The 72,089-nt window shown below is 31.6% G+C and overlaps 5 protein-coding genes across 8 annotated transcripts in view; 2 read left to right on the top strand and 3 right to left on the bottom strand.

The window, feature by feature from the left end:
• Positions 1-5,815: 5,815 nt before the first annotated feature.
• LOC134264131 (pancreatic secretory granule membrane major glycoprotein GP2-like) lies at positions 5,816-10,529 on the bottom strand. Its single transcript, XM_062746427.1, has 3 exons — positions 10,125-10,529; positions 8,097-8,356; positions 5,816-6,189 (listed from the first exon to the last, which is right to left on the bottom strand). The coding sequence occupies exons 1-3, from the start codon at positions 10,520-10,522 to the stop codon at positions 6,041-6,043; spliced, it is 807 nt and encodes a 268-aa protein (XP_062602411.1). The 5' UTR covers positions 10,523-10,529; the 3' UTR covers positions 5,816-6,040.
• A 9,433-nt stretch (positions 10,530-19,962) lies between these two features.
• Positions 19,963-29,890, bottom strand: LOC134264135 (integrin beta-like protein C). The gene is made up of 10 exons (XM_062746430.1): positions 29,756-29,890; positions 25,024-25,286; positions 23,916-24,091; positions 23,722-23,825; positions 23,273-23,538; positions 22,504-22,665; positions 22,307-22,347; positions 20,648-20,733; positions 20,162-20,357; positions 19,963-20,048 (listed from the first exon to the last, which is right to left on the bottom strand). Exons 1-10 carry the CDS (start codon positions 29,888-29,890, stop codon positions 19,963-19,965), a joined length of 1,515 nt encoding a protein of 504 aa, XP_062602414.1.
• A 9,207-nt stretch (positions 29,891-39,097) lies between these two features.
• Positions 39,098-49,026, top strand: LOC134264130 (uncharacterized). Of its 3 annotated transcripts, none has more exons than XM_062746426.1 (5): positions 39,098-39,119; positions 46,886-47,158; positions 47,957-48,191; positions 48,290-48,451; positions 48,781-49,026. In XM_062746426.1, the coding sequence occupies exons 2-5, from the start codon at positions 47,123-47,125 to the stop codon at positions 48,864-48,866; spliced, it is 519 nt and encodes a 172-aa protein (XP_062602410.1). In that variant the 5' UTR covers positions 39,098-39,119; positions 46,886-47,122; the 3' UTR covers positions 48,867-49,026. The 3 variants fall into 3 exon arrangements, with proteins under 3 accessions (XP_062602410.1, XP_062602408.1, XP_062602409.1); XM_062746424.1 differs by lacking the exon at positions 39,098-39,119 and adding an exon at positions 41,008-41,139; XM_062746425.1 differs by lacking the exon at positions 39,098-39,119 and adding an exon at positions 41,010-41,135.
• A 5,842-nt stretch (positions 49,027-54,868) lies between these two features.
• LOC134264129 (uncharacterized) lies at positions 54,869-56,803 on the top strand. Of its 2 annotated transcripts, none has more exons than XM_062746422.1 (3): positions 54,869-54,970; positions 56,293-56,521; positions 56,597-56,803. In XM_062746422.1, the coding sequence occupies exons 1-3, from the start codon at positions 54,938-54,940 to the stop codon at positions 56,752-56,754; spliced, it is 420 nt and encodes a 139-aa protein (XP_062602406.1). In that variant the 5' UTR covers positions 54,869-54,937; the 3' UTR covers positions 56,755-56,803. The 2 variants fall into 2 exon arrangements, with proteins under 2 accessions (XP_062602406.1, XP_062602407.1); XM_062746423.1 differs by having other exon boundaries at positions 54,877-54,964.
• A 6,224-nt stretch (positions 56,804-63,027) lies between these two features.
• LOC134264134 (uncharacterized) overlaps positions 63,028-72,089 on the bottom strand; it is a 16,232-nt gene continuing 7,170 nt past the window's right edge. Inside the window, exons 6-16 of the mRNA XM_062746429.1 lie at positions 71,681-71,830; positions 71,168-71,299; positions 69,787-69,901; positions 68,228-68,269; positions 67,992-68,073; positions 67,819-67,906; positions 67,617-67,693; positions 65,265-65,387; positions 64,019-64,141; positions 63,697-63,845; positions 63,028-63,199 (exon numbers count right to left, since the gene is read on the bottom strand). Coding sequence (XP_062602413.1) covers positions 63,028-63,199; positions 63,697-63,845; positions 64,019-64,141; positions 65,265-65,387; positions 67,617-67,693; positions 67,819-67,906; positions 67,992-68,073; positions 68,228-68,269; positions 69,787-69,901; positions 71,168-71,299; positions 71,681-71,830 — 1,253 coding nt within the window. The remainder of the gene's footprint in view (positions 63,200-63,696; positions 63,846-64,018; positions 64,142-65,264; positions 65,388-67,616; positions 67,694-67,818; positions 67,907-67,991; positions 68,074-68,227; positions 68,270-69,786; positions 69,902-71,167; positions 71,300-71,680; positions 71,831-72,089) is intronic.

The following is a 72,089-nucleotide window of genomic DNA, read 5'->3' as shown; positions in this document are numbered from 1 at the left end:
TGCAGGTTAATTTTCATGCAACATGTCTCGGAGTATATACCTCTAAAAATGGAACAGCAAAAATTCAACATATAGAAGTGTAACATCATATTTTATTTAGCTATGTACCAAATCACATCCAATTATTGTTAAAACTTAGGAAAATCATAAATATTCATTTGTCAAGAAAATATTTGAAATTTTTATTTGAAAACACTAAAAAATTGAAGTTGATTATTTCAAAATCTTTCAGAGAAAAAGCTCAAAATATCTTTATTTTAAATATTTCTCAAAATCTTTTATGTTTATATGCTATTTTTTCTTCACAATTATTTAGAATTATATCTTAGGTTAGCAGAAAACCATACTTTATTATGGTTGACCAGAAAATTTTTACAAAACAGCCTTTTGAACACCTATACCCCCATTTTTGGAATATCTATTTTTTCAATCGTTATTCGCAAAACTTATAAAAAAGTAAATTTAAAAAGATGATATAGGCTAAAAATTAAAAATAAATAGATCTCAAGTTAGTTTGTTTAAAAAAAATTAAAAGCTTTAGGTCCGTAACGGCAATTAAGAATTCTCTGTTTGTGTATGTACTAAATTACATATAGATCCTATGGACAGAGTGCAAAGTGGTTATTCCTATAAATAATGTACATTAAATGCTTTGTGTGCACAATGACACTATAATAAACAAATATATACTTGCTAAATTATTTTCAATCATCCAAAAAGATTTTATTTCAATAGACAAGGATAATCAAAATTTCATATCGGTGTGTAAAATTAAAACCGGATCCGTAAAAGTGTGGACCTGCCTTAATTCTCCGGGTTGTAATTTTTATTTATATATTTATTTTCTTATTTTGTTAAAACAACTAATTAATTATTTGTTTTAATTTTTCCACGTACAATTATACATGACTATTTAAATTTTTATTTTCTTAAGTTTATATTCCAGTTTTTATAGTCCATTTGGTAAATAAATTGGGTAAATACATAAAAATGGAAATCAATTGTTATTACAATTTTTACTGACAAAAAGAGGAGAAAAGAAACATAGTTGGTCTTCGACAATTATTGTAAAATTTCATCATTTCAAAATACTAACAGTTTAGGAATATTAACGTGCTCAATATTTAAATATAAAAAGATACAGGAAACATCAAGACAAGAGAGAGAGAGAGAGAGAGAGAGAGAGAGAGAGAGATCATAACTCAGGTGAAGTGCGATTTACATAATTGAACGAATTAATTGCGCTAATTAATCACGACATTTAGTAAATCGTACATTGTTTCATTCTTTCAAAATGGCGTAACTATACTTGACAAGAAATAATAAGAGAAATTCAATATAGAAAGGATATTTCAATATATGAATTGTTATCTATTTTAAATTTTGAAATGTTTTAGGACTAATTATTAGGAAAAAAATAATTAATAAAGGCGTAAGCAATGCATAGTTATGTGGGTTGTTCGAGAGTTGGTAAGGCTAACTTTAGAGTTACGCTATATTGAAAGAATATTCTTGTTTAGTATCATCAAGAATTGGGTCTAATTCACGTTCATTCTGGTGAAGTCATTCAGTTTGTTAATACCATTAGGGCGGAATGACCTCAATCTGTGCATCCAGAACGAAGATTTTCATATACACGCATTTTTTCATGCCCAAGAAGATTACGAAGATCAATAATTTTGATGTAAATTTTGAATAATATAATGAAACACGTAAATTGAGAAATAATAAATAAAATAATTAAATAATTAGAATATTTTAAAGACAATGTGTGTTTAATAGGGGGCATATATTCTGATGGGGTCGGGAGAGCAATTATTATTGCCTTTTTTTTTTTTTTTAGAAAATGTCCAGTTAATATTTATTACGAACTTTTCACATGTAACTACTATAAATGAAATCTAAATATATCAGATGTACAAACGTTACATGTTATTTATAGATGCGATATCATAATTCATGTGTAACATGTAAGCAAACATTTAAACTACGATTTAGCAAAACCTAAGGAATAACAAATGTATTTTTAAACTATATAAAGCATGAATTTAAAAGTTATTTAGTTTGGATTTCTTTCGTCAGTTTCACTTGTACAACATTCGATACACTGAAAATCAATTTAACACTCTTTTCTTCCCCTTCTTTTTTATTTTCTCATTATAACTTAAGAAAAATAAATGCCTTATAACCCGCTGTTAAATTAGTTTGAATTTCTCGAGATCGAGAAATCAAGGAAATCAATTATTCATGTACATGTAAATCTACGTCAATTGTACAGTTGAATTTTAGAAAAATTATCAATGTTCTCCAATATATCACTGTTTACATGTACAGTGTACATGTCCGCATAGTCGCATAAACAACAATGATCGATCAACAATACCATTACTGTATGGAATAAACAAGGGGCGGGGCTTACTGGCGGTGAGATTAAAGCGGGGTCCGCTTCACGCATCAGTGCGTAAAGCGGTCCCAGGAAGCGAACGCCGGGTTCGCTCTAGCGGACCCAGAGCTGACCCCGAGCGAACGCGGAGCGAACCCGGGGCGCACCCAAAATTTCTGAAAGCGAACCCGAAGCGGACCCCGAGCGAACCCGGGAAGCGAACGCGGGGTCCGCTCCGGGTTCGCTCTGGTGTTAGGTTGTGTCCGGTCGGTACTGTATATACCCTCCCGCTTTCCCTCTTTACTCCTTTGGATTCTGAAACATTGCATTTACCTTTAAATATAGCTATAATCGTATGTTATGCGATCAACATATCATCAATTTATTCCAAATAAGCTCAGATGAGCATTTTGGCCAATATGCTTCTTTATCTAATTTTTTTTGGCCCCCTAAAAATTTCAGTTTAAATCTACAGGAGTCATTTTTCTACGAGGGTCATTTTTCTTCACGTGGGTTCTGCAAATTGTAAGGGTGGTGACACTTTTTCTACGGGCAAAAGGGTCATTTTTCTACGTCGAATAATGACTGGGGGTCATTTTTCGCTGTCGAAAAATGACCCCCGGTCATTATTCGATGAGGGTCATTATTCGTCTTTACACTTGCAGATAATGGCAAGCCGGTAACACCTTTATTTCAATCTAGGTTTCAATGTTTTTTAAACATTTTTTAGAATTACAAATCAGTTTGAAACGAGTTCATTGACAAAATAAAATCATTTTGATGTAATATATTTTTAATTTACAAGTATATGCATAATTTATTATTTCAGAAATTGTATGCCGTACCAATAAAATTGCCTCTCCGCATACATCTGCTCAAGTCTGTAGCAGAAATTACGGCAAACTTGCTTCACACAATCCTGCAAACTTGCTGCAATGAAGCTCCATAAACAATGATTAAGTCGTTAAACAGGTCGCAGAGAATACTCGAAATCGGGTATTATCCGTGAAACTGCGTAAAATATTCGATATTAGGTTATCGTTGAATCCGCGAAAACGGGTATAGGAGGTGTAATCACTGTATACAAATTGCTAATCGAATATCTACTTGACTTGGATCACTAGCTATATTTGTTTGGGTCATTCAAAGTTTGTGTCTGTACATTTAGACAAAAAATGTGCTTTTATATACGTTTCTTACTGATAATGAAATTCCTTCAACCAATATGAGACTTCTTCTTGCTATATTTGAAGATGATCATTTTTTTGTTTCATCTACCCCTCCATAAACATCGATAGCACGCGTTTTCACGTATCTTATGGTCATTTTTCGACTAAACATCCTCTGGAATGGACTGTTGACATTATTTCAAAACATTTACTGAAATTGTTAATATGAATCTTTATCAAACGTAAACTATCAAATTCGACCCCAAGGTCTTCTTTATAACCTAGCAATTACATCAAATAGCACCTACCCAACTTTTCCAGAGCTATATTATGTTTGGGTAGAAAATATCCAGAAAGCTATCTTAGTTGTCATGACAGCTATACTTTTTTCGAGTATACATATAGCATTTAAGCCTAGTGCAATAAGTACTGTACAATATTTTCTTCCCCACACTCCTCTTGCATTCCAACAATGGCCCAGTCCGTAGGAGGTCCATGTGTCATATGCTCATCTTAAGCATTTTATGCTCAATCGGTGAGTGTGATACATATGCGTTTATATAAATTATAGAAAAAGTAGTGTGGCCTTCTTGGTAAGTTACTTAGGAGAGTACAAACACACAGGCACCTGACGTTCCTTATTTTTCTTTAAATAAAATATATTACAAGGTCCCTATTTATAACATTTTGAACCTTTTGTGACAGTATCTTTTTAATTTTTTAATGGAAGCAACTGTAATGACGTTCTTATTTTGTTAATTTATATATATAGTTCCATTTTTTCATTCCTGAATAAAGGATTTCTCAAGCATAAATTTCTTCGGGAAACGGGAGGGGGTTACATTGTTGTCCATAACACTAAAAGATCTCAACACAAAAATCATATTTTATGGTTGGGGATGGGGTTGGCTTAATTGGTGGACAAGCTACATTCTTCCATATATATTCTCATTTTACCTATCAACTTATGACAGTTATTCATAAAAAAAAACCAAAACAAAACATACCAAATTAAGAATTTTCATGTTGCTCACCAATTTACAAGTTATATTGTAAAATTTTAAAGATCGATTTCAACTCTTAGACTTTACATATACACATGGTTTTTGTAAATATTTACAAAAACTTAAGTTCTAGCCTTATCGTGTGAACACCCTTAATACACGTTTTTGGAGCCTTAATTATTAGTCTGACTTTAGAATAGAACACTGCTCTAATAGACTATTCCCCAATACAAGATATCAATCTATTTTCATAAAACTATACACGTTGGTTAGGTATATTGAAGAAAACACAAAGTGTATTCGAGAAAGATAACGATATTATCTACAAATACTTCAGCTAACCTCCTCTTCCTTTTTCAGAAGTGTGTATGCACTGGTCGGTAACAATATTTCAAACTCCTAACTAGTATTCTATTATTCCGTTTTATAAATAAATGCACATTATTTATGGTTCAAAAACACATGGAAATTTATGTAAATGTTGTTTATAATATTGTAAGTCTTGCCTTAGCGTGTGGGCATGAGAGCCGTACGTCCCGCAAGACGTAAGGTTTTAGACTTATAAGGTTAGCCTTACCGTGTGTACCGGCCTTAAAACAATGGGTCTGGGATTAGGTGCAATGGATGAGTAAGCATCCCCTGCTGACCTGTCGCCTACGCGTTAATTGTCACGATCGGGAATTTAACATCCCTAACTCAGATCAGTGGATATGAATTTTAAAATTTTTGTAGAGATATATCTGCTCATTTTCTGTTAACTTTCAATTACAAAGAAACGTGAACGTGACATACTTTTTATTTGACATATTAACCCCAGCCGTCATGAGGTTTGAATACTTAACTATGGAGGTCGTATACTATGGCTCGTACATGTATGAACTAAGGGGTTACAAAACTTGGAAAAATATGAGACACTAAATTATATAAGTTTTCCTTCGAGTCAGATACGAGACAGACGCATGAGATTTACTTGCACATCAGTCCTTCTTAGCTCCTGACGTATTGCTGGGCGAAATTTACATGCCGGTAGAATGATAAAAAAGGTAAAAATTCGTTATTTGAAAACCAATGTGTCCCTACGATTTGAATCTTACGCAGAAGAAATTGTACTTTGAATGAAGAATTTATCTATGAATTCATACAAACCAAATAATGTCTGATTTTAACATATTTTAATTAATTAAAAATTCCAATGACGAAAAATTTGACATCAAAATCAAAGAACAAAAATAATAAGAGATTACAAAAATCATACAAAAATTCGAATAAATCAGGAAGGTAGGCAGTTCTTCAGTCAGAACAATGCTGATAAAAATGTATTGAATAATAAAAGATAATCATTTGACACTGCACTTACAGAATGTGTTTCCGTATCATGTAAAAATCTAATTAGGTGCCAGTTGTACATGTACAGTGTACAGTGTAACTTTAAAATAATTTTAGAAATTAACATAAAGAAAAAGGTCAATTGACAATATTTTAGGTTATAGGTTCTGTTGTTGAGTTAGCTGACGCCTTTTCCTCAAAGATAACATCAATGCCGTTATCATAACGACAAGGAGAAGACCAGCAATGACCGAAATAACACTGACTGCAACAGAACTTGAACTTTCTGAGCTACTGTTTGAGTTCCCTAAAAAGATATAAGGTTTGTTAAAATAGCACATTTAATCTTTTATGCCTTTTTGTTTTACTTTAAAATTTTATTTTAAAGCTTTATGACCCTCTTGTGGGAGAGATAACTTCTATAAAGGGCTCTTTTTTTAATTTTGTCATATTTACGGTTCCCATGGCCATTTTCTTGATATCATAATATTTTATGCGAGATAAAGCAACAAATAATTTAACAAAAGATGACTTTATCATTAGTTCCTTGTGCCAAAGAATTATTTTGCAAATAACATCACACATGACAACTTTTTTTCATAAAAAACACAAAAACAACTCGACAGATATTTTGTAATGAAGTATGAACTATTTAATTTTATTTCTGAGAAAGTGTAACACCGCTTCATGCTATCAACTTTTTTTCACATTCACAAGACATTCGTTCTTGATGAAAATCAAATTTAGGATTTTTGTTTTAACGTAGAACCTATGTCGTATGACATCATAACTAGTGAATGTGTTTAGCCTGTGCTAGATCCATTATGACGTCATAATTAATTCAATGTCATTTCCCGTACTTTACAGCTTCAGTATAGAAATGGTAGAAAATACTGCATTTTGAAATTCAAAGAATTCAATTTAAAAAGATGCCGAATTAATCTTCATAATATTCGATTTATATATATTTTTAATTTAATGCATAATGACAATATATTTCACGAATTAGAGAAACCTGTAGGCACCTTTTATTTAATAGATCTTGACCTTAATTAAGTTGACAAATCCAAGACTATATTGTGTGATGAAATTGCCATGTATACAACAAACTGTAATGATGTAAATGGTATGTAACTATTTTGAAGGAAAGCAAAAATCTTTTTTTAAAATCGTCAGTTGCCAACTAAATAGTGTAATATCTTGATGAAATGTGTCTAAGTCAAAGATGTACGTGTAGATTGTGTGTACATTTTGTGATATCTATCATGAAATGGTGTGCATTTCTTTTCATAATTATTTGTTACTTAATATTCATATTCATTGAGTTTTATTACAATTTCTCTATTAATTATGATCTTTTGAATTAAAAAGTACAATTTTTTATAAACATTTTTAAGCTGAAAGTAACCCCGAACAGTCATTTAATAATAAAATCTGTGTAAGTGCAAAAAGGTCAAGAATATTAGTATCGGTAAATAACCTATCTCTCATTAGTTAGAGGGGAAAGGTATATATTTTAATCACTTTTTGTATCTATTTGGGTATGTTCTTTATTATATTAAAAATTGAAAACTTTGTGACAAACACTTCTGATATATATTTACAAATGTAGGGTGGAAAATTGATGGAAAATAAATAGAGTTCATTTTCCTATAGTTTTGAAAATATGGAGATATATTTTATGTCAATTGAATAAAAAAGAATTTATTCTTGGGAAATATTGTTTAATACTGTTCAATTAATAAACAATAAAAACAACGATGTTTAAAGAAGCAATTCTGGGAACTTGTTGTCTTCTTTGCATGACAAGTACCCCTAAAACGACTGAAATTGTGAAGTCGCAATATGCATTTATCATTCCATGTTTAACTGGCTGCACTACATTTAATAACAAGGGAACATGTCATGTGATTTTAACTGATTGATAAGCAAGTGCTAATTTATCATTATGAAAAGTTTGAAAATCTTGTGACAAAGACTTCTCCGACATAGGTTCTACCTTAAAACCGAATTTGGAACAGAGAGTCTTTTAATCTAGCTTCTCAAGGTTCAATAAATAGCAATGATTTTTAAATTTTATTATTAAATATCCTCCAATTTTTGCCACAGTTGTTTTCTATACTGTTATATCAAATAGAATTTTAGTTCTAACATATGGTTTTTATTTCATAATTAAAATCGATTTCACATGAGAACAAGTGTAGTTAATTTTACCATTTTTCATTCTGATTGCTTGGTTAACCTCCGTGGAATCAAATGGCCCATCGTTAATAACATTTCCACCGCCAATTCTTTTAAACAAATGGTGACACCTTTGTTCGCATTTTGCGGAATAATCATTGGACTTGCAGAACGTAGCATTACAATGGATATATAAGGAATCGTGATTCATAGAGTATTCGAAGTCTTGGAAATAAAATCTTGTCTCATGGATGGTCTGTGATAAAATCCGGGCATTAGGATCGATTACACATCTAAAAAATATTTTCAGAAGAATGCTTGTATAATACACAAAAAGCAATTCTGCAAAGTCTTCGATCAAAGAATGCGCTTTATTTCATCTTAACTACCGGTAAGTTTGTAATTCATGGTCTTAATCTCAAAAATAATTACATTGAATCGAAAGTCAGATTTTTTTTGTTAAACATATGATACAAATATTAGAAGGCCCTGTTGCAAAAGAAGCGGCGCTTCTAGCACGTGGATTGGCGGAATCAAGAGCCTGTGAATATAAGGAATAACTGTCAGCTTTTTTGATTTCATGACAATTAGCCATCAATTGGCTTGCGTGCATAGTTTTATGCAATAACGCCTTTATGCAAATTATCACGCAAAACAATCGACTGATCAGATCATGAAATCGAAAAATGAAACAGTGATTAATCGCAGTATATATTGCGTTTAAGGACAGATAACACTCGTACACACATTTTTTTCTTTGGAGGAGACTTCATATTATGTCACATGTTTAAAAAGTATGGATAATTCTTAAAATGTTTTCTTTGAAGACTTGGAAAATGAAATATTCTGCCTTTGAATTTTTTCTGAATTAATTGCAACGTTATTTTCCAGACTAACAGGTAAAAAAAATATATATCCAGTATTTCTTATGTTTACATCTGTATGATTACATGTAAATCCTTCAAAGTAAAATAAATTGTATTATAGGCCTAGGCATGTACTTGTATATACGATTGTATGCAAAACTGCTGGAACATCCTGTCACAATTGATGTCCGTATTTGATTTCCATATGTTTTTATCTGAATACTATTTAACTAATAATTTAAGCCCAAAATGTTTACCATACTTTTAAGCTTGTTTAGCAGGTTTTACCTGGCGATTTAAATCCCGTGAAATCAGATTGGGCGTAGCAACTGAAGAGAGCGGTCGAGATCTAAGACGGCTCATGTTTTCCCCTGTTTAGTTATATTTTATTAATATTTCATGACCAGAGGTCCACCTATTCTGGGTAAGTGTATTTTATTTATTATCGTTAACTGTATGATTTATTGACGGTTTTTTATTCCTGAAATGGCCACAGAACTTTGTTCTATAATTTCATTTGTAAGTTAGATTCAAAGTAGTATTTGCTCATGTAAAGTATATGTGTTATAAGTAAAAGCATAAGTGTATGAGTATATGTATAATGTAGACGTAGTGTTGTATGTATAAAGTATGGTGTATAGTATTCGTCTTAAAGTGGTTGTCTACAATAATACACTTAGTTTATGTGTGAACGTAAACGTTCTATAAAGTAAAGTAGTATGGAATGAAGTGAAGTAAAGTATAAGTACAGTGCAGTAAAATGCACCTAAGTAAAGTGTAATGCAGTAAAATGCACCTAAGTAAATGTACAGCAAAATGTACAAGTATGAGCAATTATAAGTATAATTATATTATGTCTGTATCTGACTTTGTTTTATTTGATAGGCCCCATTTATTTAGGCCAACTATTCACCAATGCTATGTATGCCATCCAGCAGTGAGTCATTGAGCCATGTCGCGTGTGTTTGTACATTTTTGTAAATAAAAACTATATTTTAACAAAAAGTCTATTGTGATTTTGGGGAAGCCGCCAGCCACCCTGTGACACATCCATTGTTCACAAAGTGGATGGCGGTGTGTATTTCTTTGTGTGGTTTATAGACCGATTAACGGCAATGATATTCATAAGAAAAAAGGAAATATTATTCAGTGGATGCAAATATTTAAAATTTGGATTCTGTAGCCGAGTTCTTACCCATTGCTTATTATAAAGTAACGTAAAGAAGGATCCGAGCTGTATGTTGGTGTTGTAAAACAGTCACTCAATTTCATCTTGACATTATAATCTCTAACATTAGTAGTTGCTTTAACGTAAACAGTATCGCCAACAGGTGAGCCATAAAGAGGCTTTATTTGCGTGAACGAAGAATCTGTGTAAAACTGTAGATGGACTTGGTGGTGTCCAGAACCATTCACGTGGATAGAAGAGGTCACATCATGACCGTGATTGAAATGGCCAGAGTTACCTTCGGACCGTGGTAAGTAACAATCAACATTTATTTGAAAACGATACTCCCGGACAATGAAATGATGATTCGGATCATGTAAGGCATAGATCAATTTATTGGTGTAGATAATATTGTCCAAGGACATCTGTAAAACATTACAGTTATTATAAGACAAGCTTTGAATATTTTCATATTTTTTTTTTAAAAATCAAAAACAAATTTAAAAGAAAAACGCTAAATGAAAACCTCTACGTTAAGTTAAACTGCATAAAATTATGATTTTGAAAAGATACACGTGCCTTCATAAAAGTATTACATCCTGTGTAATCAGGCTGAAAAATCAAGTAATTCCCATTGACTGTTCCGGTGCAACTATCTTGGCCTAGATAGACGTCATAGGGATCAAAATCCGAATATTGACCATGAAGTGGTGGAAGATACAATCTGATATTCCATGAATTATCTGTGCATGCTACAGAAACCGCATTTTCCGCTGAATTATAAAATCTTTCATTCAAAATTGTTAAAAAGTGGATAAATTATTGAAATAATACCAAAATTACACACGATCTAATGAAAATCTTAATGAGGCTCTATCTTCTTTCGATACAATGAAACGAAGTTAAAGACGATGACATTAGAAGGAAGTACTAGTATTCATATGCCTGGTTTTTCAAACTTTTTTTCCTAGAAACAGAAAAAAATATGTCATATATTTATTTTTACAGCAAAGGTATATCTTTTAATTTGAATTTCAAAGAAGTTTTTTTTTTAAAAAAATTAAAATGGTCAAATATTATTGAAGACATAAAATAATGCAAAAGTCCAGGTCTTCGTAAATGTTAATTCTATCACTTAATCAAGCAGCCTTTGCTTAAAATTGATGTCCCCTTAAAGGGTTGTATTAAATAGTTATCTGTAGACCATAACTTACTTGATGAAATGTCACAATTTTGTCCACTATATCCATTGAGGCAATTGCAGTAATATGTTGACCCATATTGGTAGCAAGTACCTCCATTTCGACAGGGTTGACTGTAACAAGGATCATATGATGTCTGATAAAGGTATTGGTTACCTGTAAGTAACAAAAAGAGGCAACTTTAATAAACTAATGAGATTTTACACTTGATAAATTTTTAGATTTTATTTAAAATCATTCTGATCAAAAATGCTGAAATTAATCAAACAAAGGCTTGTGCTAGAACAGTTTTAGATACTTTCAGTTTGTCAATCTTTTTAAAATTAAATGTTAGATCTGCGCACATATTGACTAAAATCTAATGGCATCCGGTAGAGTGTCACATCAAACTGTAAATTTTTTAACCAATCAAATACTCAAATGCAAGAATTATTGTATTTAATTTATTGGAATGAATAAGTCTAGAGTCTGAGTTGTTCCGTATTTGACATTTGACGTGACCTTCTGTGGATGCTGTTAGATGTTGTGTAGCGAGTATGCAAGAGGATATAACATGTTGTTTAATTAGATTGGGATTTTGTTAAACTTTATTTTTATATATTTTCAATAGGTTGAAGTAACTGACGAGCTGGTCAATTCAACTTGAATTTGAAGTGCAAGTGGGTCTTCAAAAATGTGGACCACTCAAGGACTTTTCTGTTGGTTGATGATGGACTACAACCTGAATATTTAACAAAGAAATCCACTTTGGTGCTTATTGGCTACTAATGATGTGAACTTGTGCATTTATTACACCAAGTACTTTTACATTTCCTTGATGATACTAGACTTGCATATACCGAATTCAGGTTAAGTTGATTGATTGCAGTTCTAAGTTCCTCTCGCAAGATTATTTCTTTCATGTATGAGACGTCATTAAATGCAGACATTTTCTCTGTCCTTCTGTTGTGACATGAGAAATCGTCGGACTTAGTTGTAAAAATATTTATGATGCAAAAGAAAAAAATGGCCAAGCCAATGTATGTTAATGTTGATAATAACATAAAATATTCTTTGATATCTAGTGTGAGTGTGTTTTGTTTTTTTTTCCAATATGAAAATTCAGGGGGAAAATGAGTTTTGGTTGAAAAGCTGGGCTAAATTGAATAATTTATAGTACAGTTTCTGTTGCGGAAACCTATGGTACACCATATGTATTCCAACAGTATACGCATACTGAAACCTTTAATTGCGTAAACCTCACGTTTCAGCAAGTTTCAGTTGCGGAAACCTATGGAACACCATATGTATTTCAATCATAAACGCATGCTGAAACCTTGCGTAAACCTCAAGTGTCAGCAAGTTTCAGTTGCGGAAACTATTTGGATTCGTGGAAACCTTTGGTTTCCGCACTGCGGAAACTTGATGAAACTTGAAGTTTCTGCACTGAAACTTTGCGGAAACTATTAGTAACCTTTAGTATCTGCAGAGTTTCAGCCATGCGGAAACTGTATTTTTCATCCAGTGAAATGTTGTCAGAACATTTTCTTAAAATGTTGCAAAAACATTTTCAATAATGTTTTAATCATGTGAATTTGTATGGTTTTTAAACGTTTTTAAAACATTTTAGTGAAATATTTCAGCAAATGTTTCCGAAACATTTTCTTAAAATTTTACAAAAACATTTTTCAACAATGTTTTAATCACGTGATTTTGTATGGTTTCTTAAATGTTTTTAAAACATTTTACAAAATATTTTAATAAATGTTATCAAAACATTGTTTTTAAATGTAACAAAAACATTTTCAAAAAATGTTTTATTCACGTTTAAATTGTTTGGTTTTTAAAACGTTTTCAAAACATTAAAGTCCAGGTTACAAAAGTATTTTTCCTGAATTTTTACTCTTTCTCATTAAATATTAAAAAAATAAATAAACACAAATTATATTTATTTTTTTAACCTTTAATACAAACCCATATTAAATATGTTAATCACATTTAAATTCCATTTTCGGTACAAGTTTTAATTTATTTTCTTTCAAGTCACCGGGTTTTTAAAGGTTGAAAACGGCGTCTAATCCATTCACTGAATTTTTAAAAAAGTACGGAATCACAGAAATCCAATGTTCACTGTATAGGTCGAACAGAGTGGCAGATCTATATAAGACTTAGTCAGAATCACATAAACTGAAAAGGCTGATAAGGAACCTGCCCCTCGGAAAGAGTAGCACAATCAGTAAAGATAAGGAAGATTGTGTTTGTATCAGTGTTCTACATCTAATGTATCTTAAAGATGATCAATGAAAATATACAAAAAATATTTTAAATAATTATATCAAATTTAAGCTATTTCCTCATTTGCATTGAAAAAAGCAGAAAAATAATTACTATGACAATATTATTGAAGAGTACTGTGGAATCATTTTTATTCGTGAGGATCAATTTTAGTGGGTAGCCAAAAATCTCCTAGTTCGTGGGGACGTAATTTCGCTGATAACAAGTTCTATTTCGTTTTCGTAACGTAAATACATAATAAAGCAAATGTTTGTTTGTAAGTTCGTGGGATATAAATTCGTGGGTCAGGGTTACCCACGAAAGCCACGAACATTGGTCCCCCATGAACAATGATGATTCCACAGTAATAGTATTTACGTACACCTTTGCCTTCACCCAAGGCGGGTCTTTTAAATGTGGGAATTTGAAAATACGGATGATGCAACCAACACCATGCTGTAAGGAACTTTAATTTTTAAATCAACATATTGTTTGATGATTAACATTTCACAAAGACATCGAATTCTTGAATCAAGGATATAATTGTGTTGCCTTAAGAATGAAATATTCAATTCAAATATGTATAACCTTAACGCTTTGTCATTGCTACTGACATACATTTGTACAAAGTTATTGATCATGCACTGGTAGTATAAAAGTTGTTTTTAAATGATCTTTTAAAGCCTATGATAAAGGAATAATTCTTACCATTCAAAGTTAATAAATCCCGAGGTTATTATTGTGGTTTATATGGTGCGAAGTCTTCTCATTCAAATTGGTACAGAGTAAGCGCGCACATCTTGTTTACCAGAATTCAAAATTTGGCCTAGATAAGCAGCAAACCACTATACTCTGTAACGCGCTGCCCAGCAGGAGAATTGCATAATAGGTTATCATGACACTGAAACTGACCAGTGTGCCAATCCCTATCTAATGCCTCAGAGTAAAATTCTGGGAGTGGATCACAGATTTGATGAAGAACATTTAAAAAAAAAATTTAAGAGTTTTATTTAATGCTTATGATTTTATATATTTAATCATATTTGAATTATTTTTGTTTGCCTATCCTTTCATTTATTGATTTTTTGATTTGTTTAATTAAAGGACTTTATAAAAATTATGTCTGTTTAATATAATCAATAAGCCAAACCTAGAAATCATTATAAAATACCGGAAAAAATCTTTCAATTAAAAAAGTTCTACAATTCCTCATTTTAACACTATTTTTTCTCTATATTCTTTTTTTTCTTCATGAACTAAATTTAGGAAAACCACAATCATGCATTTTTAAGAACATTTTGAAAATAACAGCAGTAATGAAAAATGAAGTCTTTCAAAAAAGAAAACACATTAAATTGAATGTTCTAAGATCATTCTCAAAACATACTCTTAAAGTTACTAAATGAATTAAATTGTGCCGCAATTACATAAATGTTTCAGAAACATTTTGAAAATGTTTCCAAAAAATGTTACAAAACTATAATTTAAATGTTTCAATTGTAGTGAAAATAATTATTTTAGTAAATGTTTTATATAAACATTTTCGCTGCCTAGGCCGAAAAATATCCGGAATTGAATGTTTCTAACTAACAGCGATATTAAGAATGTTTTAAAAATATTTTTAAAATGTTCCTTACAAATGTTTCAGAAACGTATATACAATGTTTCTGATTTACACAATAAGAATGTTTCATTTCATGTTTTAAAAACGTTTTTAAAAGGTTTTATAAGATCTTTTATATTTGGAAGCTATGAATACCCTTAAATGAATTAAGAATGTTTCAAAAACATCTTGACAAATGTTTTAGAAACGTATTTATGCAATGTTTCAGATTTATGGAAAAGGAATGTTTCATTTCATGTTTTTAGAACGTTTTTAAAACGTAATATAAAAATCTTTAGATATTTGAAAGCTAAACATACCTTTTGAAACATTTTTAAAACGTTTCAAAAATATTTTAGAAAAATGTTCCAAAAGGATTTAATCATAAGCTTCTTGAAAACATTTTTAAAATGTTTATAAAATGTTTTAATGAGAAGAGGAAATGTTTTAAAAACATTTTTAAAATGTTTAGTCTGAAATGTTTCGAAAAAACCTTTTTACAACACCAATAAAATGTTTTGAAAATGTTTTGTGCTACCTGGGCTGCTGGTTAATGGAGCTTGAACTAGATCCTTCTATCACTTATAAAGGAGGATCTTGACCGTCTTTGAAGAAACTGTGTGGTATTTATGTTTGTGGATTAATATTAACAATTCTTAGAAGACAATAGTTTAAGGATGGGGTTTTTTGCGTTTATGTTAACACAATAATGTGGCGAATTTTTAAACTCCAACTTTGATATCTATTGAAACAAAAATGATTATAATTTCAATTGTTCAATTTCTCTGATTCTGCATTATATGTTTATATGCATGATATTAGTGTTTTTTTCATACAGTCATTTATAATGTAAATAAATGGCATTTTTCAATTCACTTAATCTTAATTTTGTTTTTTCTTATCAAACAGAGTTAAACTATTGTCAGTGGGTTTACATAAATATTTAATTTACATCCTTAAAATTAATTTATGTAAAACATCTGACACGGCAGACCCATTCTAGCAATGATATATATTTGCCCCCACAAAAGTCAAATTTTGAAAACTTCCTGAAATGTGCTGAATTCAATAAATTGTATGAGAAATATAAATTAACAGAAAATATTATAATGTCAAAGTAGTGTATTCACAATTTTTGTTTTCATGACGCCACAAACTAGTCCGATTTTATATCCTTTTTCAGAAAGAGGACAAAATGGACAAAATTTCAACAATTTTAGCTTTCAAATTTATAGAGTGCAAGTTTGTTCAGGAACAATATTGACATATTTCATTGATATTATCATTCCACACATTATATCAAAATATTGGTCCTGAACACACAGGCGCTTGGTGACTTTTACTCAAAATATCGACGAAATACATGTATATACATTTTTCTGTAAAATTCATAAAAAACTGAAATTTACGTCATGTTTGTGACGGCATTACGTACATTTGGCGTCATTACATATAAAAATATATTCAGTGCTTTGAAGTCAGGATATACTTCCGTGTTTAAGGTAGGTCCCTACTCAGGAGATTTAATGGTTTAAAAGGAGTTTTTTTCTTTTGGAATCATTAGAATAATACTTTATCTAAATAAAAAGCATAAAAAATAAATAACTTTTCATGTTATTTTTCAAATTAGAGAGTTTTGATGACGTATACCCCCTTCTTTCACGACACTATTTCATCCACGCTCAATATATGGCTCATATCAAAAGCAATATAAAAGCAAAATTACTTTCAAATGTATTTTTTTTATTCATTAATATGTAGGAAATGCATAACCAGTCTCATATATGAATATTTATTTTATAATAATTTTTTGGGGGAATATGATATCAATTTGGTGCTCTAAAACTTTTAACAATATCGTCATTTTTACACATTTTTTCTTAAAGTAATGGATAAACACATTCTTTTTCATTTAAAATATTAGATTTATATCTGTTGCAACTAAAAAGCCAAAAAAAAAAAATTAGTACTTTTCAGGCTTTTTATTTTTCTACACCATCTAGATCATGTATACACCCTTGCCAATCAAATAAATTAAACTAAAAAAAACCAGTAACAAACATATTTAAAAGAAAAATCACACTCAAATACCATTTTCATGCATTATAAAACATAACAAGTAAATTTGTTTAAAAAAATCATTTAAATGCATTTTTTGACAACTCATCAATAATTAAATCATGTCCGTACATGTACAAATATGGCTAAACCAATGCAACCTTCTTCTTTATAGGCATGCACTCAAATACAAACAATTTAATACTGGTTTTACTTCAGTAATACCAGCACAGGATAAAGATAAAGTTATGTTACAACTTTAAACTTTATGCTTGCTGCTCAGTTCTACTAATGCACCCGTAAATCCCTTCTTCATTTGACTACTGTCGGATCTTTTACTCATATTGGGATCAACATTAACTTTTTCTCTTGTCATGGTAGTTGAGTCTTTGTCCATAATCACATTATCTACCTAAAAAATTTAATATGTTGTACAGCAAATAAAATTTTTATGTTTTGAATGATTTGATTGTACAATTAGTTTTTTAAAATTGTTGGATTGTTTTTTTTCTGGATGTACTTACCTTTCCCCCTACATTCTCAATCTTCTCCAACATCTCGCAGGCCATGGGAGGCTGAAGCTCCATAGCCTTCACCGATCCTGGTGAGTTCTTACAGGACTTGTGTTGCCTGGGAGGATTACCCTTTAATTTGGCAGCTGCACATACCATACTCCCCCCCCTTTACTAAAAAACGATTATTTTCTTCGATTTTTCTCCAACAGAGAGGCAAGTCCTGTAAAAATAAACTAAACTTATGATATCTGTATTCCAATATATAAGTTAGACACTGTCATCACAGACCACTGCAAAAATGTATTATCCTCTCCTATTTTGGCAGTGGTTGAACACGAACAGAATATAAACTGGCAGCTCATTAAAATATTGACTAATACGAGTAAAGCATAGTATGATGAACTTTGATGCATTCTTTCAATACCCAATCATAGTGAATGGAATATATATTTTGTAAACTGCTGATATCAATTGTTGATTTCAATTGCAATGGAAACAAAAATTGTAATTTACTGAATACGATGTTGCAATAGAGATAAATATTCAAGATTACAAACTTTATGGTGATCAAGCAGCCACGAGTAGGAGAGAGCTATATGCGGACTTTGGATCATGTCTTGAGACAATGGTTTGACACAAAAAAAGGGGTAATGTAAAACATTAATTATTCAAACATATTCATAAACTAAAGAAAATTGTTTTCGTAAAAGCAGAGGACCACCATTGTCCATGTGACAATTAGTCTCTATAATGTTAGGTGTTGATACTTGGTGCATTTACCTGTAAGACTATTATAAGCTCTCCCGGTACCCCTCTTCTGACAAGCACCATCAGATATAAACACCATACTTCCTTCACTCTTAAACAATAATATTTTTAATTAACGACATAATTTTAAAAAAAATAATTGCAAATGAAAATATAACTAGGTCATGTATTGCTAGAAAATGGCATACAACAATTACAATCTCATCTCCTCCTGCAGACTTTCATTACAAGTTTCCCCTGTCATTTGTCCAAATTATTGCCTGACCTCTCTTCCTCTATTCTTCAGAGTTATGTTGGGTATGTTTTAAGCAGCCAGGTGTGAATAAACATGTGTTTCACCAAATCGGCAAATCCTCCTTTTATTATTCCTGAAATGAGAAATTATAAACAAGTCAACACAGAAAGTGAATATATGACATGATTTTCCTTGTTTATTTTCTGTATGTGTGTTTTTAATTAGGTACACTTGTGTGCATATGTATATTTGAGAATAAAGGTGCTTTTAACAAAAAAGCAAGTCATATTTATCATGTTTGTATACTGACTATTACTGTTCTTAAAATAAAAATAACCCACATGATCAAATTTGAATATGTGAATAAACCATGTAATGAAATTCAGATTACCTGCTGCTAGTTTGGTATATACATCCCATGCATTTCTGCCATTTGAAGTCTAGTGTTTGCTTCCTGTTGCCACTTCAGTACTAGCCCACAGTCTGTAACTTTTCACTTGACAAGTAGTAGGGCTGTCCGCATAACTGACAACTGCTTAGACCATCCGCAAGAACCCCAAGCTCAACTACACGTCTGCCCACTCTCTACTGATTTATTTTCTCATCTTCCTAAACCGAATATGTCTTTTCTTCTCTAACAACATGAATATTCTCTCCGTCACAGCCATAACTCTATGATAATGATAACTGTAATCTAAGTCACTTACTGGCACACCATTTGTTTCGTCACATGTTATAAATCTGTTTTGTTTTTTCGATTGCTTCTTCCTTTATCTAATCCTTCATTTTTTTATAACCAGTGAGTCTTTAACAACCTGCCTTTAAACCCTGGCATCCCGGTAAACACGAACGTAATGTTAAAAGTGCCAACTGGAAATGCTGAGCGCTATATAATAACTAAACCGATAACGGTAATAACCCGGTAGAACTTGTAAAGACGGATTTGGTTTTAACATTTAACATTTAACATAATCATATCCGGTAAATTGTGATGACGCGTTTGAGTAGGGACCAACCTTAAGAACTTAATTAAATATATCTGCATGAAAGTTTGATTTGTGGGGCAAATTTTGGTTATTATCGAATAAAGTTCTTTGCTTCGCATCTGATTTTTTCAATGATATTTTGAGCTTGATTACAATACATTTTCTAAATATTTCATTTCATATTCATTTAATATTTACAGTGACCAGATAAAAGAGTAATACATGTAACAACTATGATATTAAAACTACTCACGGACACGGAATGTCCAATCTCTAGTATTCCAGAGAGCAGCTGATTCAGCACCACACCCTGAAGTACCCTTTGCAACCCCTATATGTATAAAAAGTAGTCAAAATGCACAGTCATATAATACAATTGATCCAACTAAAGATGTTGTAAATTCAAATCTTAATAATTAAAAGGTTAATTTTGGATTTTCTCACCTGGGTCCATTTTTATGTAGTAAAATTCTTTTTCCTGTAGTCTAAAATTTACAGGTATTTCTAATTTCCAGGGAAAAGAACTATCTGATGCAGCAGGATATGTCACTCTCCAATCTTGTGAAACATCGATTTTGGAGACTAAGGTGTTGTTTCGTGTGTAAACATAAAAGTATGTCGTACGTGTTGGACGCACAAACTACAATGTATTAAAAGAATTTATCATGAGTTATATATAAATCTCGTTGCTAAATATCATTGTCGAGCTAAAATGTATACAAAAGTCATTTTAATTGATATTTTAATGAATCTACGAACTTTTGATTTTTAAACTACAATATCATGACTCTCATACTTTACACAGGAAATACAATCCTAAATAAAAAGTAAAAAGAAACTAGAGAAATATCGTTGTCGAGACTTTTTAAAATACTTTGTGTGTAATAAAAAAATGACGTTACATAGTCAGTAATATTTGAAAGGACTTACCATTGTGTCATAATATATGGTGAATGAATTCAGTGTGGGGTAAACATCATGCGTTGGAGAAAGAGATACAATCTCTGGAGGGGCAACTGCGTGTAAAAATGTGACCATTATTTAATTATTTTAAGAGGACACATCAACATTTTGGAGATGATGTCTAATTTCAGAAAAAAAAGATAAAATATGAATGATTGTCAAACAAATATTAACCTTTGATATCTATACTTTGATTTTCTAAACTATTACCAGACAAGCTAAAACAAAAATACCAGTAGCCTCGTTTAAGGTCTTTATTCAATTTTGCAAAATATATGGTCGATCCAATAACCTTGTCAGCAAATACAGTTTATCCTTGTGTCAAATGCTGACTGAACTTTGTACTGAATTATTGTTCGGCCATTATTTACACACTGAATTAAAGCTGGATTTTCCTGTTATTTCTCGATCATTATAAGAACACACTCTGGGTGTCCAGGTTGGCAGGGTATGTTCACCACTTAATGGCACCTGATCCTGCATCTGATATTTTCGAGGTCCGTGTTTGCTCTGCTCCAATTTTATATTGTAAAAATGGACCTTTGATCTCGAATAATGTTATCTCCATATGTTTTATTTTATTTTATTATTTATGTTTTAACTCTTAAAGCTACATATTTGTTAAATGATATATAATATATAGTTTTATGATGACATGTATTAGCTAAGATTTGTAAATTTTCTTGAAAGAAAAGGAGTTTATACCCCCAACTTCCAAAAAGGTAAAGTGGGAAACTTGACTTGATGAGACAATCTAATGGAGATTTTATTTTGCAAGTGCATCATTATGCACAAAAGTGACAAAAATCGATTACTGATGAATGTTATTGCTACCAACTCATTCTTCATAAAATCAAGCTGTCTGAAAATAGTGTTTGTACTATGTAATATGTAATATTGAAAGAGAGACAATAATGCACTTGTTTTATGATTGTGTATATGTGATTGAATTTTGGAATGTTTAGTGTCATTGAAAAGATTACAAACTAACAAAAAGAATTATTTTACTTTGTAATATAGAAAGAAATTGCTCAGAAAATTTTCTTTTATAAGTTGCAAAAGAGTCCATTTACTATTCAAGATCAGAAGACAGAAAGACATTATGTATTGATGCAGTAAGGTTATTCAAGTATTACAGAAAAATAGAAAATTATTTTTTTCAATGCAAGACAAAAAAACTCATTCAATGGGTCCTGTATGGTGATATGTACAAGTGATGAGTAATAAAAATTATGTTTTCTTATATCTACACATTTTGGTACATCTGTTTTGTTTTTGGATTATGTTGTATGATTAATTGTTATATGTTTACGTTTAATGTATATATTTATTATTAAACTTTAGAAAGTGTATAGTGTGTGTGTGAGTGTGTGTGTGTGTGATTGTGTTGGTGTTATGTTGGTGAGTGCGTGAACTTTGTTTGCTATGTGTTTTGATATGTAAAAAAAGCTTCAGAACATAGCATTAAAAAGATTAGTAAATATTCTTGAATATGATATAATAGATACTGGATTAATGACATTAAATTAAACAATCTCTCTCCCGATCATATACTTTGCTATCAAAACACTATATGTTAAAGAAATATAATGATGTTAAATGTACTTAGCTTTTTCAAAACCTTACCTCCCACGAGCAACTCTATACAAATTCTTTCTGAAACCAATCTGTAAAGAAAAACTGCATTGATTATCTTAGATACAAAATGTTTCTTACAATCTCACTTTTGAGGTCTCAAAAACTTTTCTGAAATTAATATAAAAAAATAACTAATTTATTTTATTTTCTTAAAAAGTAAACTATTATTAATGTAGAAGACATGCCCATCAGTGTCACTTGCGGTATAACAGAAAGGATGTTCTCCAGCTTGATTGGCTTTCGGAGTCCACGTGACATTTACGTACCATTCCTCTCCTGAGTTATCATACCGACTAAGATTGGACTTCTTAAAACCAGTAGGAGACACTGTGTTAATCTCGCTGATGCTATGACAAAAAAATCATCGAAATCTTAAAACAATTTAGAGTTAGTTACTGAGGACCAGGGTATTTTTTTTTTTTATATTTTTAAGTTGACGCGCACTTAAATTATTTTTGATTTTTAATGTAAATGGAAAAAGATATAGATCTTGTGGTTGTATTTTTTAAAATGAAAGCCAAGATAACCAACATATATCAATCTCAAAAGTCCATAGGAATAAATACATTTGGGGCCGATCTCTCAAACTTCAACAGTTTTACTATAAAAAAATAAGTGTCATGGGGGAGTAAGCATCGTCTGTCGACAAGTCACACCCACTACATGTATGGGTTCCATGTCACAGAGGGATGAAGCAGATTCATTGAAGAAAATAAATGCCTATCTCTGGGTATTAACTCGTCAGTCAAAACTAACAATTTATTGTATTTACTCGCAAGATCACTGAATCAACCATAGAAAAGCATACTGTTATTTCGTTCACTTCATCTTAACTCTTTTGTAGGTGACAATAGAAAAAAATGGAAGAGGATGACAAAAAAGTCATCTGTTGAGTATTTTGAAACAATGTCATATATCGAATATAATATAATTTTCTGTACAACGCTGTCATACCTTTCATTTTGACTCGCTTTTGCAATAATTTTCTCACTCCATGTTGAAGGATAAGGCACTCCCACGCACGCACCATCTTGTCTTGTAGGTAGTAAAAACACAGGTCTATTTTTACATTTTTTAGACGACTGAAAAACGTTCACTAAAAATTGGAGAGGTATACTGCTAAGTGATGTTGTTGAATTTTCGGATGCAAAATCCTCTATTTGTATTGCAACTGCATACCATCCAATTTGATAGATTGCTGAGTAGCGAATCTCGCAGTTCTGAAAATTAATATGAATTTCCTGCTAAACTGGTTACCAACAATATATTTCGTAAAAGAATAAATTAAACAAAGTAACTGTGAATTGAATATACTCCCAATTGTACAGACAGATAAATAATGTGTAAGTTATTATAAGGGATTCGTGATGAAATAAGACTTTCTTCTATTTGAATTCTCTTACCTCGTTTAATGAAGCATGTTTAAAAGTAGAACAAACGCCACCGCATTCATTGTATTCAGATTTAGCCCACCTGCATTTAATAACATCATTATCTTTGTCGAAGACTACAACATAAAGAATTAAACTTATGATAAACATGTACTTTTAAAAGTTATCAAATATGTGAAGGGATGACGAAAAAGAAAACCACTGACCAGGTATCGTGATATTGTGATCACACCCATGTTGTAGTCGAACAATAGCAGGCATAGCCGAAGTTGGGGATGTGTTGATCAAACCTGTATCGGCTCGTACACTAAGGTTCACTTTTGTACGCATTTCCCAATTCCCGCCACCATAAACAAGTGATATCCAAGCGTTCCCAGTAAAACTAAGTCAAAAAATTAAACATGTATTTGAAATTTTTATGAGTGATTGGACTGTTTTCTGTTTAACTCTTAGTCCAAAAAATCTATCATTTTAGTTAGCATATATGTCTTATACTATTGATTTTATGAAGAGACTTACTTTTACATTCGACAGCTAACTTTTTACATTTTATTAATGGAGCAAGTTACTGTTTCAACTGTAAAAGTCAGTCGTCGATTGTAAAAGTAAGTCTCTTCAAAAATCTCCAAAAGCACGCATTCGTGATTTAAATTATACATGTGGTTGATAGGACTCCTGAGAAAAATGTAAACTTTGTCCACAGGAAGTGTTTTATCAATAAAACTTCCAATTTTGACAAAAATCATCGTATGATTTTAATTTATCGAATTTTTTTTTCTTTTTTTTTTTGGAAAATTTTTAATTCACAAAGTGAAAATGCGCAAAAAATTATTTTGAATCAATGTATCCCTACTGACTACAACGAATGTAATCCACATCCCCTTATTTCGTTTGTATGAGAAAATATCAAGCCTAATTAACATTTAAGTCTATTGTGCAATATTCGCTTATCAGTTTTGTACAATGCAAAAAAGTCTATTCACTTTAAACTGCATTTGTTTCTTTGGTTTCTCTTTGGCAACATTGGTTTCTCACATTATTGTAACTAACCATGGTTATACAAATAGCCTATTAAAAAATCGAGAGGGACGTAATACATGTATCAGTAATGAGATAATGAGATTTTTGTCCATCACAAAGAATTTCGATTCGAAATAATCATGAAGTCTATAAGAATAAAATGACTAAAATCTTTTTAAAACAAATCGTTCTTGGATGATCTAATATTTGGATGATCTAATATTTGTCCAGCATTTAAAGTACATGCATTTATCATATTATTAATTAGTTGAAGTTTGAGGAAAATATATTTACCCAAAGTAAGTAATTGAATTTCCAAAATTATATAGAAAGGTTCTTTCTCCTTGCGTCCAGTCTTCCTGTATGCTGTAGTCAGTACAGACAAAAGACGTATTTGTCATGGTGACATCAGTGCTACTCCAGATATAATGTTGACATCCAAAACATGAAATGGATCCCATATATGCTATCAACCCTCCCTGGTTTATTGTGGATTGATCACAGTATGTAGCTGAAGAATACGACCTTCTCCATGCCATGCGGAAGGTAATAGACACCTGAAATAAAGACAAAAGCTCGCTTTACATAAAAGTGAATTATTCTATACTCCTTGCTGCTGATATTTCATGTTTATAATATAATCATTATGATTTATACACTAATCTATTTATTTCAATTTAAAATATTATGTCATACGTAGGAAATTATTGTATGCCGTAATTCAGATGAGTTTCTTGTTATGACTGTTTATCCCGAATGTTCTACTAACTTTCTAGCTACAATGGCTTATTATCGTGTGAAACAAAAATTCCTTTTTACATGTTTTATGGACTGTTTACAAATTTATGCCAAAGATTTTTGTGTTTCACGGGGGGGGGGGGGGGGGATATGTATATAGACCCCCCAAAAAAGAAAAAAAATGCTGATCTTTCACCAATTTAAAAGCTATTTACAACTAAATAATTGTATTTTATTGCTTTTTATATGTTTTATTTATTTGCGTATAACATAAGAAAAGATATGAGATACATTTTATGATATTTAAGACTATTTCAAAATATGGTGATTCTTGAAAGTTCGATTTCACTAGAAAATATCGTCTATCCCCCTTTTTTCAAGAGCTGGAATTAATGATAATTTACTATCTAGCGTTGGAATTAAAATGATTAATCATTTACCATAGAACTGTTCTTTGTATTAAAGAAAGATTTAATGGCCAAATTGCCATTAAAATTGAATTAAATGGGTGCAACATGTAGGCGGGAATCAAGAGTTAGAGTTCGTAGTTCTTACTTATCTAAACATCTTCGTTTGTAGATTTTATTAACTGAACAGTATTAAGAAATATTATTCAAAGAATAAATTCTCTTTTTTAATTGACATAAAAGATAAGACATCATTCTTAAAAATAAAGTCCAATTTCCTATATTTTGTTTGTCAATTTTCCACCCTAAATTTGTAAATATTATGAAGAAGTATTTGTCAGTGCTTTTCCGATCTTTAATATGATGAAAAACATAGCCAAATGATTACAAAAAGTAATCAAAATATAAACTTTTGACGGAACTAATGAGAAATAGGCTTTTTTACGAATGCTTATTCACTTTACCTTTTTACACTTACTCAGAATTCAATTATTAATGACTGTTTGGTACTTCTTTCAGGCTTACGTTGTGAATGTTTATCAAAAATTGTATTTTGTTTACGTAAAAGATCATATTTGATAGAAAATATGTTTTCAAACAATAACCATTTAAATATATATGAACTAAAGTATTGTGAGCAATGAGCTCACTAAATGATACCCCACCTCCATATAGTTATAATTGCAAAGTCCATGTTTTGCTGTGGTCGGGAAATCCAAAATATGTGTCGGATCAAAAAGGAAAAAGATTCTTCAAAGTTTTATTAGATTTTACTCTGTGGTATAAGAGTAGTTGTGGATAAGATATGGGTACACCAAAGCGTAACAGACAGATGGACGGAGGGACGGACGGACATGTCGAATACTATATACCCTCCAACGTAGTAACAGTCAACAGTGCTTGACGACGAGTGATATTTCAAAAAATAGCGACAGCGCAGAATTTATGCGCGCACGGTTCACTGTTATATGTATTTGTATAAAAGATTCAGTATAATATAACAAAGATTGCATTAAGTTGAGTGTAACAATGAAAATTTTCACCACAAAGAAAACCTTTGTCAACTGAGGCGCTATATAATATCTTTCAAACTGTAAATGTAGGTTTACCTTATGCATTTAATGATTCTGCATAAACAGCAGTAGATAGATTTACGTATTATTCTATGTTAAAATACATTTATTGATATGTAATAGCATCATTCTCAGCATGACATATATGGAGATAAACAGTATTTAGGCTCAAAAGTTCATTAAACAAAAGCAATTAGAGCAGAGCAAAGACGGACTTCCAAAACGTCAGAGATCAGGTGCAATGGAGGAGTGAGCATTCCCTGCCGACCAGTCACAGTCGCCGTGGGCTCCTTGTCATGATTGGGAAATAGCAGAAAAATCTGTCGACAATTCAACGTGTATTTAAAGGCTTTACAATCACTATGCAAAACGTCAATCAGCATTTGACTTAATGATAAATTGTATTTGCTGACAAAGTCATTGTATCGACCTTTCGAACTAACGAAATGATGAGTTTAAGCAAGAATTATTGATATTTTTGTTCATCAACCTGTTTTTCAATATTTTACCTCGTTTTAGAAATTATTCATACGTAGGTGATGGATGTACATGTATATATTGCTGCACAAGCAAAGGAAGTTGACGATTGAAAATTCAAACTCATTACGTATCATACAGCTTGTTTGTTAGATTACAGTAAAGTAAAATATCCAAATTTGAGACAGTCTCTTTGGAATCTTTTATTTTAAGCTCAACGAAATATATAGTATCGTTATAAAAATGGAAATAACCATTGTTAAATGGAAATACGTCGTCTGTAGATAAATTTCTAGTTGAGGATAATTTTTTTTCTTCTTTTTATGTGTAAGAGTTTGGGCAAAGTCTGCTTCATATGTACACAAAAAAGCTCTGCTTATAACAATTGGTACCCATGGGAATTCCAAAATATTGTTGGATGACCTGGTCTCCAAAAGCCACATTAGATATTGTCAATCATAAACTAAAGCATTATCAACTTCAGTGTATTTGTATGTACAATCGAATTTCTTTGACAAATTAATTTTGCAATTGACCAATGACGAGGTAAGTGAATTCAAGAGTTTCATATTATTCATATTATTGAAAAACAACTTAGTTTGATATCAACAAGCCTGTACTTTATCTTATCATGTTGAATGATTGAATATAAAGTTGAACAGTCAAAAAGTTTTATGCTGTTGATTTTATTAAATATTTCTATTAGAAACGACATGAAATCTAATTAATCCTTTTTTTGAGAAACTAAACTGTTGCTTACTTTTTCGTAGTTTAGTCAAAATGAACAACAGCTAATCAGTGTTATCAATGTTCACTTCAGTAAGTTATGTACAGAATGTTGGTTATCTTGACACAGAAAGAAAATATTGTCTACTCATGATCAGTGTACGATTTAAAAAAAAAACTACGAAAAAAAGTGAAATCCCATTACGTTCCTAAACAATTATTTTACTTACAGAGAAAAATAAAAGTGACTCCAAAATATCGAGAACATTAAGAAGTACCTTAGAATATTATATTATTTTTATTATTTATTCCAAGCTCTCTGATTAGCTCAGACTTGATCACATGATTAAGTATATCACTGCATAAAGACTTAAGTTACTATTTTTTTTAAATCTAAAATGCCTATTGACTTGATGTTGGAGATAAGTTTCTATTAAGCAAATATAAAAATGATTTCAAAATTATACATATTGTTAATTTATCATAAGACGTGATATCTCTGAAATTTTTTTTACCCCAACTTGTATTAAATATTTTTTCATGTTCCGTAATTGATGAGACGTAACAATGTCATGAATCATTGAATAAAGATCTACTTTATATTAAAGCATATTGGATATGTTTGTCAAAAGCTGATAAGAAGACATAATCAAATACCCCCATCATTATAAGGGAAACTCATTAACATTCAACATCTGAATTTATTTTGATCTATAGTCTGAAAAAGTAATATAACAATTGTAGTCCTTTAATTCGGTCAATCCATAGATATATCGACTTCACAGAAAAGCATGTTGACCTCGCACTTCGTGCTCGGTCGATATGTCTTTCTGTGAAGCCTATATTATCTATGGATCGACCTCGTCAAAGGCCTATATTTATATATTGTTGCATGGAAATGGAGTTTTCGTTCGACAATCTTAACCTATGTTCAAATCTCAACCATTGACTGTGCTAGAGGTCAAAATGCGTGTTGTCGGACCCAAGAACCAAGGAGGCAAAAAGTTTGGTTCAAGGGTTGACACAATGTATTTTGCCCGAGAACACAATCAATATGTGTTTCGTTATGCGTATTTTTTTTTATAATTCGTTTTGTCATTTGTCTTGAAATGTCTTCTGTGATGCATCTTGAGATTAAATTCGACCAATTCCGTGACTGTCGAACACCAATGAATGCAGTTGAAATTTTCCTCCGCCCATCGTGTGACGTAACCGTTCCTACATCTTATTGACGGGTTCAACATATCACTCGGTGATCAAATATCATTTTTTATAATGGCGAAGTATGACATTAGAAACATGTTTTTTTCATATAAATTCGTATAAGAATTCATTTTTAAAGTTATATCATTTTGTCGACGCCACACGAAAGTCAGCAAGATTCTATATTTGGTAAGGATCAACCAAAAAAAAAAACCCACCAACATTACATTAATCCCGGTTCTTATACAAATGCTATAACACCTCTAATATAAAATATCTTAAGATAAAATCCTTTTTTTTAATTATCGACTGTCTATTACAAGTTTAATACTTTTTTAAATGAATGTTCAAATGTTCGATTGGAGCATTGCAATACTTATACGTAAATATACCCAAAATTACCTGAGATCCAGTTCCAGTATTCGTCGGCTTCCACATGAAAATGCCACCACGAAAGTGACTACAGTCAGCATAGTGGGTAAAACTAGAAAAAATTGTAAGAGCTCCATAAAATTGAAGTAACCATTCGGGTTTCATAGTTATGCAATGATAATAGGATAGATAGTGGACTTTTCGTGGAAAAAAATATTTATCATCTGTGAACAGTTGCTTAAACGACATTATACTGATAACGGTTAAACATCCCAAGAGCTGAAATTTGAATATTTAGGTTATCTGTTCAAGGATAAAAATTTTCAAAAAAATAATTTATTTCACAAATGAGTCAACTATCATAATATGTCATCTTATTGTGATAATCAAGTTTCAAGTAATTTTTGTCGAATATATTCTCTATAAAATATCTCTTTCTTATTTTGCGATAGTGTCACAATCAATATTGAATTGTAATTGTATTTACATTATGATTATTTTTCTTTTAATTTATTTGCCCTTTGCTGGACATCTTTTTATTGTTACCTTTATTGAATCTCAAGTTAGGTTTGCAAACATTGGTCAGTTACGACCTAATGTATTAGGAGGTATTCAAATCGCTGCATAGCTGACCACGTACATGTAGCCGGGGTCCACGTTTTCATAGATTTTACATGCTTGAGGTACTACAATCCAAGATGTGTAGATAAGTAGGTTTTCAATTGTAACCATTTCTCTATTAGGGGTTCCAGAGATATTCCAGACATATTTCAGTCGTATTCACGCTACATTCATGCCATTTTGTATTGACACGTAGCACCAGCGTCTCCTGAACTTGAAACCCACTGGGTGCCAGTTGACGGGAGTCTGTCGTAAAATGGGAAGTGTCAGGACGCGGTCGCGTGGTGCACTGGGATGGATATAGACAATCTAGAGACTTAGAGTGATATTTATTGTAGATAATTTTAATATAAATATGTTGTAAATATTGTTTTCTAAAAATAAAAAAAATGTAAATAGAAGAAAAAAAATCTTGTTGTGTCTGACTGAACAGAGCAGGAGGGCTGTCATGACAGATAGTCTCATATAATAGGGAACGCATCTACTTAAAATGTTTCTTTAGATTGTACCATTTAGGTAATTCCTATGATGTACTGTACAGATATATAAAAAATTACCACCTTTATTCCTATAATTTTACTTTTTTTTTAATTGTTCGAATCCTTTTTTTTTCATTTTGTTGTCCCTATGTCTATTTTTATTGATATTATGGATTTAAAGAAACAATAAACACTCCTATTAAACCCATTTTTAAGATTTGATTACAATGTTGATACTGCCTTAACAAAGATAATACAATCCAGCTAACGATGATGATGACCGGAGCTACGCAACAGGACGTTGCAACAGCATTTAATGTACATCAATCGGCTTTCTAGTGGTAGAACAAACGTCTCCACAAGCTAGGAACACGGATGACAGCTAGACCAAGAACTGGCCGTTAACGGATTACCAGACCCAGACAGGATCGTCAGATCCACCTTCAGCAATCGATTTAGATTTCCAATTATTTGGTGCACAAGCTGCTGTTTCAATTGCTGGACGGGGAAATCAGCATAAAAGTGCACAAATTGTTCGCAAAAGATCGAGAAGAGCTGGTATTTGTCCACGACATCTGTAAATTGGAAATCCACTGAGACATTGCAAAAGACATAAGGATTGGTTATAATGCCCCTTGGTTTTTGGGGCAATAAAATGACATCAGCTTAACTTTTCGATTCGCCACTATATATATATATATATATATATATATATATATATATATATATATATATATATATATATATATATATATATATATATATATACACACTCTAAAGTAATTAAAAAAAAATAAGGTTTAAACTAAAAACTTAGATTTTCATGTTTAATATGAAAATGCGTTTCTTTTTTTGTTCAGTATGTATATGGTTTGATGATTAAGTGCATCAATGGACTTTTCCTTTACGGGACAATTAACAATTGGCTGGAGTGAAAAGCACAGGCACTCTTTTAAAATCAATATAATAATAATAATAACACGAGGTATCTAACTTAAAAAGGATGATTTTCATATTCCTAAGAGATATCTCCCGCTGACGACGTATCGCGCTTTTTCCCCACTTTGTCCTTTGTAAGTTACATGTAAATATTTTTAATCGTCAAACGTTATCTGGCAAAATCATTCAGCATATATACATGTACTGACAGAGTGGAACAACATAAAACATAATAAACATGTTTTTGATCTGCTCCTAATTTGTATTGTTTTATGGACTTTGGGCTTGAATATTGTTTGTTATCTCCATAATTTTATTTAATACTGATTTAATTTCAAAGACCAGCAGAGGAAAGAGTCACTGTGTCTTATGCCGGCTTACCCCGGATATACCTTACAAAGAGGAATTATAACTTTTTGTTAATGTGAAATTCGTCTATTAATCTCATTAGCCCTCCCCAGAAACGCACTAATTTACACTGCACTGGCAAACTGCTTATTACAATTGTATTTTGCAGACATCTATCTACAATTATATATAGCATTCGTGTCGTTGTTTTCTTTTATCTCTGTACACAGCGTCAAAGTTTCTATATCTTACCTGCAAAATTAAGATAGGCATGTTGTGTAATTGGTGTGTTGCAAGCTTTTTATTTTGATGGGTCAAGATATTTTGGCTGCTTCGAACAGCGGATAATTGTAAACATGGCAAACACTGCCGGTGTAAAGACGAATAATGACCCCCATCGAATAATGACCGGGGGTCATTTTTCAACGACAAAAAATGACCCCCTACCCGTAGAAAAAAAATCATTTTTTGTAGAAAAAGTGTCCCAGGGGTCATTATTTTATATGTTAGTCCTATAAAAATTGACCTCCATTGAAAAATGACCCCCTTTAAAGTGAAAAGAGATTCTTTAATTGTCAAGCAAATAAAATTTCTTTTTAATATACCTCCTTATAGTTTTTGCTTAAATAATGATATTCCACTTGTTTTTAGAAATCAAACCATGCAACAATCAGGTTCCAATACTCTTTAATAGAAAAATAAATTTTTCCTTCATTTCAGCTTTAGCTTGTATAAGTTTGGCAAATCCTATTTGACAATGAAAGAGGAGGAAATATATTTACCCCCCCCCCCCCAAAAAAAAAAAAATTACGTTAAATCAAAAAAAAAAAAAAAAAAAAAAAAAAAATGAAAAGCAAAAATAAAGATAAAAGTCTATACCTTTCAATAATGCTGAAATAGGCTCTAGATAAAATATAAAAATGAAGTTAAGCCTTATCATAATTTATTTCGCCATGATTAAAGCATACTTGAAATGTTGGTGGGGGTATTCTTGAAAGTATTGTGGCAAGGTAATAGTTGAAAATTAGTAGAATAGTAAATTATTTCAAGCTTATTTTTAGTCTTTCCTTATAGAAAAATAAAGGTAGGGTAGTTTTTATGCCCCCGTAAACGAAATTTCGGGGGTATATAGTTTTTGTCGTGTCCGTCTGTCTGTCTGTCTGTCTCTCTGTCTTTCTGTTTGCCTGTTTGTCCGCAAAAACTTTAACCTTGCCCATAACTTTTGATTTAGTAGAGCTACGACTTTCATATTTCATATGTGTATTCCTTGTGACAAGACCTTTCTTTGACCTTTACGTTGGTGTTTCTCCCATTTCTCAAAAAGATTCCAAATTTTTAATTTACTTTGGCTATAACTTTTAAACGGTAGATACTAGTACCCTCATACTTCACAAATGTAATCCTTGTTACATTAAACCTTTCTTAAGAAACCATCAACTTTGACCCTTTGACCTTTAAGTTTGACCTACCTTTCATACACTTATCCTTAGCCATTAATTTTGAACAAGTGGTGCTAGGGCTTTTCTATTTTGCAATTGTATTTCTTGTGAGAAGACCCTACTGTGGGTACCATTATATTTAAATTGCATTTAAGAAAAGTTTAGTCTTCGCTATGTTGCCATACAGGGGCATAGCTGTTTCACAAACACATCTTTTTATATATAAGAGGAGTTGCGGATAACAGATGGATACCCCAAAGCGTAACAGACGGACGGACGGACATCACTATATACCCTCCCGCTTTTCAAGCGGAGGATATAATAATATATGATACTGCTGATTTTTTCCGTCAGTATGATGATCTCCACCATCGATAAACAATGTTTACCTAACCCTTTATGCTCGATAAATCTTTACTTCTTTGGATTCTGAAACATTGCATTGACCTTAAAATATAGCTATAATCGTATGTTATGCGATCAACATATCATCAATTTATTCCAAATAAGCTCAGATGAGCATTTTGGCCAATATGCTTCTTTATCTAATTTTTTTTGGCCCCCTAAAAATTTCAGCTTTAATCAACAAGGAGTCATTTTTCTACGGGGGTCATTTTTCTTCACGTGGGTTCTGCAAATTTCTAGGGTGGTGACACTTTTTCTACGGGCAAAATGGTCATTTTTCTATGTCGAATAATGACCGGGGGTCATTTTTCGCTGTCGAAAAATGACCCCCGGTCATTATTCGATGAGGGTCATTATTCGTCTTTACACCGGCAGATAATGGCAAGCCGGTAACACCTTTATTTCAATCTAGGTTTCAATGTTTTTTAAACTTTTTTTAGAATTACAAATCAATTTGAAACGAGTTCATTGACAAAATAAAATCATTTTGATGTAATATATTTTTAATTTACAAGTATATGTATAATTTATTATTTCAGAAATTGAATGCCGTACCAATAATATTGCCTCTCCGCATACATCTGCTGCAAGTCTGTAGCAGAAATTACGGCAAACTTGTTTCAGACAATCCTGCAAACTTGCTGCAATGAAGCTAAATAAACCATGATTAAGTCGTTAAACAGGTCGCAGAGAATACTCGAAATCGGGTATTATCCGTTAAATTGCGTATAATACTCGATATTAGGGTATCGTTGAATCCTCGAAATCGGGTATAGGAGGTGTAATCAGTTAAAAAAAACTTAAACAATTGGATGGCGCATGTTGCCGAGTTAACTTTCAATTAGAATTAATCAAGATTAATGCGCTCGGGACAATAGATACCCGTGGATCTCAGTACATTTCATGGTCTGCACACAAAAAGGCGATCGATTTGCTTTATATTTTTCCTTATGTTGAAAGTATATGCATCTTCCTAATGTTCATTCCCAAAACAATAGAATTGTAAAGTATCAGAAATCGGGAATTTATAATAATTCCACATCAACACGACAAACATGAACAATTTGTAAATAAATCAAATTATACGGAAACACATTTCACACACAAGATATGATGCCATGTTTCAACAAGGGATTGTCCACCGTATCTAATTATGCGTCATTAATTACTTTCACATTCATCTTGTGCATAAAATCAAATTAATTAATGAATGTATGAATAATGTAAGGATAAAAATGCCTAAAATTTCGGTTAAAAGAACCCTCTTTCTCTTTTTTTTGAAAATCTTTTATTTTTTTAGTTTATCATTCATACATATTTGCAGAATATGTCTTCAACATTCAGCAGAGACATGCATTGATAGTTTCAGGAATACAGCTTATGAGAGAACATAACTGTTGATCGGTTATTTTCGCTAAGTCATCAATATTTTACCATGTCTTGGCGACTTCAAAGGGGGGTGGGTGGGCTAAAGGCTTCTTGACCACCTCTGACAAAAAAAAAAACCCTCGACTGTGTTCTACATGTGTCCAAGAGACCTCTCTTTGAATGTCACGGTCGGTTAAACTCGATCATATATTTTTAATTGTAGGGAAGATTTATTCATCAAATAAAAATCATATACATTGTAGGTAAACAAAAAGCAACCTGTTATTTTCTAACACATATGACACTACAAGTAACTAGAATTCATGTTTATTTTTAAACACATTTTTTTTATTATAGATGAGTCTTAGAAAAAATTATTGCCATGAGTAATAAGTATCATAGATAAAATAACTACATTGTAAAAGAAAACTGTGACATATTGTCTAGAACCAATCAGATAGTGCGTTGTATTAGCATATAATGAGGTATAAGATAACGATAAAAAATATTTAGAAGGAAAAGAGGTAAAATTTACCCTGTCTATCAAATAGTATAATAAAGAAAGGAAGTGGCCACGATTTTTATGAAATTTTTATGTCCGATGAGGAATTATATTCCGAAAAAGAAAAACATGAGTTTCCAAGGCAATTGAACACTCCATTATTTCAGTTTTTCATTAACATGTTCATAAAAAATATAAGAAATGTGAAAACTTGACTATTTAATTCATATTTCATTATGACTGTACCTCGATCTATATTGAGAAATTCAATGTATTATAAGCTCATAGAAAAGATGTACACATTTGACATTTATTTATACCCCCCCCCCCAAAAAAAAAAAAAGAAAATCCTGTTCATATGACTTCTCGCTCTCAATTTTCACACAAATGCATAAAATAAAGGTAAAATAGCATATCTTGTATCGATTAAAATGCAACCAAAAAATTTACAGTTTCTTTGAATTAAAATTCCATGCTAAATTGACATAAACAAAGATATTCACCTCTAATTAGCTATTTTGTAACTGTTTTCCCGTGGGAATTTAATTTTATTTTATTTCCTTCTTTATAATTACGTTGGTATTCTATTATGGCAGAGATATACAATTATACTGTACTCTATAACTGTTAGGAATAATTTATATTTCACGTGTAAGGGACGCCATACATTTTTCAGTAAAAGTACATAACACGGCGTTAGCCGTTTAATTTCTTTAAAATTTCACGTTTTGTGAATAGTGCATTAATTAGAAAATTAAATATATGCAATAATTTAATGGGAAATAAAGACAAACGAAGTATGGTTATTTGTTTTTAGAAATTATATTGAAAAATAATAGCGCCATTGTGTCCTCTTTGTTACCCCAGCAGTGTTTGTCGTATGATTTCAAACTTATCTGACAACCGTATGAATTAGGTTTAATAAAAATAAATCCACAAGATACTGATGTTCAAGTAACAGTTACTGGCATAATGTGCCGTTGCTTTAGTCTTTAGTTTTTATAGAAAGTTGCACAGAATACCCGATTTCGCGGATTCAACGATACCCTAAAATCGAGTATTATACGCGATTTCACGGATAATACCCGATTTCGAGTATTCTCTCCGACCCGTTAAAAGCCTTTGTGTTTCCAACAAGTTTGCGGCTTTGAAGCTTACAGAAAACAGTTAATCATGCAAAAGAGTCTTGGTGATAGTCTGCTACAAATATTCCAATAAAATATATGGAAATGCTAGTAACGAACAGTGTTCAAGCTCAATAGTCAATAAAACATTACATTATTGGAGCAACTCTAACACATTAGAAAAAGGCTTAAGTGCGATGCAAAGAGGAGTGAGCAGTCAACCAGTCACACCCAAAATGTGCTCAATGTCATGATCGGGAAAATCCGTCTACAATTCAGTGAGTAAATAATTGTATTTACTGACAGGTCATCGTATAGAGCTAACAAAATGAGTACTTAAAACGAGACTGTTGATATCCATGTTTCATCAACCTATTTGTCAATAATTTACCTCATTTTAGACATTGTACTTCGATGAGCATGCTTTTACGTTGAAAAAGATACACCTTAGATGCAGATGATGAAGGTATATTGCTTTATAAGTAAGTGAAGTTGACCATTGACAAATAAATGATCACGTTTATTATAAAAATAAAACAAAACCATATCTTACCAGCCAGAGTTTGTGTGGGCAAATGTATCTACCTACTTCCAGAATAAAGCTTGTGTAATAATTTAAAATGATATGTATTCCTAAGAAATACTGAAATATGTACAAATGCAATTCAATTATTTCTAATGGCAAATTATGTATTGACATAAATACAATTTATAAATCATATGCTGGTTAGACTTGGCGTTTCTTGTGAACTTCCCGCAAACATTAACTTTTTCAAATTTAATGTTTCGGAGGTATATTGAAATATATTGAAATACAATGCCAAAAACCTATTGCAATGCGTTTCTTAATTACCGATATATTGTTAGATGACATATATTCGAGTGAGTCAGATTTGATAATATTATTTTCAACCTAGATAGAAGTAAACCAAATTTATATAACGTTTAAAAAGCAGTTTATCTAATAATAAAAAGAGATAATTGTTTTGTTTTTTTTTTGTTTTGAACATATTTTATTATATCATTTTTACAAAAGGATTGATTTCAAGTTCTTACAGCTTAAAAAAAATCTTTCCCTGTAATATATACAATAATTATAATTAGTGATTGCCACAAGAATTATTAACAATTGAAGGTGTAAATTTATACTTATACATATACATGATGTATACAAAATATTTCAAGTTAAGACACTTACTTATTCACTTAGTTCTTACAATGTGTTCATCTACATGTATAATGTTGCATGTAAATGATTACAGTGTAAACAGTACTTGGAAAAGAAAAAATATATAACAATAATGATAATAAATAATAAACATGATCAGAAGTAAAATTCTCACATCATAAATAATCAAACTTGTACAGATATGATTAAATGACAAAGAACAAAAGAAGAAAAGGGGATAAAAATCTACCTGAATCACGAAGAAATAATTGAAAGGCCTTTGAAAATCTTTAATTAGGTCGATTGAAATCAATTACGGAATATCATTCACAAATTAGGTATTTTTAGTGACCTTTCAATGAACAACCAGTTTACATGATGGATTGAAAAAGAGACACTGATATTTCTCTCTTTAAAATAAATAAAAAACGGTAAAATGAGATACTGAGTACAGTCATAATTTGTTTTCATTCACTTAATAATTAAAAAAAATACAGGTATAAGTTTACACATAGAACAAGGTTAATTAAAAGGATATTAATAAATGTTAATTCTTACTTTAGGTTTCAATTATACTTCCTTCCTCTGATAGTAATTTGTATCGGTATCTTTTGATTTTGTAATAAAATTTTAAATAAAAATCTGCATGAAACAATAAACTTTCCATTTAATAAAAGATATAAAATCATTGGCTAAGTTACGCACTTGTAACGTTAGCATTGATTGGATAACAGTATCTATTTGTTAAATGGTACATGCCGTGTTTTTTAAGTATTATAAACACGATTACGGTCACCATTGATTAAGTAAAATACACGAGGAACTATATCGTTAAATATATGAAGTTGAACTTTCTGTAAAACTATTTCAGAATTCTCAGGGTCCCTTATTAAAACAGATATTTTTTGACAGTGAGGCGGTTAACATTTCTTTGAGGGTAAAAAAGGAATGCTTTCAATAAGAAGTTAATCAGGAAAATACTTATTGATACTTTGAGGTAAGTCTTAAAGCCTATCTTAACAAACCAATTTTCTCATTTATATAGACGAATATTTAGTATCAATCTGTATATTACAGTATATATCTTCTTTTATTCGGTGTATGCATATTTTTGTTTTCATTTTTTAAATCATGTATCAGGAAGTGTTTATCTATGCAAAGATGGCCGAATGTTTATTCATTACCCAACATAAAAATACTATTAAGAAACTGTATTTGCATTACACCAGAATACTTTTTGCTTTACCTACAATGTATACATATCATACTCTTTATATTATATATCATATAGACAGTCCGAAACATGACGTGGAAACAAAGATATTTATAGATCTATGACACATATACGAGTATATGTGTATACTGTAAAATGTAGCCGACAGTATAAAGCAAAAGATAAATAATGAAAAAAAAATCCTGAATCATGAATGAGAAGTACCAAGCATGTACTCTTAAATGAGCATGTTAGTCGATGGTTATATAGTTATCATTTTTTAAACTATTATATTTAGGTCACCTTAGAGTAATCTCTAAGGAATTTCAAATGACTTAGTTACAAACCTATTAATGTAATCTGTTTATGATTTAACACTAGTGCGCATACGTTCATGTGTTCCCAGTCCAATACGGGTATTTTTCTCTAGTCTAGATTCAAATTGTTTACTAGGTTAATTAGATTGGTTGGTGTCTGGTCATATAATCATGAATCCATTACATTTGATAAACGAAAAAAGTAACGTTGCAATCTAATCTTCTTGAGTGATTTTAAATATATCTGCATGAGGTTTTTATGTCTGCTGTTTTTTAATCTTAACTTGTTTTGGAGAGGTTTTCAATCTAAGTTTTAATACAATTTAAATATATACTGATACTAGTATTCATAATACCCATTGCTTTCGCCCGAAGTAATTATAAGGCGTGAAAGTTATATGTCTGCTGTTTTAGTATGAATTTAATTTAATTTTGAAGGATAGCAAAAAAAGTTTTCGTTATCAATTGTCGATTTTAGCTCATTGTATCGACAGAGAGTTGAGAGATATACATATAAAATAAATTCAGATTTGACTCGAATCATATCTGAATACTTGTAACACAGAATTTCTTTGCACTTGTACAAACCTTCTCTGATAGATCAGACTCATTTCTGTTAATGACGGGAAAAATATTTTATTAGTCTAACAAGGATTTGCCCTTTTCTGTCCTGATATTTTTTTTGTTGTTTAATAAACGAAAAATTTTAATGGCTCTACATGAACAAAATAAACATAAAAGGAAGCTATGATTAAACTTGAGATAAATGTGTGTACATGTAGTTTCATGGTGCACCTACATGTAATCTGCAACTTATGTGTACACTCTTGACAGGAAAAGGATGTAAACTTTTTTCAAACAGACCATTCATGCTGTGTTACGAAAGAAAGATATATCAAATGAATGTTTAATTTTTTCCATGATGTTAAGTAATCGCCCCTATCGATGAACCAGTAGATCTATGTAGTAATAATGTATTTTTACTATTTGCAATTTTATCACGGACAAAGACAGTGGAAATGTTATTACCCCGCCTCTGTCGATTTTTCCGTGAGATCCTGGCTTACAATTGGTTGAAGTCTGTCACGTGAAGGCGTTGGATTACTTATACCCAGTCAGTTGTAAATCCAAATATATTAAAAACAGATGTTTAAAATGACATCATTTATGCTGTGCGTTAAAGCTAAAATATTGTTTGTTGCCTTGACTCATTATCCATAAGGAGAAAAGAATTATGTCGTACGTAGCTAGTAACTAAAACATATTGATTGGCTGACAGTTTATGGTATATTACATAAATAAACCCAATGTTCTTCTGATAAGGCACTTGGATGTGTAACAGGCACGTGCAAAAACATTCCCTGATAGATCTGACTTATTACTGTTATTTCCTGGAAAATTATTTTGTTAGTCTAACGAGAATTTGTCCTCTGTCCTGGTATTTTTTCGTTGTTTAATACTGTATAAAGAAGCAAAAATAATTGCAGGTAAGTTTTTATAAGGCATTTTACAAAGAAGAATATACTTAAAAATTCCATTCCGGGTTTAAAAGAGGATGCAATAACGCAGTACGTTAAATCGGTCTTCGAAATAAGAGATTTAAATCGGGACAGCTATTCATCATACATAAAATGGACGGATATTAGTTTGAAAAAAATTTCGCACCACCATTATCGAAATCTCAAAATAACATGTTATATCATAAGTACTTGTTTGATAGTTGGAAATGAATCATCATATGTAGAAGATATCGCCATGAACGATTGCATAGTATGCATTCTTAAAAACCTTCCTGCTACTTCTAGATGTACGTTTTAACTCTAACTACAATTTGAAAACATGTATTTGTTGTCATTTTATTCTTATGATTAACTTTTTAAGCGCTAAGCGCGCATGCGCAAGCGATTTATAGGGTGTCTTCAGATTTTCACGATCTTTTATTCAACGCCCTCTACCGACCGCATATATCATGGCTGCACTCTATACCATAGTTCCTAGTAAACTTACACGTAGTTTAATATACCGGTATATACAACATGTCGCGTGATGCAAAGTGTTATCCAAGTAGGATTACGGGATTTCAAACTTAGCATAAATATTTATAATGTATATTATTTACGTGGCTGCTATTCTTGTTCAAATTTGGTATCTGTACCTAATATCCATCTAGCACTAAGATCTTGAACGCACCCCTGACCCGCCCTCTATAAATAATGATAATTATGTAAACAAATGGGTTCTATAATACCTTTGCAAGGGCTACTATTGTTGACCTAATTTATCTCCGTGGTGTAATATGGTTCCTTTTAAAGGTGATGATATATAAATTTTATATTTTATTGTTGTATATTATGTTCTCAACATGACGAACTTTATTACGCGGAGTGATACATAATATAGCGCCGCTGAGCAAGTTATGTAACTCTACTGAGCCGTCTAACAATCCCCGACCCTCTGTCCGCTACTTTAGTGTAGGAGTTATCATAATTGGTGTTAATTGGTACAGTCGACATTAATATGTACGGAAATCCTGCGGTAGGGGATAAGGGCGGTTCTTATCTCTGAACAATATGGTGCGTATAAATAAGTATACTGGCAAACACTCATTATGTCACAAATGTACATGTAATCTCTGTAGTGGTAATTCGAAAAACTAATGACCATTTTTGTTTATATATTAAACAAGTACCGAAGATTTATGCGCACATGTATTTAAGTCTCATTAAGCTTAAAATATCAATGAGTATTAAAAAATCAAATGAGAATTAAATCATTTAGAAGCATAATTCCATAAAAAATTATTTATTAAACTAGCTTCTATATCTAATTTGTATCTACATTTTGTAGTTTCGTTACATAATTTTTCAAGACCTCTTCTGCATAAGCCTTTAATTCAAACAATGTAAATTTTATACAAACGAGGATTTTTATCATCACACTTGCATTACAGGTGTGTTCCCATATCGCCTTTACTGTGAAATCCAGGTAAGAAAAAGTTAAAAAGTACTAAGGCGAAATGGGAATTTTAGCATTTGTAAATATTACTGGGTTGATATAAAAATTTAAATGATAAATTTTTTTAGATTGAATTTAACAGTTGATGGGAATTTATGAATACAGTGAATGAAATGATAAATGTAATACTCAAAAATATTTGTTGCTGCTAAATATATATTCAATCTTCATCACATTATTTCACCAGAGAGATTACTAAGGCGAAATGTGAATGCTAAATTTTACAGCTAAGGCGGGATTGGAACAAATTGCATTACACAGAGGGCAATCAATTATAATGATTTCACAGCATCAAATTATCTTTTAGCAGTACAAACTTGAACGCATTTATATAGAGTCTATACTTGTTTTGTAGTTTTTATCTGTAGCAAAATATTTTGATGCAAAAAAAATCCATTTCACTGAACGATTGGGTGTCAAAAAAATAAAGCATTTTTTTAGAGTTTATATGTGATTTTACATTTTTATTTTAAAAAGAAATATTGTCAATTCTGCTTCAAATATTACACGAGAAACAGAATGACCAAGCTTTTTTTTTTTAAATGCGGTTAAAATAAATTATAATTCATGTGTGAGAGAGTCAGAGATGAAGGATTACGGGTACTTGTGGAGAGGAATCCCCCTGCATATTGTACACATGATGAATAAGTGTAATAGATATAATTTGTTTAAAAAATTTCCAACAAGCCCTGGGGTTGAATATATCGAAGTGTGTGGGGTGTCCACAATTATAAAGTCTTCGGGGATTTTGTTACATTATGACAGCAACATGCTGCACGAGGTTGGATTGGTATCACAATAAATGTGAAATATTGAAAAAATATTATTATCATATTATTCAAGTGTAGCATATTCAAAACAAAATTTAAAAGTTCAATTCATTATTTATATACCCAGAAACTAAGTCTTATAATGATTGTGTGTATATATTACAAGGTCCTATGCTAGGAATTCTTATTTTGTAAAACCTTATTTATATAAATTTTAACTTTATAAATATTTATGAAGAGGATTAAATATTTAAATATGCTAAAAACAGTTCAAACAAAATATTATGTCATTTTAAAAATCGTTAATTCATAATCCTAATATATTTTATCATTAAAGATGGAACAAATAAAAAATAATAACTCATTTCTCCCTGCTCACTTTCAAACACAATAGACAGATCACCCCTGCGGCCGTTGATCACAAATAAAGTCGCTGACAGCCAATTTTTTAATTTTAATACGAAAAATATTCTTCATATTCTTGAGAGTAGAATTATACATTGTTCAAAATTTCATTCAAAGGTTTTGTGTTCTCTACTTTACATTCAAGAGAAGGATATCAGCAACATTTTTTGTATTCAAATCCCCCCCACCCCCCCCCCCCAAAAAAAGAAAACAACAACAAAGAAAACTTTCCGAAAACTCTCCAGCTAATGCAGAGTTTTATATCTAATCTGAAATGAGGTAAGTCAGAAGAAAAAAATCGGACTGTAATATTGATATAAATTCAATTTTAAAGCAGAAACCTGGATCCAAAATGCAACGCGAGTAAGTTAAGGCAGCATATGGATCAGAATTCGGCGAATTAACACTTTTTTATAATTATGTAACACTAATAAATGGAAAAAGTCAAGGATAAAACTTTTGCTATAATTATGCATTCTATAGACTTCAATGGGATTATACTACAGGAAGCACTTCACCACGACGTCACCACGTGACGTCTATAATTAGAAAATATGCCTAAATGTAAAAGTGAAAAGTTTAACACTACCCCGGGGATAATTAGTTTCAATTTGTAATAATAGTTATGTTAAATCATCTCTGTACCATGAAAAGAATCGTACTGTACTATTATAGAAATAATTATTCAGCAATTTCGGACGAAACCTTCCCCAAACTTTTTGTTCATAACATTGAAAGAAAAGCATCAATTCCCGTAAACCATACGATTCTGGCAGCACTTTTAAAAAACAAAAGAATAAAAACTTTAGATAGAAACAAAAATTAAGTTTCAAGGTATGCGGTGAAGTGTTGAACTTTCGCATTTTTTTTTTGTTACGAACGACAGAGGAAAGGCTGATCGGTAAGTAAACACCCTCCCTACTATAATTTTACGAAGAAATTGCAAAACCATATTACCATACCTTATTCATACACTTTATTCCCATAAGAATCACACATGATATTCATTCTAAATGTTTTTAAACTCCGATTTCTTGTGTTTGTTTGTATCAATTCTCGCTACGATACATTTCACTCTGCTACTGCATGATTAACAGTAATGACGTAACGGGTTTGGTATTTAACCCTTGTGATAACTACAGAGGCCCAGGAACGACAAAATTCCGTTTATATTATGTCTCTGCATATTTTGATTCATTTTTACGGCCTCAAATCAATTTTAGATATCGATTCTAAGAAATTATTATCTCTTAACCTCACGTCATATAGCTTACCATGACGTCATATCATATAGGCAAGTAGAATATTTATTTGTAACCTTAACCTACCTGCGAACACTTTGTTATTTTTTTTTTCATTTTTTAGACTTTATTAAAGTAACAAACCTTAAACTCGGTTTTATTTAACGTAGCAGTCAAGGCGATCAAGAGGCGGGTTAGTTGAACCATGCTTAGCGCTTCCCAGTACTTCCAGTACTTTGATTGTATTTGAAGCTGCATGGGACATAATCATGCAATGAAAGGATATTATGATAAAAGAAATACATAATTGTGCCATATATGAACTCAAGTTGTTGAATGCATCTATAGTCCATAAAACAAACATTTGTCATGAAGTTGATGAAAGAATCGACTTGATAACGATCTCTACGTTCAAAAAAGCCAAACTGCTATACAGGGTTTCTACTTTCACTTTCAAATCAGTACGTAACAAAAGTCTAAACAAAAAGAAAACAAAGTAATGCCTTTAGCCTAACATGTAAATTGTAATGTTTACATTCATTCAGAAACAAATTTGTCCAAAATTACTTACAAATCACTAAGTAACATTATGTAGGTTTACGAAATACATTAATTCAACAATTACAAGTGTTGAGGGTATTACAGAGATGAGTTCATACGAACCTGTAACCGTAATGAAAGGATATTTAAACAAAATGAATTAAAAGTCTTTAAAATTTTTAGGAGATTACTTACTTTTTCCAACACCCAGCACTTCTGCTGCAGCAGGGACGTCAAACATACGTACACTTTCATCCGATAGAAGTCAAAACCGGTCCGGGAAAAATACGGATTTTTTTTTATTTTACTCAAGTAATAAACCCAAACCCAAAAGATTTGAAATAAAAAGGAAATTAATTATTCTTTATCAATTTTGTCTGGGATATGCATTATTACAGAAAAAGAAAATTGTGAAAGGTTTTTTTTTTATAAGGGAAAAGGGGGGGGGGGGGGCGGTGTGTTAAACAGAGTAGAACTTAACATAAGTTATTTCTAACAAATTCTTTTGAAATTGATGTACATTTAAATTACTATTGAGATATTTTATTGAAATTGCAATTTTACTTAAGTATACCATGGGCAAATTAGTGAATACTGTTTCATATGATTCTCATATGATCACTGTGTCATATGATTCTCACTGTCAAAATAATCATATGATTTTTACCTGAGTATAACAAGGGCAAATTAGTGAATATGGTTTCATATGATTCTCATATGATCAGTTTCATATGATTCTCATATGACCACTGCCAAAATATACATATGATTCTCATATGTAGGACCTTTCATATGAGAATCATATGTATATTACTTCATATGATTCTCATATGATTGGTCACATATGGTTCTCATATGATTGGTCACATATGGTTCTCATATGATTGTATATACATATGATTCTCATATGATCCACATATGATCTTCATATGAAAGGCAATGCATATGTGGATCATATGTGGCTAAATTGCGTATGTACATTAAACAGTAAATTGACATAAAATGTTGAATGCACCGCAAGAAATTTTGTGTATACTAATGTTTTGATTTTGGTTTTATACTTTCACTTACCTTTCGAATTTTAACTTGGAACATAATTTGCAGTGATTTAGTGATACAATGCCAAATGAAACTTCTTTTTCAAAAGTATGGTAATGTGAAACTTTTAAACATGCTCATGTCTCTGGGGGAAGTAAAAAATAAACAATGCTCAAAATGGAAACGTAGCATTTTTTGATCAGGGTTTTTATAATTTTTCTTTTTCAGAACAATGAAGTTTTCATAAGTAATTGGCAATTCTAATGGCTGGAATTTCATCGAGATCAAAAGGCGTAGATACTTTCCTTCCAAGAGACGATTTCCGGTCACTTCCGTTTCATTTGCTCCACCATATTCAGAACAAGATTCCCTCCATTTCTTTTGTGTCGGAGCTCAGCAGTGTTGGGAAACACCATTGTCATTTAGCCAACGGAAGTTTCTGGGGAATTTGGGCGAGTGCCGATCATGGCCTCATCCACGACAGGCTCGATTGATGTCCAGGTACCGGTAAACGACATTAAGAGACAATGTGAAACTGCATTATTTGCTAATTATAAGAAATATGACGGAAATCTGGTTTCAACAGCAGGTCTCCCCCCCCCCCCCTAAAAATATTTTTTTTTAATTGCAAACCATATGAATTTAGTCTGATAACCCCAAGAAAACTAAATTTTTAAGCAAATCTCTTCAATGGTATGAGATTTTTTGTTTAAGTATTTTGCATTTGTTAAAATTTCAGGACAATGTTTATATTTACACCGTTTCTTAATCATTTTTCTCTTGAAACGAAATTTGGAGATATTGAACAGTAAACGCCCATTGAAATAATGGGAGGAGGGAAGACATGGACCTAAAAAATTAAAAGAATTTGGATCCCTTTGGATCAGTTTGGATGAGAAACTATCCCCTGTCCTTTGGTCATATTTGCTGTGCGTTTCGAGTCACATTTGGGCAAACAGAAATCCCTGCATACAACCAAGCGTGTAAATATTGGCCTAACAAATTGAATGAAAACGTCAATTAGCGTTTAACTTAATGATTTTTTGTTGACAACTTTATTGTATCAATTATTAGACTATAAATATAATTGATTCATGAACTTGTTTGTCAAACGCTTGCCTTTTCAAATCTATTTTATACTGATTAGCAGCAGAAGTAGACGATGCAAAAATGAGTGATTTGAGAAATTTGAATGTCGATATATGTAACTGATATTTCATATTATATTTACACACAAAAGCTTTGGAATTATTATAAAAAACGTAAAGAAACATACAGATTGGAATATTTTTTTTTCAGACTGACGAATTGCGGCGCCATTCCAATAGAGTTCCTCACCCCAGAGTAATACCCAACTGCCATCATACTGAAAGCACAGCACTGCAGAGACTGGCAACATTCTCGGACATTGATGATCACAGCATCGTTGCCAAGATTTCTTCAACTCGACTAGCCGGAAGTGGCTGTGTCTACAACAGTGACGAAAAATACATAGAATGCACGTATGGAGGAAAAATTACGAAAATAAATGACAGTATGTCTCAAAAATATTTTAAATAAAATGATGTGGTTTAAAAAAAATGTTTTTCTTGAAAAATAACATGATATATATTTTTAATCTATATTTCAAAGGCCCCATTATGCAGACTTTGTATGACTTAAAGCACTATCACCACCCCCTGTGTGGTGCTTTGACAGCGTACATTTCCAGACAGGAACGAGAAATAAGCCAGGGAATCGCCATTAACCTGCGTATCCTAAAGAGATCTCATAGTCAGCGCATCATGATTGGAGGTACATTAGAGCAAATACATTACTCAAAGTATTAGAATTAAAGGAAACAGTAATTATATATAAATAGTCCAGCTTAATCTATTTAAAGCACATCTGTTTGCAAAAAATGTTCATGATCAGGTGGTCATTTAAGACAGGCTTTAATTTTTTTCACATCGTTGATATAGAATTCATTTATCGCAAATATCTTTTTTATGTATCTTTATATCAAAAATAAGTTCTAATTTATATGAAATTTTTCCGATAAAAGACTATTATTAATAATCATAAACGATAGCAATTTGCAGATAAATCACTAATGAATACAAATCCTTTTCATTCACGTGAAGGTACTCATGGTTACGACAGTCTCATCCACGTGTATGGCATCACTCCAAGACGAAATGAATTTGATGTGGTGCTTGATTACATGTAAACTGTCATCTGTATTTTGAGTACTTGATTATAAATAGTAACAGATTTACATGTACACTCTCCTGAAATAGAACAGTTATTGTGATTCAAATTAAATGGAATGTAGACCTATGTTTCTCTGAAATGGAGTTTTGTGTGAATTTGGATACGTTCTGATTACTGATATATCATATGTATATGTGCTTTTAAAAACAAGGTTATTGAAATGTAAATAATATTCTTACTTTGTATGATGTGTAACCGTTGAGTTTTGATTATGGTGATTTATAATTAGGTTCATGTACATGTAACCTGTTAGAGGAACGCTTATATTCCTCCAATTATTGTTTTATCAGTTCCGAGCAATTTTTTATGTTCAAAAATGAAATTTGAGGACGAGTCTGATTAGCGCATTTTCTATTGAGCTTCAATGTGCAGGTTTTTTGTTTTTTAAAAAATCCACGCAGTTCTTAGGTGTTCGTTTTTATTGCTATCCAACACAATGCTTTAGGATTTTTAGGCATGATTTAACCAAATGTAGCGAAACATATTCATAAGTAAACTGATTATGTCTGATACGCATTCTGTATATCGTACACATTTTTGTACCATGCGTATCTCATTGCATAATATGGTGAAGTTAAAATTTTATAATTGAGTTTGCTATATGCGTTTGTTTTATTGTATAATGTATTTAATTTGGTTTCATATTTAACAATTTTACTATGTGTTAACATGTTTTGGTTGCTTCATCATTTATTAATTATTATTTAAATTTCAATGTAGTATTTCATTTGTGTCAAAGAAAGAACCGCCTTATCAGGTATCCTTAAAACATTTTTTATACAGAAAGGCCTTGTATCTTATAGCCTTCAATGAAGGGATTTTTACTAAAGGAAACTCAATACTTAGAATTAAACATTTTTGTTCGCCAATTTAAATGATAAATGCATAAATGATGCCATTAATGTAATCTTTTATTATAATATGTATTCATTTGTATCCAATAAATGCATTATTTTTTAAAATTTAATACTCAAAATCGAAACCAGATTTGTAATCAATTAATGCATTAATACTCAGAATTTGAAACCAGATTCTATAGCTTGAAAGAATAAGTCATTTGCTTTATGACAGATTGCCTTTACAAATGACAACTGAGTACATGGTTTATTTACTTAAAAAACTTTGTATAACTTTGTGCAATATAATAGATACTGCATGAAATTTTTGAATTTGTAATTCTCAAATAATGTTTTGATTTCTTTAAGAATATTTGAATATGGTGATAAAGTACTGTTTAAATATATTTAGAAACAATACAGATTGAGAAAAAACAAACAAAACCTCTAAAAATATCCCATTTAGTTCAGGTGGCCTAGAGAAGTAAACATCGTTTTATTTTACTTTTAACATTCAATATTAGCTTTGCATGTGCAATATTAAATTTAATTTTTTCTGATTTTCTTCAAAATAAAATGAAGCAAGGTTTTAAAACCAAGTTGTTTAAGCCATTTGGATTTACCAGTATGCTTGTGCAACGTGTGATTAAACAAAAGCATGATAAGAGTTGGATTCAAACCGTTTAATACACTTATAAAAAAAGAGAGACGGATAATACATTCAAGGAATGACTAGTATAGTGGAAATGTATTCTTTGAAAAAAAATTACTTCTCAGATACCCAATCTCTTTTTTTTGTTTTAAAGAGTTGTGGTTATTTTCAATATTCTTTATTTTTGTTTAAATATCACGAGGTTTTCCTACTTGCGTTTTAAACTTTTGTCGTAGGATTTTACAATATGTACAACACAATTTCATTGGAGGTTGACGAGCTTCAACTCAATGCTATTTTTGCAATCTACCCTGATCATGATTGGTTCAAACTATGAATTTGTTATTTAATTATCTACAAGTTGAGCCATCTGTGTTTTTTTCAGAGACTTTGATATTACAAATAATCCAATAAAACTATGCTAAGACAAGTTTTTAAAAAATATATTCGACTTAAAACGAAAAACAAAAAATGTTTATTTAAAAACTTGTCCTAGTATAGTTTTATTGGATTATTTGTAATATCAAAGTCGATGAAAGACATTTAAATAATCCCGGATATTTGACCGTGTTTTTGTCTAAACAGGAAGTTGTGTTTAACTGTGTCACTGGGTTAATAGGACAGAAGGTGTCTGGGTCATCAAGTCCTTTAACACTTCAATATTGATTCCTCCTATTAGAACAACCATTATACAAACTTTTTTAATCACTTGCGGTTTCATGTTCATAAAATTGAATTTATAGTTGCTTATGAAAGCGCTCCTTTTAAATACGTTTTAGCTTGTCAATTTAATAATTAGTTTCAAATTGCCTAGGAAAAAATGTTTTAACAAAGTGTTTTATTAAATATATTTAATTAACAATCTTATATCATCTAATCTCAAGAGCAATGGTTTTTACCAAAATGAAATTGGCACCGCACATTCCTATGTTTCAGAGTTATGTAGCTAGGTCAGTATGTCAGTTTTACTATACACGCCTTAATTCCCAAGTCATTGAAAAAAATAGATGACTCCACTTGTAGATATTCATAGTTTGGTCCAATCATGATCAAGGTAGATTGCAAAAATAGCATTGATTGAAGCTCGTCTACCTCCAATGAAAATGTGTTGTATTTATTGTAAAATCCTACGACAAAAGTTTAAAACGCAAATAGGAAAACCTCGTGATATTTAAACAAAAAAAATGAATATTGGAAATTACCAGAACCCTTTAAAACAAAAATAGAGATTGGGTATCTGAGATGTAATTTTTTTTCAAAGAATACATTTCTACTTTACTAGTCATTCCTTGATAAAGAAACTTTACACGAATACTTGTGTGTATTTGAGTTTTATTTTAGCAGTAATGTCGATGAATCCTTCATCAAAAGTACTGTAAAACTACTTAACAGGGGTTGTAGCACTTAAATGTCAAAGTATTAAAAAAAAGGTTTTCTTATTTCACAATTTTGTTCAAATATTGTGTGTATTTTTTTTTTATTATTATTATATGATTCAAATAAACGGTAGCTCGATCAGTCGGTAGAGCGCTCGCTCCGTGATCGGGAGGTCGTAAGTTCGAATCTCGACTGAATGAAGGGTACCATCAAATTCCATAAATATCGAGGCACTGTATCTGTATCTCTTGTAGAGTCCTCCGTTATTGTGGAGCACAGTAAAGAGTGTGTAATATAGTGGTGTTTTGGCGGTCTTATATGTCCGTCGCTTACTGACTCTGAATTCTCAGTGACCTTTCAGTGTGTCGGTCAAACAGTAGGTTCAGAGAGATGGCTTCCAGGTGACCTAAAAAGGTATTACTTGTTCAATCTCCCGTTATGTGTGGGTGTGAACAGTCCAAAATGCATTGTAACAATTTGTTACTGTAAACCAACTTTTATTCGTGACGACTTTAATTCGCGGTTTACCAGGGGTTAACTAGTTGTCAACGATTAATTTTTGCGATAAAGCCTTTTTCGATCTTTTTAAATAGATAGAGAGACTTTAAGTATCGGTTCGCGGCGAGAAATATTCCCGATGACGAAAAACATAAATTATCATACATTGTATTTAACGATACATTGTACTTGTTAACAAAATCATTGTTGCAAAAAATCTTCATAACTAAATTGTACCGGTAAATGTGGACTATAATTTAGCAAAATCACTGTATCATTGAGTCAAATGCTGGCTGACGTTTTTCATACTAAGTTTAGTCCATTGTTTACATTGAATTTTCCCGTTTTTTCCCAATCATGACAAGGAGCAAACGGCGGGTGTGACCGGTCGACAGGGGTTGCTCACTTTCCATGGCACCTGATCCCACCTCCAATGTTGTGGAGGTCCGTGTCTGCTCTGCTCCTGTTTTGTTTTGATTTGAGGGCTTTTGAACTTGAATACTGTTCGTTATCTCCATTTGATTAAATTAAAAATACTGCAAAAATTAACAGCAGTTCCGTTTTCTTTTACCTTAAACATGCATATTTTTTTCCATGAACTAATTCTAATTGTCCCCCGCTTTTGCGAAAGCGAGGGGAGATTAAATCTCATTCGTCTGTCCGTCAATCTGTCCGTCCGTCACAAAAACGTTAACCTTGCCCATAACTTTTGATTTGGTTGAGCTATGACTTTCATGTTTCATATGTGTATTTCTTGTTACAGGGCCTTTCTTTCAGTACCACCAAATTTGACCTTTTGACCTTGACCTTGGAGTTTGACCCACTTTTACACACAAATTCCCAACTTTTACTTTGGCCATACCTTTTGAATGGTAGGTACTAGGACTTTCATATTTCACATACATATTCTTTGTAGCAAGACCTTTTATTGGATACCAACAACTTTGACCTTTTGACCTTGACCTTGGAGATTTCCGTACTTATGAAAAAATTTTAATCTTGACCATAACTTTAAAATGGTAAGGGCTAGTGCTTTTATTCTTCATATATATAATTCTTGTGAAAAGACCTTTCATGGAATACCAAGAACTTTGCCCCTTGGACCTTGACCTTGGAGTTTGACCTACTCTTCAAAAACTTTTGAACAGTAGATACCAGGACTTTCATATTTTACATATGTATTCTTTGTGGCAAGACCTTTTATTTAATACTAAAAACCTTTACCTTTTGACCTTGACCTTGGAGATTTTTTGTACTTATGAGAAAACTTTAACCTTGACCGTAACTTTTGAATGGTAAGGCTAGGGCTTTCATACTACACATATGTAATTCTTTTGAGAAGACTTTTCATTGGATACCAAGAATGTTAACTCTTTGACCTTGGAGTTCAGTGATAATTTCCAAATAGATGACATGATAGGGCGTTCATATTAGACAGAAAATGTCATAAAAAATGACATCTCACCCAAAATGACACCAAAAGCGGTGGAACACAATTCATTGAATTTACTTGTTGTATTTGATTCTGATCTTCACAATAAGATGAGATTTGTTTTTTCAAACCATCTTTATCTATGCAATTTGGGTTAACCAATATGCTCTTGTAGATAACATAACATTTAAAATATTTTTCAATCTACCTTGATAATAAATTGACTTATGCTAACATTTAAAAGTCTACAAGTTGGGTAATCTATTTCCTTCGAAGCTTGAACATTAAGGCTTATATTGTAGAACTGACCTACTGATCTACATAATTCTGACACATAATTACGTATGGTACCAAATTCATTTTGGCTAATGTCGTTTCTCTTGAGGTTAAATGTTTTATGACAAAGCATGCAAGAGAAATGAAATGGCTTTACCGTATATATTTAATTATATATCTAAGGTTGTTAAATGATTAATTCAAGGATGTTTAAAACTGTTTATATTAAATAAACAAACTTTTATGTAATTATAAGGAAGAGCTAAACAAGGAACTAAATTCAATTTTATGAACATGTCCAAAAATAAAAAAAAAATTGCATTATGCTTTTGCGTAATGCTTATTCTGATAGAAGGAAGAAATATTAAAGTCCTTGAGGACTTGTTGATCCAAGCATCTTTGGTCCTAATTACCCAGTGACTCAGTAACACATTTATATAGTATAGATCTTAATCTGAGCCCTTCACTGGCATACGGTTTCGTCTCTATATAAGTGAAAATTTCTCGAATGGGACGTTAAACAAAAAACAATCAATCATATCTTAATGTTAGGACTGTTCTATTGTCTTTTGAGAGGAAAGTCGAATAAAATTTTGTAATTGTTACCTTGGGTTGTATATTTTGTGGTAGGCGTAATGCTTTGGTACTTTTAAATGCAAATTTTATCAAGAAGCTCATATACCTCTTTTTGGCATGAATTAAAACAAGACTGATTTATTGCCATTTATCTGTAAATCTTTTGCGACTCGTGAGCAATGCAATATGACTATATATTTGTTTTAGAATAGTATTTTGTTGCGGAAAAAAGTTGCGCGTAGTTCTTAACGATATCCTTCCCCAAACATGATAAATGAAGATCAAGGAAGCGAAAGTTAAATCTGCATATATCATAGGGAAACAGTAATTGATGACCAGTGATCAAATTATACGTGATTTCAATTTATTTAAATTAATATATGAAGATGCAATCAATTCTTATGCAGGTAAGTGTTTTAAACAACTTAATAATGCTTTCATTTTTTAAAAAAAATTCCTAAAATCATTTTCTTATTTGAAAAATTAACTTAAAGATTCTTTCAAAATGTTAGTTAACGTTTATTTTAGCAAACATATTATAATTCTCTTTTTATCATAAATCTTCATAGGGTGAATGGACTTGTAATTTTACATCTAAAATGTGCCCTCTACAGTTGTAGTAAATTGTTTAATTCTTGTTACCGACACCACGTCGACTTTTAAATTCCGTTATATGTAGTGACTATGCTCAACTGTTGACAGCAAAAGTCTTGGGCCTTCGGATATAACCTACCAAGGTAGGTTCTGTTCCACGATAGGCATTAAAAACAACAAAGAGATCCCATTGCACAAATACCGTAAGTGGTGAATAAAAGGCTAAATTTCAAATTCTTCATCGGTCAATAGAGGCGTCTCATATGAGTGTTTCTTTGTTGTTTAATATCCCTCTCGAGAATTTTCATTCTGATGGAGTCGCCATCACTTGCCGGTGAAGGGCTACAAATTTTTTACCTATGCTTGGTACCCAGGACCTTTGAGCAGTAAGTTTTTTTTTCAAACATCTACTGAACACGGGACTTGAGTTTATTTGGGCTCATCTGAAGGACCTGTTTCCATGCACGTCCCGCCTCGGCGTAATCCCTATGGATCATTTCCGCGTTGTAAACGTTACAATATGCGATTATTTGTGTTTGTCGAAATGCACTCATTTATTTGAAACTTACAGAATTGAAAGTGTTGATGTGAAATTATTTTTAACAAAAAAAAAACTTACCGGAAAATATCAGTTAATGTGACATCTGGTGAGGAAGATACACCAATGAATCTATAATTAAAAAAAAAGCATTCTGAATGACACTGGTTACCGACATTTTAGATATACGCGGTAATTATTTCAAAGAATTCATTTTTTATTTTAGAGAGTAGTTGTATAATCAAGGAAGCATTCTTTCGAAAAAGCAATTTCATAAAATTGTGACGGTTATCTTTATCTTATCTGTTTTATCTTACATAATATAAGATAATGTAAAACATATATAAAGCAGAGTTAAATAAAATCATCAAAATCATCACTGCCGGACATTAAAATATATGTGGATCTAAAATTAAAATGTATTTTAAAAGCCCTAGCAATCGTACAGTAGTTTATGCACTGCCATATGGACAATCTGTTCCACTTCCACGCTGATAATGATACGATTTGCACAACTATCATTTGAGAATTAAATCTTGAATCTTAATATCAATCAATCAGTGTCTTGTTTCAGAAAATGTGACAATATTATATTTTCTCTAGGTTACTCCTCCACAGGCAGAAACAAACCAACAATCTCTAAACAGAACAATCCCCAGTTGTGATGTTGCTAAAACTGAGATGCAGAGATTGGCTACTTTTGCAGATGTCAGGAATGGGCACTACAGACGATTTTCTACTATAAGGCTAGCAGGAAGTGGATGTACCTACAATGCCAGTGAAGGATTTATTGAGTGTTGCTTCTGCTCCAAAATTACACCTATTCACAATGGTGAGCTCTTTCTTTCAAATACAATCGTATTGTCTCTGTGAAAAAAAAATTGAAATCAGGTCTTTTCTTTTTCAGCACCAAGCATACAATGTCTTGAGAATACCATACTATTTCATGTGCCCTCCTGCTTGAGTGCAAAAGTGTACATTGCTAGAAAGAAGAGAGAAGACCATGGTGTCAAACAAAATATCCGTCATCTAAGAAGATTTGTTAGGCATGTGCTTCCGGAATGAGATAAACATTTGATAGTCTGCTCAATTATGCGAATTCAACAGCAAGGAAAAAGAGTGACGTAAATTCAATAGCTTAACTCATGTTTATTATCTTAATAATAAACATAGCCCGTGTAAGCAATTCTAGTCCTGAATATATTTCATTCAAATGTGATATTTTTCTTTTGATTTTTGTCATCAAGAATTGTATTCCTTTAAGTATCTATGATAGGTTCTGACGTTATCGTCATTCAAAATTTTGAGGAATTAAAGTTGAATCTAAGTAAAGTACTTATGGAAGTTATGTTTCGTAAGGAAATATGACCAATAGCGGGACGAATGACAAACGTTCATTTAAACACTCAGAAAACATTTTAAGCAACTTCCTTTTATACCGAACTTGCTTAGTAAATCAATGCAAGACCTCAGATGTGGGATCAGGTGTCATGAAGGAGTAAGCATCCCCTGCCGACCAGTCACATCCGCCTTGAGCTACTTTTTATGATCTGGAAATAAAACCGGAAAAACTTTTGACAATTCAGCGTGTAAATAATAACCTAACAATTAGAATAAAAAACACCAGTCATCATTTGACTTGATGATAAATTGTGTTTGTTGACAAGGTCATTGTATTGACCAGTAAACCTTTACTTTAAACGATACTAGTACTGCTGACTTTCTTGTCAAAATTTAAAAATGAAATAATAAATATTTTAAACAATCAATATTTGTTTTCTACAAACATAGTTTGATTTGTAAGATATATTTATTTTTCTTGCTTATTTGTATTTTCAAATGCAAACATTAATTAAAAAGTGCTTATTGAATGAGCAACTAAATTCAATTTCATATGAATGAACATCTAAAACAGTAACCCGTATAATTTATAAATTGTATGTCATAATTCTCTACAAGTACATGTTATCAGTAATAAAAGTGTCCAGTGATTTAGTGACCCGGGAAACTAACATGTCTGTCCTAATTACATGTACACAGTGACACAGTTATAATACATAAAGACTGTTGCTTTGATTTTTATACTAATTTACACGAGATTCAATACAATGAAGAGGCAATTTCCTGAAACTAAAACAGGACGCAAACAAGGAAATAATTCACGTTGTGAAGAGAATTATTTGAAATATGCAAGAAACGGAAACTACTGATATAGCATTCCCTTATAAGTGTCAAGCAGTTGTCTGTTCCTCCGTATTAATATTTTATCGCTAAATATGTACTATTGATGTAAAGATGATATGCGCACAATGTCTTGATTTGTATCGCAGAATACGAGTTTCTTTCTTAGAATATCTAATTCAAGTTATGGATAAAGAAGAATAGTAAACATATTATCACTGTTCTTTTTTTTTCTTGTTTTTTTTAAACCCAATTCTATAGAAAAACCAAATCCGTTATAATACCCAGAAAATTGTCAAATACTAAATTACTTACTGCTTTAATTTTGCTCATGGACCTCAAACACATTACAGATAGGATCAGGTGCCATGGAGGAATGAGCATCCCATGACGATTTGTCACTCCCGCCGGGTGCTCCTTGTCATGATCGGAAAAAAACGGGAAAAAATATGAGAAATATGGTAGACTTTACTCTATGGAAGCGCACTTGCCTTTTATAGGAACTTGTACTTTCTGAAAAAAAAAATTAGGCCAGAAAATGTCATATGAATCAAACCAATTTAAGGCTTAAACAGAATAAGAAGTGAATTAAAAATAGGACGGGCGATATTGTACGGATGTAGTTTTTTCTTTAAGAAGTTAGTCTCCGTCAAATATCTGAAATGATATTTCCCTTCACAATTAAGTATATATAAGTATATATATTTAAAGGTGTCAAGTGGTGGTTGAAAAATTCCAGTAAGGCCGTTTTTTTAAAAAAAAATTGTTTGCGTTCTCCCTATTCGGGTTTTAAAAAATTGCATCGGTAGGTAAATCCATTTTTTTGTTGGAATTTTTCCAACTTTGAATAAGATTGAAGGCATTTCTTAAATAAGAGAAATAATTGAGTTAATGAGAAAATTCCAAAATGAATGATTTGGAGGTTTTTAAAAGATTTTAGTCTGTTCATCTTGAAAAGAAACAAGTTTTTAAATCTAGTTTCTTTTAAAATTATTTTCTTTTATTTTTTATTATATCATTTTGTCCAGTTGTTTCATCGTGATGCAGACATGCAAGAAAAATGAAACAAGAGCATTAAACATTAAGAAAAATACCTTTTTTTTTAAAAAAAAAAAAAGAAAAGAAAAATAGCGATGCAGTGCAAATTGATATTAATTACTTCTCTTTCATCTGAGAAATGAATTTAATAGCTATCCAATTTATACGGGGTTAACTGAGTTAGGGCAATTAACGCTGCGGTTTAGAAAAGAAATATACCGTATAAATTGCGTAGTTATTAATGCCGTTCCTTATAATTTTTTTACTTCCGTATACGATGTAAATTAGAAAAACATCGCTTTTTTTGCAATTTCTGTGCAAGTAGTAAGAACTGTACATAATATTTGATAGCTTGCCAAGCATGTTTATAAATAGTTAAGTTTAGTTTTAAAGATACTTGGACTCAGATTTGAAGTTAATATTTTCTCATTTTTTCTATATAATCTCGAGAATTATATATTTTAATAGCATTTCACACAAAAATTAATTTAAAGTCTTATTTCGTTTAAAGTTATTAAAACTTTAAATTTTTTGGCGTGTTTGATTGACACATCCTTGCACTTTCACAAATTTTAACTTTATTCTTAATCCTTAGGAAAAGTGGCAATTTTGATGTGTTTTAATGAGAAATATTAAAACTTTTATCAAGAAAAATAATTTTATTCAGAGTAGAAATGTTTGAAAGCAAAACACCTTCACAAGTATCGTCATTCCGAACTAAGAGATGCGTGCAGAGTTTAGCAAATCGAGCACACTCGTGTTATGTACACAGTTTTTGTAAACAGGGCTCGAGTTCTGTTATTGTTTATATTTAGAATTTACCGGGTGCGTTCAATCGTCACAGTCTGCTTACCACAACTGCACGGACTGACAATGTATTGTGTGTTTGTTTTGCTTTCGAACGTGTCTACGCTGAATTTTCTGGATAATAGTATCAATATTATTCATGTATACAAAACGAGATTGCCACTTTTCCTAAGGATTAAGAATAAAATTAAATTTGTGAGAGTGCAACGATATGTCAATCAAACCCGCCGAAAAAATTGGAAATTTCAATATCTTTTAAACGAAATAAGATTTTTAATTAATTTTTGTGTGAAATGCTATTAAAATATATAAGTCGTATTATTATAGAGAAAATAATAACTTCAAATCTGTGTCCAAGTACCTTAAAAAAATTCTCAATGGATACGACACAGGGTATTTGATGTGGACACTTCTTTCGGAATTAATTTTTTAGTTGTTGATTCAAAATAAATATTCAGAAGAAAGGCATTTTGAACTTCTCAATTCATTTTGTTATTGTATATTATACATGTATCGACAACGTACATTGTATTGTCAATTAATAATGGCAATTTCTATTTTTATGTCTATACTATGGATGTATGGTGTCCCGATAGGGCCATTGCAAAAGTTTAATAGCGAGTTAGATACAACAAGCAAGCGCATTCATGACAATGCGCTAGCGCGTTAATGACAACGAGTTGTGTGTTAGCGCCAAATCGTGTTGTGAACAACACGACTTAAAGTTTATACAGAACTCGTTGTCATTAGCCCGCTGGTGCGTTGACATTAGCGCGATAGCACGTTGTTCACAAAACGACCACGAGCTAGCGCGTTGTCATTAATACGCTTGCGTGTTTTTCTAACACCGCGTTTGCGCGTTGTCACTAACGCCGTTGAGTGTTGTTTCTAACTTACTAAAACACTTTTGCAATGACCCTATCGGGACACCATAATATCCTGGTGGACTTTTGATAAAAGGTACTATAGAGTCTGACTCATCTGTTTCATATTTGGATATATCACTTGAAAAGACGTTAATTGTGATCTGAAAACCAGAATCTAAAATAAACGTGATGGCTTTAACTTTATAATTTCTATCGTGAACTTACTTTACTTATGCAGCAATATACCTTCATCTCCTGCATACAGAGTTTATATATCTCAAATGATTCAATACGCAAGAGCATTCTCTACGTATCAACAATTTCTTAAACGACTTTTATAATTGACAAACAAGATGATGAAACTGGAATATTAGTTGTCACGTTTAAAGTAATAATTTTCTCGTTTTCTCCGCCTTTCAAACTTGTCGTCATACAGCAAAACACATGGGGTGGTCTGGAAGTGTGTTGGTGATGTTTCAGGTTAGAAAACCTCAAGAAAAAAGGGGGGCAAAGGGGACTGGGTACTAATACTTAAGGTCGGTAACTCAGTTGTAGGACGACCGCGGTATTAGCGGGAGGCCCTTGTGTCAGATTGGACGATATTGTCCCGCCTGTTATATTACTCAGTGTTCATCAAGTTAAACAAATTTAACACACCCGTGAAAGATAAGCTACTTATGTTTTTAATTTTACTGTTTCATCGGATGTGTCACCCCGTGGGGACCCGGGTTAGAATAGGTCCTCAGTACCCCCTTGCTTGTCGTAAAAGGCGACTAAATCGGGCGGTCCTTTGGATGAGACCGTATAAACCGAGGCCCCGTGTCACAGCAGGTGTGGCACGATAAAGATCCCTCCCTGCTCAAAGGCCCTGAGTGCCGAGCACAGGCCTAAATTTGCAGCCCTTCACCGGCAATGGTGACGTCTCCATATCAGTGAAATATTCTGGAGAGGGACGTTAAACAGTATACAATCAATCAATCAATACATCAGATGTGTTCAATTTGCTTAACTTTGCACACATCTGTGAGCACGAATTGACAATACTGGTGAGTTAGTTTTGTTTTCTCACATTCCAACTCTGAAATTTCTGGATTAAAGTTTGATTACATTTCATTAATACACAACCAAATTTTTACTTTTCTTAAGTTTTGGGATAAGTTTGCTCGATGAATGTGCAAGGATGTATCAATCAAACGCGTTTTGAAATTCTTAGCTTCAATAATTTTCAGATGAAGTTAGTTTTTTTTAAAGATACATGTTTATTTATATCAATAATATATAATATTAATATTTCCGTGTAAATGGAAATATATATGGAAACATATATTATACCGAATATCTGAGAAAATATTAAACTTCAAATCCTATTACAAGCAAATTAAAGTAAGTCTTCGAAATCTATTTGTAAATAAATCAATGTAAATTTCTGGATGTAAATAAAACAACAAAATTTTGTTCAGAAAATAAAAACAATATACAGCAAAACTCGGTTATAACGAAGTCGCTGGGACCTTAGAATTTACTTTGTTATATCCGTAATTCGTTATAACCGTATAAGGAATTCAGTAAATTTATACAGCTGGGGATCCAAGTTGACTTCGCTATATCCGTAAATTATCCGTGTTCGTACTAAACGAGTTTTACTGTAATTTGCTAATTCAATTGATCTTCGTACACCAAAAATTTAATGAAATCTTATAACAAATCTCAGTCAATTGAAATTAAACATTTTCGTTTTCATAAAAAATATAAAAATAAAATTTTTGATAAAATTTAATATGAAACACATTGTAAGTCTTTTCTCTATGGAAGAGTTTCATATGAACTTGCACTCTCTGAAAAATAAATTATATTGATATAAGAGGAACGATATAAAGTATTTCATACAATTAAAGCAAAAACAGAAGCTAAATGATTCAAAGTTAATGAGATACGACGGAAGCTATCATATGAAGCAAATTATTTCTTTTTAGGTGATTCATGATATAATATTGTATAATTGACAATATAAGAATGAAAATACTAAAATCGGTTACCTTCTCCATCTGGTAAGCTTGACATGTGATTTATAGCACTCTGATTAAGATATTTTTCTAGGCAGCTATACAGTAAGGCATATTGACTCTAAAGTAGAAATTATTAATCAGAAATATTTAGTATAAAATGTAAAGAAATTGATATATCTTTGAGTTAATTTAAAATAAACCATATAAAATTTACTGGACGTCTTTTGTTTTGTCAGGATTTTTCAAGAATAATAATAATAATAATAATAATGATAATAATTAACCAAACGTAAAAAAAGCAAGCGGATTTGAACAACATCGTAGCATTTCAATATGTAAAAGTCTTTGCTTGGCATCAAATAATTAAGAACGAGTTGTAATTGCACTGAGTATTCAGAAAACATATGAGGCAAAGCTATGTACAGATGATAAATGTTTGGCTAATATAGGTTATATATGAAAAAAGATAAACACACGCTTGAAAGCACCGCCATTCTTTCATCAAGAAGTTGAAGAGTTGTTGCAGATATATCGATTGTATTAGATCCATTTCTAATCTTTTGAATTATATAATCCATCAGGCCAAAAACCCCGCTCCATTCCGGACCAGATCTATTAAGAGAATTTTTATCTGTATCGTAAAAATATCAGAAAAGATAGTGTATACAATGCTCTTTGTCATTATTAAGAATTTTGTTATATTTTTGATAAAACATTCTGCAATATGCTCTTTAATGTAACACTTGATTCGATTAGCTTCAATCATCTTTCTGAGAATATAGTTTTCATGAATCACTACTTGTCATCTGCTATTTTTGCGAAAGAAACTAGTTTTGAAAACGGGAAGCCTATTAAAAAACGTCATGAAAAATATCTTTCTGTAAATTTTGAAGTTACCGGGTGGCAGTAAATACAAAATTAAAAATATGGCAATTCTGTATTTAGTGCCGTCCAGTAAATTCTATTTAAAACATAAAAGCTCATTATCTTTCTGAAACATGTATTTCATACTTTACATTTGATTGTGTTAATATACGATATAATGACATTTAAAAAGAGATCAGAATTCAGCAAATAAAAGGAACTGGTAGAAATGTTGAATTGCTTACCCACTGTGTACAACAAGTGGTTTTAACCCAGGCTGAATATTCGAACGTATAATTTTGATACAATCAACAATGTCTCTGGCCATTGTGCTTTCATTTAAAGCATATACATGGAAATGGGTGATAATTCTTCTTACTCTCCTGTTCATTTTCTGTTCAAATAATTTTCAATGATGATTATTAAAAAATTAACATGCTTGCTGATATAATGCAGTTCTTATCAAGAATGTTGAATTATTCTTCTTCTATTTGAAACAAACTTTTTTTTAAAAGTTTCTGTCCTAAGTATATACATTTAGTTTACAAAGTAAATTCCATCACCAACCTTGTAAACATCTAAGTTTCTGATTTTCAAGTTCTTGCCATACATAAATGTAGCCATGGGTGTAATAACCACATCGCCATATGTACATGACGGTCTTTGTTCTCCAGTATAGTATTGGAAGCACTATAAAGATGTTAACAATTATTGCTGCTTTGTAGGTAAAAACGACATTTAGAGTACCAATGATAAAATATTCACCGAGTTGAAGGGTGGTTAAATTATCATTTTGACTGAAAAACGGCTATTTTTCATTTATAATATTATTAATTGAATACATGGTACAGACTAAGTAAGCATACATTGTCATATGTTTTCTTGTTTATATTTGGATTTTTTTACTTGAAAAAGACATTAATGGTAATCACAACAAAGCTTTATGATAACTTTAACTTTTAAATCATCAACCTCCATTACTTAGATATGCAGCAATATGCCTCAACACTTGCATACAGGGTTAACTGTATATTTCAGTTGATTCTATTTGGAACAGCATGCTCTACGTTTACGTAATGTAGGTTATTGACAAAAAAGTTCATGAAGCAAGAATATCAGCCATTAAAAGTATCATCTTAAAAGTGCTATGGTCAACAAAATGAACTTGTTAGCAGAAATAATTTATCTTTGTTGAGCCATAATTTACGTATATACTGAATTGTTAACGGATTTTCCCTTTATTTCCCGACCATGACAAGAAGCACAGGGTGAAGGGGGGGGGCGACAGGAGTTTGTCACTCCTTCATGGCACCTGATGTTTTGGAGGTCGGGCTTTTTCCTTATGTGTTATCATATTGTGTTTGTAAAGTCTTTAGTTCGAATCTCGGCCGCGAATGACCTAAGTCGATAAAAAAAGGGTAGCAGCTATTTTTTGTGTCATTGCAGGCGTTGACAAGAAAAATATCTCTCACTGTTAAATAGTCATTTATTCCAGTCAATATATAAAGTCGTTCACTTGTATAATATACACGAACTTCTTTATATGAGTGCAATCTTCTCGAGTGTGAAGTGAAACGACTTACAGTCGATCAATCAATTCTTGGTAGTCTAACATGCAATGGGTAACTGCAAAACCCTCGTGTAATTTAGAATAGTCGAGGATGGAAAACCTCAGCGAAAGAGGGTGACGAGGATTGGATACCTCATGTCAGTAACCCAGTTGCAGGAAAACTGCACGGTTAGCGGGAGGCCCCGGTGTCAGTTTGGATGACATTATGCTTTTCCTTTTAAATTACTACTCAGTTGATCTTACCTTTTTCATTTCATTCAACGGAGTAATCATTACTATTGTAGAAATGTTCTGCTCCCATATCATCTTCCAAAAGTCAATCATAGTTCTGCGTTGCGGATACTGGGTAATAATGTACTCATTATTCTACAAAAACATTTTATTTGTATAAAAAAAATTAAATGTTAATTTGCCGAAAAAAAACTTATTTGTATAATAATTGAGACTTAGACAACATCCAAATTTGTGTTATGAACTAGGGCTTTTCAATAAATTATGTCCTGAACTCTATGACACATAACATAGAAATCATATTACATTAATCTTAACTTTCTCTGAGGATTGAATCTTTAAAGAATTAATAAGAGCTTATGAGACCACTCTTCATCACATTGTTTCATTGTGAGAAGCTGGAAACACGGGCTATTCGAGACACTGCATTAAAAATGAAAGGTAAAGAATCAGTAAACTAGAGTGAAATTAAACGCTTCATTAAAGCTGCTGTAAAACGTGTTAAGAGTCGCAAAGAAATATTCAATGAAATATGCGAAATTAACAGCCACCAATGTCTGTTTTATAGATACATTAGCAAATGGATTTCAATGACAAAAATGATATAATCGGCATCCAAAATGGTTACCATCCTTGGCGACAAGGCCTTACAAAAACCAATGAACTGTTTGCCAAAATTCAACAAATTTTCACTGATGATTTTTGATTGACTTTAAACACATAACAAGTTGACAGGCACCATTTTTGGGGTAGTTCACACTGTTTTAAAGAAACATTTAACAACATAAGACATAACACTCAATGGTCAATGATCACCCTATGTTTTGAAAAATGAGTGAAAACGACTCTAACAGATAATGAAATTAGAATCTATTGCTGTAGACCCTCAAAACAAAGAATGGGTGGACTTAACTGGCCAGAAAAAATGCTGTAAATTTAAGTTTCACAAAATGTTTATTTTTTTCCATCATATAAACTCCCGATATCTTAACCGTGTATTCATGGTACGGATGTGAATTTTAAACGCTTTTTTAGAGGTAAACTAAATAAATATCGAAGGCATGGTGCCTGAATATTTCTTGAATATCAATAGATAATCAGGGTCAGGCGTTTTTTCATCGTCTGAATACATTGTCAGCACATGTTTGTCGGCTGTTCTTAAGAAAACTGTAGTTGTATATTGAACAAAATAATGTAATATTAAAAGGAGAAGAGCCGACAAAAGTGTGCTCACACTTAATTTAACAAAAAACATGTTCGAAAGAAACTTCTAGCTTCTATTGTTATGTCTTCGATTGACCTGTTAAATATTACAATTCATCACTTGATGTCCACCTGCGAGTGAACTCGTGAAAACAGGTATATTGTATTCTTCAACCTGACCTCGATCTAAATTATGTCTTTGAGCGTGCTTTGTTGCCGTTTTCAGAATTTGGCAAGATGAATATTGTTTTAATTTTGCGTGTCGTCACATTTTTAAAATAATGACATCGCTGTAATATGCTTAACATGTATTCGAATTTATGGAGAGAGAGAGGGATAGAGAGAGAGATGTAAACAATGACGCCGATCGATAGCCCCGCCTTCTATAAATATTGATTGTGTGACATAAAAACCAGTCCGGGTACATGTCGAATTCCGGAAGACGATACTCATGTATCGTTGCTTCAATTTTGATACATGACAACATGGCATTGTTTTTGTACAAATGTTCCGCCTAATATAACCAAGTTTATGTAGCTCTTTCCATTGCTCGTAATATATTTTGGATTCACTTCATTAACAGCTTGGTAGCGGAGTCGCAAAAAAATCCAAAATAGGGCGTTAAGTCCACCCATTCTTTACAAAAAGTTGCACTTGACAAAAACATCGAAGTTCTCAAAAGAGCAAAGAATTGCAAGAACAAAAAGACAGTTTTATATGCCATTATCACAGCGTCAAAATCCACACGCCCTGAGGAGACTTGGGGATGTACCGAAAGTTAATGTTTTGTAAAACAACAATAATCGCCAGATTTTGCACGCTCGTTTTATTTTCCAAACTTGAAAAAAAACTTTCAGAAAGAAAAAATATTTCCAGGAAATCATAGGATCTGTCATATTTCCGAATAAGAAGAACCATACTGAAAAATGTGTTCTAAAAATAATCAAGAATTGGTTAAAAATGTTATGGACATGTTTTTTCTTCTTTAAAGGATAATATTGAAATGAAATCATTAAGACTAAATCATTGAAGTACATCTATAAAAATAATAAAACTTAATAATATTCTAATTTTAAAGCTTTGATTGGGATTAGCATTATATGTAAATCAGTTTATCGAAGTGTGTTCTAGGAAAATGAGTTTACTGTCAGCATTACTTACAAAGACATGACTAGCATTGATATAGTTCATCTCTGGTACCTCCAAGGGGTGATGCAGCTTGACCCTATTTGAATCATCTATGACATTAAAATATCTTATTAAAAGTGAAAGACTTGTTATCAAATCCATATAGAATAAGTTCAGCTAATAGAATGACAATTAAAAGATCATTAGATACTTATTTCACCTTCGTAATACTTACAAGGAATTGTTGAAGATCTATTTTTCTCGTAGTTTTCCATCAGATTTCCAACGGTTGCAGGACTTGTTGAGACGAGTGAGGTCAATTCCTGCAAGGTTGATATAAACAAATTTGAACACAAATCCAAAGAAATATAATTAAGAAAAAAAAATTTATTGTGAATTACTACTTACTGAAAATTCATTGCTTAGTCTTGCGCCGTTTTCTCTAGTTAACTCTTGTACATGATTTAATAAAAACTCAACCCGAATTGGTCTACAAATCAAATAGATCTAAGTTAACAAAAGTGCAATTTCAAAGAGTTGGTAACCTTACGAAATTGAGAGTATAGATATAGGCTATGGAATAAAGTGCCTAATATACACTTTGTAATAGGAATATGTCTAGTAAGAGAAAATGAAAGACTTACTTAATATTATAATCTCTCCTGAAATGTGTGTATCCGCTTGTGCTAAGATATATATAAAAAAAGATTTTCATTTGAAGGTCAATTGAGTTTAAATCAGTCTTAGATAACAATTTTGTTATTTGTATTTTTGGTTACCGATAAGTTGTGTTTAGCGAAATATCATGATTTTTTTTATAAAGTAATTACACATAATAAAGATTCATTTTCTCCTGTTTTAGCAACACTAAACAATAAATTACGATAAAGTTCTATATCTGTTATTCATTTTTGCAATATTCGTTTAAATAATTTTGATATAACTATGCTTTTGAAAATCATACCCTTCTATCCTTGACATTGAAAGGTCGGTATATCTTTCACGCTTTCTACAAAATTGAAATACTTATATTATACAATTCCTGCTCGTCCTGGCCCACTCGATGACCTGCCCTGACCTCGGCCGCTACGCTACCTCGGTCAGGTCAGATCACCTTGTGGGCCAAGTCTCATGTCCTTATTTCTCCATGTTGACCTCAAAAGGGGTAATCAATTGTTGTATTATACCGATATATATTGAAAAGTATGAATCTGAATAATGAACCGTTATCAATTCTTTCTTTGATCGGGATCGGGATTCGCTACACGGAGTGTAGCGAAGATGTTTACATTGACGTTGACGTCTGCAAGTCGTGTAAGTTTTTGCATCATGATTTACTGATTATAACAATATTGGATGATAGCAACATACATTGCTAACGATTACTTTTCCTCAACACAGTCAAAATCTAACACAGAATTCAACTCTTTAAAGAGCCGCTTCTACATTCTATTGAACTGTAGGCCTATAACGATACATGTACACTGTATTTTGAAATGAGTAAACCGTTTAAGTTAGCGATGAAATTTTACCGTATTATGTATGGTAATGCAAATAAGACCATGCACAAATTTAAAAACATGTTGTTTTTCTCGAATTATTATCATTTTATGCATTAACTTTACTCAAAAACGAATTTTTGATTAAGAGGTCATAATTTAGCGGTCATTAATTATAATGACAGGGTCATTATATCCCACGTGCAAGGATTCCTAGGTCATTATTGCTGTAAACAGTACCATTTGGAGTCATTGTTGTGTTTTAAAGTCTTCTAACCAGCCAATCAAATTTGAGTATTATTAATAGAGGTATAATAATAAATGTTAAAGCGAAGAAATGTTGTTAAATGGCATCGTTTAAATTGAAGTTGCCATTCATTTTTAAGATAAGTTTTTCTCGTGTAAAGTTTGAAGTCTTTATTATTGTTTCATTTACTAGTTATATGCATTTGTAAATGTTATATGTCCTATTAGGTATAAAACTTAAATTCATTTTTTTTTAAAAAGTTTGTATATAAAAGTCTTAAATAATGAATATGCGAATATGTAGAAATTTGTCAACACATAATTTTTATAGTTTTTTTTTTGTTTTTTAGAAAACCCACAAAATTTAGTAAAAGCATGATTTCCATTGATTCATGTTGGTGTACATGATCCTAGAAATCCGGTTAAAAGCTGTTAATATTTTATTTAATTTATTATACCTGTACTTTCTGTGTACGAAGACAACAACACCAACTACCAGTATCACGATTACAATGACCCCTAAAGTCGATCCTACTACAACAGGAACTGTGCTGTCTGCCTTCGATGCTTGAGCTTAAAGAAATTGTGTAAGAACATTAAGAAAAATTGGCTTTTATCGATTAGTTTTTTTTTAGCTCACCTGAGTTGAAAGCTCAAGTGAGCTTTTCTGATCAAATTTTGTCTGTAGTCCGTCTGTCCGTCCGTCTGTCTGTAAACTTTTCACCTTTTCGACTTCTTCTCAAGAACCACCGGGCCAATTTTATCCAAACTTGCCACAAAGCATCCTTAGGTAAAGGGAATACAAGATTGTTCAAATAAATAGCCAAGCCCTCTTCCAAGGGGAGAAAATTATGAATTAATGAAAAATTTATTATTTCTTTTAAAAATCTTTTTTCCAGAACCATTGGGCCAGGATAGATGAAACTCACGTGGAATTAACTTCAGGTGGTGTATAAATCATGGCCCCCGGGCATAGGGCGGGGCCACAATGGTCGATCAAAATTTTACATAGGAATATATAGGAAAACATTTTCTCCAGAACAGAAAAGTTTTGTCAGATTGACATGTAAGCATCTGAAGTAGTGAAGATTTAAATTTATTCAAAAAATATCCGGGAGGGGGGTGGGGGTCACAAAGGGAGATCGAGTAATATGTTGGAAAAAATCTTTAAAAATCTTCTTTTCAAGAATGGCAAAATTATACATGACTTTTGAATGCTTTATTGATATATTGACATTCTCAAGTTAGTAATAGAAAACAAACCCCCCTCTCCGAACAAGTAAGCTTTTCAATAATAAGCTGATTTGTGTGGCCCATGGGCCTCTTGTTTAGATTTTGTTTCTGATGGACAAAAAAAAAAAAAAGAAAGAAAATACCTGTTGGCGTCTGAAATGGTCCTATTGATCCAGATTGACTGCATCCCGCCAAAGTGCAAGCAAATAGTGTCAATCTAAATATACATGAAAAAACTGCTTACTAAGTTATCGATTTAACGATCAAGACCTGACTGGACGTTCAACATGTCTTCATTATATTTACATATCCTTCAAACCTGTAGGAAAGTCCAGGTCGTAATGGTCCATTACAGTAGCCGCGTGGCCCAAGCGACTGACAATTGTTATCCTCACCAATAGTAAATATTTTTGCTCTTGATACACCATACTCTTGAACTGAAATATTTTGAATAAAAAATAGCATCCATGGTCGAAGAACATTTAACATGTTTGTTAAATTGCTCAAATCACATGATTAATTAAAAATTCTAGTTGATGAAATTGGTTGTATTTTTCGTGACATGATATGTATATGTAAACTCATAATAAGTCTCATTAAATCTACCATGTAGTTTTATTGCTGTCATAAAATTATCATCCGTTGCCCGATACAGAGTAAATTGATTCTGCCTTGCCTCAAACCAGTCTGGAAGACTTTCCCACATATAACTGAGTGTACGAGGTTGTTTATCTAGATCTACAAGATATTGCACAAATAGAAAAAAAAATGTTTAAAAGTATCTTCGATACCTTTCTTGAAATTATGGTGAAAAGGGTTATATTGCGTGAGATTTCCACAAAAGGACCAAATTAGCTCTGCCCATGACTTAATGTGCAAAAATGCTAAATAAAAAAAATATTTTCTTCAATTTCTTATGGTCTGTACAAGTAGATGTTATGATATTTGGAGATTTTTACGTTCTTGGTTGTGTAAAATACATTCATCTACTTTATGTTTTTTTAAGTGTAATATCAATGGCTTTACCATTTTAATATCGTTTGTACTCAATGTATGTCTCTCAAAACACATTTTTCTTGTGAAAATAATGTTCATTTATGTAAATAACAAAATACTTGCCAGAACATTTTGAACAGACTGCTATTCCAAAATAAACGATATGACCATTTATGTCATTTGTGAAAAATGTTGCATTTAAAGCTACTTCAATAGTTGTTTCCATGACAATTTTGTGCATCACAAGGGCAAAGTCAGTCATCAACGGTGGAGCTGAAATTGCAAGTACATGTAATCTAATTAAAATTAGAACCTTGTTACGTTGCTTTAAGAATCCTTACAGCGACATAACAGAATACTTAAGGAATAACTGTCTTATTTTTCGATTTCATGATGTGATCAATCGACTGGCTTGTGTGATAATTTGGATAGGCGCCTTCGGCGTTTATGCGTAAAATTATCACCCAAGCCAATCGATTGATCATCGTCATGAAATCGAGAAATCTGACAGTTATTTCTTATATTTACATGC

The sequence above is a fragment of the Saccostrea cucullata genome, unplaced genomic scaffold (genome assembly GCF_032062105.1).
Source record: "Saccostrea cucullata isolate Sc308-1 unplaced genomic scaffold, CSIRO_AGI_Scuc_v1 ctg3798, whole genome shotgun sequence".
NCBI classification, from domain to species: Eukaryota; Metazoa; Mollusca; class Bivalvia; order Ostreida; family Ostreidae; genus Saccostrea; species Saccostrea cuccullata.
The sequence above is the reverse complement of the archived record's forward strand: the minus strand, read 5'-3'. Positions and strand labels throughout refer to the sequence as shown.

Excerpts from the sequence above, each read along its gene's own strand:
- LOC134264131 (XM_062746427.1), bottom strand. The coding sequence starts at position 10,522 with ATGTCCTTGGACAATATTATCTACACCAATAAATTGATCTATGCCTTA. Across the intron at positions 8,357-10,124 it reads TACTTTATAATAAGCAATGG|ATGTGTAATCGATCCTAATG; the intron begins GTAAGAACTCGG and ends AATATTTTTTAG. Across the intron at positions 6,190-8,096 it reads AGCAATCAGAATGAAAAATG|GGAACTCAAACAGTAGCTCA; the intron begins GTAAAATTAACT and ends ATATCTTTTTAG.
- LOC134264135 (XM_062746430.1), bottom strand. The coding sequence starts at position 29,890 with ATGAAACCCGAATGGTTACTTCAATTTTATGGAGCTCTTACAATTTTT. Across the intron at positions 23,826-23,915 it reads TCACAATATCACGATACCTG|TCTTCGACAAAGATAATGAT; the intron begins GTCAGTGGTTTT and ends TTTATGTTGTAG. Across the intron at positions 23,539-23,721 it reads AACATGCTTCATTAAACGAG|AACTGCGAGATTCGCTACTC; the intron begins GTAAGAGAATTC and ends ATTAATTTTCAG.
- LOC134264130 (XM_062746426.1), top strand. The coding sequence starts at position 47,123 with ATGGCCTCATCCACGACAGGCTCGATTGATGTCCAG. Across the intron at positions 47,159-47,956 it reads CAGGCTCGATTGATGTCCAG|ACTGACGAATTGCGGCGCCA; the intron begins GTACCGGTAAAC and ends TTTTTTTTTCAG. Across the intron at positions 48,192-48,289 it reads AATTACGAAAATAAATGACA|GCCCCATTATGCAGACTTTG; the intron begins GTATGTCTCAAA and ends TATATTTCAAAG.
- LOC134264129 (XM_062746422.1), top strand. The coding sequence starts at position 54,938 with ATGAAGATGCAATCAATTCTTATGCAGGTAAGT. Across the intron at positions 54,971-56,292 it reads CAATTCTTATGCAGGTAAGT|GTTACTCCTCCACAGGCAGA; the intron begins GTTTTAAACAAC and ends TATTTTCTCTAG. Across the intron at positions 56,522-56,596 it reads AATTACACCTATTCACAATG|CACCAAGCATACAATGTCTT; the intron begins GTGAGCTCTTTC and ends TTTCTTTTTCAG.